Source organism: Alosa sapidissima, chromosome 3 (genome assembly GCF_018492685.1).
Source record: "Alosa sapidissima isolate fAloSap1 chromosome 3, fAloSap1.pri, whole genome shotgun sequence".
Taxonomy (NCBI): Eukaryota; Metazoa; Chordata; class Actinopteri; order Clupeiformes; family Clupeidae; genus Alosa; species Alosa sapidissima.
In genome coordinates, this window is record NC_055959.1 from 30,596,848 (window position 1) to 30,668,936 (window position 72,089).

The 72,089-nt window shown below is 40.7% G+C and overlaps 4 protein-coding genes across 7 annotated transcripts in view; 2 read left to right on the forward strand and 2 right to left on the reverse strand.

The window, feature by feature from the left end:
• Positions 1-4,482, forward strand: part of srl (sarcalumenin) — a 22,534-nt gene extending 18,052 nt beyond the window's left edge. For both annotated transcript variants that reach the window (XM_042085843.1, XM_042085844.1), the window contains 3 exons: positions 717-833; positions 3,091-3,324; positions 3,641-4,482. In XM_042085843.1, coding sequence (XP_041941777.1) covers positions 717-833; positions 3,091-3,324; positions 3,641-4,455 — 1,166 coding nt within the window. In that variant the 3' untranslated portion in view covers positions 4,456-4,482. The remainder of the gene's footprint in view (positions 1-716; positions 834-3,090; positions 3,325-3,640) is intronic.
• A 15,138-nt stretch (positions 4,483-19,620) lies between these two features.
• LOC121704505 lies at positions 19,621-36,696 on the reverse strand. Of its 2 annotated transcripts, XM_042084777.1 has the most exons (8): positions 36,440-36,696; positions 36,072-36,180; positions 28,618-28,773; positions 28,382-28,498; positions 26,225-26,278; positions 24,334-24,435; positions 20,249-20,396; positions 19,621-20,116 (listed from the first exon to the last, which is right to left on the reverse strand). In XM_042084777.1, the coding sequence occupies exons 3-8, from the start codon at positions 28,736-28,738 to the stop codon at positions 20,008-20,010; spliced, it is 651 nt and encodes a 216-aa protein (XP_041940711.1). In that variant the 5' UTR covers positions 28,739-28,773; positions 36,072-36,180; positions 36,440-36,696; the 3' UTR covers positions 19,621-20,007. The 2 variants fall into 2 exon arrangements, with proteins under 2 accessions (XP_041940711.1, XP_041940712.1); XM_042084778.1 differs by lacking the exon at positions 26,225-26,278.
• Positions 36,697-37,860: 1,164 nt separating this feature from the next.
• On the forward strand, positions 37,861-48,001 carry polr3k (polymerase (RNA) III (DNA directed) polypeptide K). The gene is made up of 3 exons (XM_042084781.1): positions 37,861-38,179; positions 47,593-47,680; positions 47,770-48,001. Exons 1-3 carry the CDS (start codon positions 38,069-38,071, stop codon positions 47,895-47,897), a joined length of 327 nt encoding a protein of 108 aa, XP_041940715.1. The 5' UTR covers positions 37,861-38,068; the 3' UTR covers positions 47,898-48,001.
• An 11,705-nt stretch (positions 48,002-59,706) lies between these two features.
• cdip1 (cell death-inducing p53 target 1) overlaps positions 59,707-72,089 on the reverse strand; it is a 15,950-nt gene continuing 3,567 nt past the window's right edge. For both annotated transcript variants that reach the window (XM_042084780.1, XM_042084779.1), the window contains exons 3-5: positions 61,046-61,198; positions 60,633-60,912; positions 59,707-60,514 (exon numbers count right to left, since the gene is read on the reverse strand). In XM_042084780.1, the coding sequence (XP_041940714.1) occupies positions 60,403-60,514; positions 60,633-60,912; positions 61,046-61,198 (545 nt within the window). In that variant the 3' untranslated portion in view covers positions 59,707-60,402. The remainder of the gene's footprint in view (positions 60,515-60,632; positions 60,913-61,045; positions 61,199-72,089) is intronic.

A 72,089-nucleotide genomic window follows, 5' to 3' on the forward strand; every position in this document is an offset into this window, starting at 1 on the left:
GGCCTCAAACACTAAAAGTAAAACCTAAATGTTGAAGAATTGATGGCCGTTTCAAGAAAATTCCACATTACTTTAAATTAATGTTCATGTGTGAGATGCTCTGGCACACATATGGGGGACATTCTTCAGAGTTTGTCTTTGCCAGACCTATCTTTAAAGATGTATCACAAGAGAAGATAATCTATAACTTGTTTCTCTGCTACTAATCCTTTGCCATTATTTGAGCTATGCCTGGTGTTTGTTTGAGTGTGTCTGTACTTGTGCCTATATGTGGTTGCTATGAGTTGCCTTGTGTTATGTGCTTTATGAAAAAATCAGTGCAAGGTGGTGCAATTTGTTAAGTAAAATGTAGTTGTACCAGTAAAAGTACCAACATCCATTTAAAATTATACTGTGTGCATGCAATAAATGTGCAGTGATGTATTCTTTCATGTCAGTATATATTTATTTTAATGATTACATCTCAATGAATGACACCTATGCTTTGATAATTGTCTTCCTACCTGGCATCATCTAAGAAAATGTACAGACATAATGTGGATGTAAAGCTTGTCGCATAATTGGTTTGAAGGAACACATAGATGACAAAGCACTGTACAGTAATAAATGTTACGCTTTTCAGAGGAGGACTCATTCAGTAGTCCAACATTGTGCATTTGTATTTACAAGAGTGACAGATACATAATAATTACTTAGTTTATGTCCTATTTCCACAGATGGAGAAATTACTTCCAAACCCATGGTGCTGTTTCTGGGTCCATGGAGTGTAGGCAAATCCTCTATGATCAACTACCTGCTGGGCCTACAGGACCTTCCTTACCAGCTCTATACAGGTACTACTCTCTTCCTTGTTTTCCACTAGTATGGAGTTAAATCAAGGCCATTAATCTTTTGAGCTAGTGGAAAGATGTTCTAAATAATATGTGTAATAAAGAAATATTGTGCATATGTGAAAATAAAATGTGCACAGACTTACCCATGTGTAAATAACTTTTATAGATGTAGAAATAAAAGTGTGAAAAAGTTTTGTTAATGTCAATATAATTTGCAAATGCATGCCAATTTAATCCCTTTCTTACTTTTCTGTGTGACGCTATAGTATATAAGATTCAAGGCTCAAGTTCCAACTATGCATTTCGGTCCGTTTTTACACCCTTTTTGAAGAGCCAATCAGCACATTGCTTTACATCGACCTATTCAGCAAAGGCCATCTCGCTCTAACATCAGAGCGTAACAGGAGGAGTGGTCACCTAATCAGCCCATTTAACTGTTCTGTTTCCACTGCATTGGAGGATATCAACATTTAAACATAGATTGATAACTTTATAATTATCATTGCCCCAAGGTCGTGTCACCAGTTTTGAAGGCTAGTGCTAACTGCTAACTTCATTTACAATGCATGTCTGCAAAATCACTTTTATATGTTGATATGTTAATGCATCTAAAACATATTAGCATATTTGCAATTAGAATTTTGACTCCACACTGTAGTGATAACATCTCCAGGGTCTTAACACTAGTCATGGTTTAAATGCATTTCCAGAGATTGCCAGGTCATCTAAAAGTAGTGACCATGGCTAGTTCATTCATTGCAATGCATTTCTATGCAAATTGTGGTTGTTATTCCAACGCATCTGAAGCATATTTACACTTTGAACTTCAGCTCCACACTGTAGTAACACCATCTGCAGGGTCTCAACATGTAAGCCAGCTAGTCTGACATGGTTTAATTGCATTTCCAGAGACTGCTAGGTCATCTCAAAGAAGTGACCATGGCTAGTTCATTCACTGAATAGGCTGGCTGTATCTGGCATCATTGTGACACTTCCCCTGTGGCCAGCCTGCAGTGAGGGATAACTATAAGAATGTTCAGATTCCTGTCAGTGACTGAGTTTACTTAAAGAAGAGATGGTAGGCTACTGCTAGTGTCTTCATTTATCATGTTGCTGCAATGAAACAATTTAAGCTAGGCTAATCAAATCTGCAGCTTCAAAACTAGTGACACAACCTTGTAACACTATTAATGTGTTATTAATGTTGATATCCTGCTGCAGTGGGAAAAGAACTGCTGGCAGGGCTGATATGACCAAAATGTCGCCCCCAATATACAGAGAAAGGAAAAGAAAGAAAGAAAAAAACACTGCGCTACAGGAAACCAACAAGCACCACCATCTGAAATGTAATCAAATGTAAATAACGCACAAATTAGTAGCCAGAGAGTACACCCCTGAGGGGTTTGTCCTGGTGGTTTTGCATTTTTTGTTAGTGGCATGCGCTATCAAAAGCTTCCATCTGCACCTAGGCCTACTGCGGTGCGGTAGGCTTGTCAACAATATCGCAAAAGCTACCGGTACAATTCTCACAAAACTTGTTGGAAAGGTATAGCACAGGCTAAGGAAACCCCATTAATTTTTGGAGCCGGTCAGACTCAAAGGGAACTTTGAAGTATATCAACCATATTGTAGCCTATTCTTGCAATGATAGCGAAAGTGAAACTTTGTGCCCTTTTAGTTTAAATGATGTATTTGTGCATGCATGTGTCATTAATTTCTTTCACATGTCTTACAACATAAATAATGTATTCATATGTTAGTAATAATGTCAGAAATTAACCTGTTTATCGGCCTCTGAGAAATGTGATTAGCCGCCAGCACAATAAAATCAAAAACAAATACAAATCTTACAGGCTACAGGTCCAAACCTATGAGTCTAAGCCTTAGTTTAAAAAAAAGTAAGTAATTAGTCAAAGAGCCATTGCATTATGTGTAATAAAGAGGTGAACAAAGATTGTAGTTTATTTTAAAATATACATTTTGGAGACAAATGGAGTCATACCACAGGTCTACAGTATGTCCAGGGATGGATTACTGAATGGGCCTACTGGGCCCAAGAACTCAGGGGGCAGCCATGGCCTACTGGTTAGCACTTCGGACTTGTAACCGGAGGGTTGCCTGTTCGAACCCCAAGCAGTAGCAGCGGCTGAAGTGCCCTTGAGCAAGGCACCTAACCCAAATGTTTTATCAGAGTTTGTGCTGATACATGATACATTCCTTTATCTTGTATTTTTTCTGTCTTTGTATTATATCTTAGGTGCTGAACCCACTACCTCAGAATTTACAGTGATAATGCATGGAGAGAAGATACGCTCTGTTGAGGGCATTGTTATGGCTGCTGACAGTTCACGCTCTTTCTCACCCCTGGAGAAGTTTGGACAGAACTTCCTGGAGAAGCTTATTGGTATTGAGATGCCCCACAAGCTACTTGAGAGGGTCACCTTTGTCGACACACCTGGCATTATTGAAAACCGCAAGCAGCAGGAGAGAGGTGATTGTATTGCAGAATATTTTCCTTAAAATCAGACCCAAAGAAAAGCTCAACACATAGCAGGAATACATAAGATTCCAAGAAATATGTTTAATCTTAATGTTTTCCTGTTGACATGAGTAAAACATTTTAGAATTACACCTAAAAGTGGGCCTTGGTCAGGACAGGAATCACAACAGTAGTATTTTCTAGAACTATGCAATACAGTATTTATTCCTATGATATAGAAGTTAGAAACATCAAATTTACTGTTATATATCATATCATATCATTTGACTGGTGTGTAATGTTATTGCCTTGTCTCACCTCTCCACAGGCTACCCCTTCAATGATGTGTGCCAGTGGTTCATTGACCGTGCTGACTTGATCTTCGTGGTATTTGACCCAACTAAGCTGGATGTGGGTCTGGAGCTGGAAATGCTCTTCCGCCAACTGAAGGGGCGTGAATCCCAAATACGCATCATCCTTAACAAAGCTGACAACTTGGCTACCCAGGACCTAATGCGTGTCTATGGTGCCCTGTTCTGGAGCTTAGCCCCCCTTATCAATGTAACTGAACCACCACGTGTCTACGTCAGCTCTTTCTGGCCTTATGACTATGCCCCTGACACAAGTAGAGAACTGTTCAAGCGTGAGGAGATATCTCTCCTGGAGGACCTTAACCAGGTGATTGAGAACCGTCTAGAAAACAAGATAGCCTTCATCCGTCAGCATGGTATCCGTGTGCGCATTCATGGCCTGCTAGTAGACCGCTATGTCCAGACCTTCAAAGAAAAGATGAGCTTTTTCAGTGATCCTGAACTTGTTTTCAAAGAGATTGTAGATGACCCTGACAAATTCTATATCTTTAAGTCCATCCTGGCCAAAACAAATGTTAGCAAGTTTGATTTGCCCAACCGGGATGCCTACCGTGATTTCTTTGGCATCAACCCAGTGACTAGTTTCAAGCCACTCACAGCGCAATGTTCCTACATGGGTGGCTGCCTGCTGGAAAAGATTGAGAGGGCCATCACAGGTGACCTTCCGAGCCTCCTAAGCAGCATCACCTCTGGCAAAAACCCCATATTCCCTCCTTCCTGCGAGGCCACAGGGTGTGGGGAAAAGCCGAAAAACCGCTACAGAAGAAACTGAGGGAAGAGACAGAATGAGAAGAATGGATGTGAAAGGGAATGAAAAATGAGGAGGAGCCATTGAGTACTGATGTGAGCAAGCACTGTCAGTCTTGTGGCTTTCTTCGGAATGTTACCAGAAAGGGGAGAAAGTCATTCAGTTCTGTGCATTTCTATCCTGGATGGAGTGGAATTCAGTGTTGGGTTTCATTAAACACAGGCGAAGGATTGACATTGGATACCTGAGATTAGTTACATACAACTCACTCTCCTCTCCTAGACACTACTGTTATGAACTGTCTACAATTTGATTGAAAAAAAGAATATATATATATATATATATATATATATATATATATATATATATATATATATATATATATATATTCACATGAGAAAAGAAAAATATTGCAAGAAAGGGTAAATATATATTGATGTGAATAAAAATGAAAGTTGAAAAGAGTTGCAGCAATGTGTAACTTTTCTATTCAGTATTTTTAGTGGGGAAAAACTGTTGGGTGAACCAATTGTTATTCTAAAAATATTTCAAATGCTGTTCTTTTGCAAGTCAGGATTACAGCCTAACTCTAACTTCTATACTCCTTAATGTTTTTCCAAATTTATGAACATGGCAGAGAAATTGTCTGTGTTTTTTTTTTTAAGTAATAAAAGTGAATGATCATGGTCAGGCTGGGCATGTCTAGAGCTGCTGTTGATGTTTGTCAAATTAAAACCCCTAGAACAATCAGTGTCTCATTGATAACAAAAGGCAGTTGTGTCATTGCCTTTCCATCAGGTGTCCTGTCTCTGGGTAGGTCCATAAAACATTACCTATTAAATGCTGCCAAAGGACATAGACCTCTGAAGTTCGCCTACAAAAAAGAACCAAAGCTGCCATCTTTGCCCATATAAGGAGATCAGGGTGTTAATTGAAGCTACGTAATTACCTATGGCATGTTGCATTGCAAGTTAGCTCTGGGGTAGCAAAAATCTAAGTTTGCCGTCTTAACATATCGTAGATCACAGGAGCCACTCGAAGGCAGAGGACAAAAGTGTGTTGAGCAAAATGTCTGCATTTCATACTTCTTAGTCCCTGCGAGAGTTTAACAGGTGCGATAATTTAAAAACCCCATGTTATTTTCCCATAGGAAAAATCACAAGATACTGGATCTCAAAGATGGCCGCTTTTTTGTATGCGAGCTTCAGAGGTCTATTACAGTTTATCAAACTGCCCAGTGAAAAAATACTAAATATATTTCAAACATTTTCATTTTTGATGTCTCTATTTGGAAATAAATTGAGAAATATAATGCAATTTGGCTGCTAACAAAATCACACCTGGGGTTAGTTGTTCAAAAGTAATCTGAATGGATTCCGACTGTAGGATTGGATCAAATCTTGAAAATGGGTTGATCAAAGGGAAAAAATGATACTGAAGTCGGATTGTATCACATAATCTAATCATAGTTTTGATCTGGATAAAACCTTCACTTTGTGTTGTTCAAAACTTTTGAGTTGGATTGGGATACATTTGATCCAAAAAGGCAGGATTACAATGATCCCAACAAAGGGGTGGATTTTTTAGGCGCAAAATTACAGTACAGTACATAAAAGTTACAGTAATAGGAGACAAGGTATGATTGTTTGTATTTATTTATTTGTCATGGATAAGATGAGAGGTCTGACTGACAATGACAATGGAAGGGGATGTTTGTATTGTTTTATTGTGGTGTTTTCAGTCTCTTTAGATAACACAGTTAAAACTACCCCAGGCCACCTATTTTAACTGTTGTTCCTTGCATAGCCACTAGACTAGATTGTGATATGTAGTTCCATTTAGAAACACAGGTAATCCAGATTTCATAATCCTGAAAAGGTTGTATCCGGATAAGGTTGATCAAATCGTAAATTGCTTTTAAAAACAGGCATACAAGAAACATGGATTACCTGATCCTGGATAGTAAAACATGAGATTTCCAAATCTGGATGATTCTGATCCAGATTAAACTTTTTGAACAACTGGGTCCTAGGATTACTTGGGGCTGTTGGCCCTCAACCATGAGTATGGAGAGGAGTAATTCTTGGACACCAAAAATTACTGTTGCACCTTGTGAATGTAATGTTATGTATGTTTGAAAAGGGAGACTAAAAAAAATACTTTTATTGCCCTGGACAAACCACTGCATCTGCAAAGGCATTCTTCACACATTCACTTCCATCTATTCGATACTGAGCATCTTGAGGTAACGTTGTAGCCTATTAAAAGAGAGTTTGGTCTGAAGCCATTTAGAAACTGATGTACTCAGAGACTACCAACAACAGAACCAGTATTCAGAGCGCCGGTTCTGTTTCTTTGAACCATGTCAAGAGCAACTTTACTTTTGGTTACCTTTATATGTGTTATTTTCACTTTATCACATCATCCACTTCCCTGCCTGCTAAACTATTAAATCTATCCTCAAATCTAGCCTATAGCCTAGCTGCAGAAATAGTTCTAGATTTTATATAAGTTTGAGAATAATTACTGCCCTGCATTATCTTGCTGTTTATTGACATCTTTTTCTTCTATTGGTTATCTATCTATAGGAGAACTTGGCAACTATTTCAACTTAATAAAACCGTTTAGAAATATTTGGATGGTTAACTAACCTGTTCTGGTGAAAATGGTGACTTTCCCCGCTCCCCCTAGCATCCCAGGTGGAAAACCAACCTTGCAACATTGGGACTGACGTCCTGGTAAGAGAAGTGAGAAACAAGAAACTCGAATCCTGTTTCTTACCTTGTAATGTCCACATTGTTGTGCCAAACGTATGCTAACCGTTTCGCTAGCTTGTAAACAAATCCACATGTGCTTTATCGTTAGTTTTTTCCCCAGTTTGAAATAGCATAATGCACAACTTCTCCAGCAGACAGGGAAAATAGGCTCCCGCTGGATTTTCATGTGAAAATTGATTTTTTTTTTGCATATTTTACTAATATAGAGTCTAAGGAACAAGATTTCTTTTGTCTTCAAATTTTCAAGATCCATCTTTAGTGTTTATTTTTTAAAAGAAGCGATTCCGATTGATTTTTTCCACATAAAACCCCCAGATAATGTAGACAGGTTGTTGGTTCTAAAACAATATCCATAGTTTTCAAACTTTGAGTGTCTGAAAAGTGTAAAAACACCCGAGGAGGCCATTGTGGACATTGAGACTGTTTTCTCGTCTGAGAGAGAGGAGCTACCTTGTGCACTGAGCTACCTTGTGCTGGCCCGTCTGTTTGAGGAGGTCGTTGGCAGGGCATCCAGGGCTCTTGATATTCCCCTTCCAGAGAAGCCCCTTGCCTCTGCATCTAGGTTCCACACAGACATGACTGAGCGGCCAGTGGCGGCGCTCATTCCCCTCCTACCAGACTTTAGCGACTTTGTCTGTCGCCAGTTTTCCTCCCCAACTACTTTTCGTAGGTGGTCTGGCCAGGCTAAGGTGCTTTCTAACATGTACGGCGAAGGGCTGATTGGTTGTGGCTCGCTTCCCCCAGTGGATCAAGCTTTGGAGCCCCTCTTCTCCTCTCCCAACTCCCTCTTGGTGGTCCCTCCTGCCTCAGTGCCAATTGCAGGACTATGGAGGCTCTGCTGGGTAAGCTGCATAGGCCCATAGCGATGCAAGCCCGTCTGGCTAACACAGCGGCCATTCTGTCCCTGTATGTGACACCTCTCTGGTCTCTTGCAAAGCAGTGCCGGAGATCCCACTCTTTTGAGAGAGCTCCAGTCAGCCTCTGTGTGCCTCGCTGCAGTGTCTAAGGAGCAGGCAGTGGCATCGGGCCGCTCCTTGGCTCAGTTCTGGGTAGCTAGACGCCATCTCTGGCTGTCTCAATCTCAGCTCCAGCAGGCAGACAGAGAGCGTCTTTTGAGAGTGCCGGTGGAGCACTCTGTTTGGCCCACAGGCAACCACCCTGTTGCAGCAGGCACGTGACAGCTGCCGCTGTGCGGAAGAGGTGTCAGGGTCTCTTGGCAGGCGCCCTAGGGCATTCACGCCTCAGCCAACACCTACCTTGGGGCATCCGTGTTCCCTGATCTCCCGTTTCCTCAGCAGACCATGACTCAGCCTGTCTGAGTCATGGTCTGCTTGCTTCTTTTTTCATCTTAAACCTGTGGCTATGCATTGCCTAATATTAAGTTACAATTAACAAATTACCGGTAGTGGGATTAATTTAACAAGTTGCGTGAGTGCTTGATGAAGGGACGTAACAATGGATTCAATCCAAATGAAGTCTCTGTACGATACCATCCATCAAGTCAAACATGATCTAATGACTTACTTTGACACTAAAGTTGATCCGATTTTTGGTACCTTGAGCGGAATGGAGAGATCCCTATCCACATTAGGTGATCATGTGTCGCTACTGGAACGTGTCGGAATAAATGAAGACAATCTGACCAATCTCTCTACCCGAGTGGAACAACTTGAAAGTGATAATAAATACCTGGTTGATAAGCTCGAGGATCTTGAAAATAGGAGCAGATCTGCAAATCTTCGCTTTCTCGGGATACCAGAGGCCACAGAAGGCTGTGACATTCTCGAATTTATGGCTGGTCTGATCCCTCAACTCCTGGGCAAAGACGATTTTCCTACGCCGCCGGCTATCAAGTGGGCACACCGCACCTTTGTCCACAAAGTCCACTCTTACGAGAGTCCCAGCCCTAGGCCTATCCTGATAAAGTTGAGCCATTTTCAAGATAAATTAAAGATCTTTCGCCTAGCTCGTGGAAAAAAGATATGACTTTTAATGGCAGCCGCATCTTCATCTACCCAGACTACAGCGCTAACTTGACAAGGAAACGTAAAGCCTTCGTCACGGTTAAACGGAGGCTCCGGGATATGGGTCTCCATAAGGAGTATTCCCTTCGTTATCCTTGCACTCTGAATGTTGTAGTTGATGGAGAAAAACGTGTTTTCACCGATCATAAAGAAGCTGAAGCTGCCTTTACACCATCCACTAACTCCTCCATGAACTCTCCTGGGTAGTGTAGCCCAGGCTACACTTTTCTTTGTTGTTTGTCTCTCTCTTCCTTCATCTCTTATTTTGTTACATTGTTTCCGCAGCCATTCTAAATATTTCTAATGCCTTCTTAAATCAAGCGTATCTAAAACGTTTCTTCTGGTACTCGGCTGCTAATTTAAGTTAATGCATGAAGTTGATGCGTGGTAGTGTTTGCCATAAATTGTCTCCACTGTAAGGCCTAAGTCTCCCCTGATGCAGATTTTGTTGCTCCTGTTAGGATATATAATATTTTTTTTTTTTTTTTTTTTTTTTCATACATGTGTTAATAAGAATTATCCATAACAATTTAAAAATGACCTCTCAAAGGCACCTGACTTAGGCTAATATATTAATAAAAGTTTTGTTTTGAGCCACTCTAATGTCTTCTCTGTGTAGCAGGCCAAGCTTATTGGTTTACTTACCAAAAAATCTGGGCATGGGGACTTGGATTAATAGGCTAGTCTTGTATTTGTGTTCTGTTGTCCTGTCTTGTCTTTGTGTGTGTGTTATGTTGTTTTTTGTATGTTTAATTTTAATGACTTTTTACTTTATCATTTTGAGTCCTACCATTTACTCCCTCTTACTTATTCAGTTCTACAATGTCTGTTCAGTGAATTTATTTTCTTAAACTTTAAATATCGTACTGGACGGTGATAAAGGTCTGAAAATAATTCACTTAAACATATGAAGTCTACTACCTAAAATTGATATTCTTCAAGTATGGGTTGAACAGTATAAACCGGCTGTTATTACTTTATCTGAAACTTGGCTTACTAATAAAATACCTAACAATGAAATCGAACTAGCTAATTATGTTTTATATAGGGCTGATAGAGGTGCAAGAGGTGGTGGTGTATCTACATATGTGTCTTCTAATCTAGTTTCAGAGTTAATTATGCTAGATATTGAACCCCTGCTCTATAGTATATAACCATTGGAAATATATATCGACCTCCCTCTGCACCTGCTGAATCTATAAATTACATGATCTCTACCATTAATTCTATTAAAGACACAAACGAGCTTATACTATTGGGTGATTTCAACAAAAATTGGCTTGATAAATCTGCTACTAAGGATAAAAATAGTTTTGGAAATCTTAATCTAACCCAGTTAATCAGTGAACCCACCCGTGTTACACCAACATGTCAGTCTCTGCTTGACTGGATACTAGTCTCTCATCCACACAGGTTCTTAAAATCAGGAATTATGTCTGATTGTTTCAGCGACCATGCAATTGTGTACTGTATATGGAAAATCAAACTGCCTAAATTACCTCCCAAATTAATTACAATTAGACAATATAAAAAACTAAATGTAGATCAACTTATTAATGATATAATTTCAATTAACTGGGATAGGTATCAGTTAATACCAAGTGTCCAAGACGTGTGGGATTTTTTACATTCAGAACTGAATATAATTATTGACAAACATGCTCCCATGAAAACTAAGTACAAGTAAAAGGCTGGCGCCTTCCTTGGATAAGCGCTGATTTGATTACTCTTTTCAGGCAGAGAGATGCTGCTTGGGCTTCATTTCGTCTAAGAACTCTGCTGATTGGGATGAATACAGGAGGCTACTATGACAAGAAATGCTAAATCTTGCTATTACAATACTTCTCTAGCTAGTAAACCACTTAATTTTTATTTTTATTTGTATTTTTTTAGCTACTGATCCAATCAATCTTTTTATTCTTTTCATTTTTTATTTACAGTAACGCTTGGATATACTCTGAATGTTCATTATTCTCTGTTACTTATTATGTTGTGATTGTAAGCTCTGTGTGTTTTTGTTGTTGTTATTGTTGTTTGTCTTGAGTTTCTTATTGTGTTGATTGTCTTGTTTTGTTCTGTTTTTCTGTTATGTATTGTGTCCATGTGTCTTGTTTCTGTTATATTTTGTCCTGGACCCCCTCGAAAACGAGATGGTACATCTCAAGGGGCTATCCAAATAAAAGAATTTAAAGTTAATTTAAAGTTCATGGCAACTGTTGTGCCTTTTCCTCAGATGGGTCGACGGTGGTTCTTCACCCCAGCCTTCCTACCCAAGGTCCTGATTGACTTCCATCTGTCGCAGTCAGTGGAGCTGCGGTCTCTCCCGGCCTCAGCAGCAGACCAGCTGGCAATTTGCCCAGTCAGGGCTCTGTCTGAGTACATGAGGCGTACTCAGACTCTACGGAGGTCAGACCAGCTCTTTGTTTACTTTGACCCTGGGTGCTTGGGGCGGGCCTCTGTCGAAATCCCGGCTATCCCATTGGGTTGTGGACGCCATCCAGGAGGCCTACACTCTTGCTCCACATTCTCCAGATTCTACCATCTGAATGTGGCAGCTAGCCCCTCCTTTGCCGAGCATGTGCTAGGCATGGCTCTGCGGTAAAGTTGGGAGCCTCCCTTTCCCTTGGTTTGCTTTGCGTCTTGCGGGCCAACCTGGGTGGCCCATTGTCACAGTACTGGCCCTTGCGCCTGGCGGGGCCCTGTTCTGTGTTCAGGGTTGGGTCTTGCGGACCCACCCGGGCTACTCATCTGCCCTCTGGCTTGGCCTCGAGCGGCATGTAAGTAGTGTACTTTTCAATTTAATTTTATTTTCACTTATAGAGCACCAAAACATTACACATGTCTCATGGCGCTTACAGAGTGTTAGGCGATCTGTAGCGTTTGTATAGTTTGTTGGTGGCACACGGACGAACTAAACATTGTGGCACATGGTGCTAGGGTGCAATATTTCCTCGCCGTACATATGGAATATGTAACGGAGTGGAGAGATGGTCTCGAGACGATAGAGAACGTTGGGTTATGTTGTAACCCTGGTTCTCTGAGTGAAGAGACCATCTCTCCAGTCATCAGGCCGCTCGGAGACCCGTTCCGATCAAACTATCAGTGATTACACGCCAACACAGGTGTTTTATAGGTTCGGGTTGGGCGTGTCCGGGTGAGCCGGTGTGTCTTAAAGCCTATCCATGGTCCTTAGCAGGTGGGGGTTCATTCCCCGTACATATGGAATATGTAACGGAGTGGAGAGATGGTCTCTTCACTCAGAGAACCAGGGTTACAACGTAACCCAACGTTAAGTAGCAGTAGGCAAAATTAACAAACAAAAGAATATAAGTTACAAACAAACAGACAAACCACGGATATAAGTTACAAACAAACAGACAAACCACAAATGGCCCTCTCATAGCCTGAACTAATACAAAAAAACAAATAACTCAAGGGAAAACATTGGTCAGACACTAAACCGTGTGCATTTGCTCTCTTTAAAAGCAACGGGTTATCCACAGCCAACAGGCTGGGCGTGTGAGAGAAGCGATGAAGTCTAAGAATAAAGAATAAAGCCATGTTCCTCCAAAAACAACCACAAGCACCCATGCACCAAACAATTCAAATGACTAGCATTGTTCTCCCAGAGAGGAAGCTACCTATATGATCACCACCATGGGTGGGCGTGTGTGCCAGCGCTGCAGGTCAGCCTTTCCACATACACCTCTGGCTTTAAAGTTCACCGTCCTGGTAGCATACCTATCTACTGCCAAGGTCTGAAGAGGATGGGGAAAACATTTACTTCTGCTACACTGGCAGAGAACTCATGTGAAACAGACTGTGGGAGGTGGAAGGGGTTTGAATGCTGTCCGGCAGTATTATGAGTGGAACGTCAGAGGGATAGAACCGGATCAGGGTTCAGACCCAACTCTTCACCACAGCCAGCTCTGCTTCTTCCAAAGTGTCTATGCTAAATGGTGCCGCTGCCGGGTGGCTGGCACTGTTTGTGGAGGGTTGGACATCTGGTACACCCTCCAAATGAGCCTGGCACAGTTGGTCAAGGCTAAAGTTAACACCATCTTGGTCACTGTGATGCTAAGCACTAGTCCTTGTGTGGACTATGGCTACCCTCAACGGATCTCCAACTGCAGGGTTACCGAGGCCTGGCTCCTTCCCGATACCCCCATGAGGCTGTGGAGCAGCCAGTGCTGGTGGGCTGGATGAATCTTGACCGGTGGGAACAGGTTTAAGCTTGGAGCGATGCATGGTCTTAAGGGGGCCCTCTTACCCATATGGCCTGATGTTATAGAGTGTGCCAATTCCATCCAGACACTCCACAATTTCATACTTGGTGGACGCCCATGTATCCTGGATTTTGTGGCAACCGTGAAAATGGTTCTTGCAAAAGAGTGTACATGCACATTACATTTAGCAGACACTTCTTGACCAAAATGACTTACATATGTCAGCTATATTACAAGGGATCACATTGTCCCCGGAGCAACTTGGGGTTAAGTGCCTTGCTCAAGGGCATAACAGTGGAAGCCGGGAATTGAACCGACAGTTTTCAGGCTACTGCACGCTAGCCCAGCTCCTTAACCACTACACTACCACCGCCCACTAGAAAGGCCAGGTGGTAATATGGGTACGGTGTCAGGACCACCATGCCTACGATATATCGCAGCCTATTCTAAGTGTCTCCTAGCACTAGCATAGACAGAAGTCAGGTACTCTTGATGTTACACCACCCAATCAGTCGGTGGACTGCCCCTGTGGTCACCTCCAGTATTTCCGAGTAGGTGGTCGACTGGTAACTGTGGCTTCTGACCAAACATCAGCTCGTATGGGGAATGCTGTGTGGACTGGTGCACGGTGGTATTATAGGCGAACAGGAGCTGAGGGAGCAACTGGGGCCATTTATGGTTCTTTTCAGGGGGTAAGGTCCTGAGCAAGTCATGAAGTGTCCTGTTGAAACGTTGACATTGACCGTTCTCCTTTGGATGACAAGCGGTGGTTCTACTTTTTGTTATGCTGTAGATGTCACATAAGTGCTTCAACAGCTCCCCCTCAAAGCTGCGCCTCTGATTGGAGTGGATTCTCCCTGGCATGCCATACACATAGAACCATCTCTCAGTTAGAATCTTAGCTACTGTGGAAGCTCTCTGATCAGGGGTGGGAAAGGCCTGGGTAAACTTTGAGAAAAAATCTGTGACTACCAGAACATTCTCTTGTCCTGTGCTAGCCCAATCCAAGAGAGTAAAGTCAATGGCAATTTTCTCCAAAGGCTTAGTGGCTGACAGATTTCCCAAGAAGGTTCTGGCTTGAGTTGTCTTGCTTTAGCAACCACACAGTGCACAGTGCTCACACTCAGAACACCACTTTTGTACCTCATGCCACATCTGGGGCCAGTAGCATCTCTGGCGTATCAGATCTGTGGTCCTGTCCACCCCCAGATGGCCATGGCTGTTGTGTAAGCTAGTAAGCACTTTGACTCGCAACACCTTGGGCAGTAAAAGCTGCAGCACTGGATCCCTGGAAGGAGGAGCCTGAATCGCTCGGTACAAGGTCCCATCCACTTCCTGTATCTGGGACCACTGCGTTATCAGCTGCTGGACTTCCCTTGGTTCACTCCACTTGTCTTAACGGGTAGGTGGTAGTCCCTGTCGCCAAAACCACAGAAATCTGGAAATAAAGGGATCAGTCCCTTGCAGGACTTTCAGGTCTCTTTTGGTTCGACAAGGGATGGTGTCCACCATACAAGATTCTGTCACCCAAGAGTCTGGGATAGGTGCTCTCAAGGCTTGCATGTCGGCTATGGCAATTGGCAGGGGGACGTCCAGGCTGTGTGACACAGATCGCAAAGTGTTAGTGGTGCTTGTGGGAAGCCTAAAAAAGGGTATCGGCATTGTGATTAGTTGTCCCAGGACGATATTTGATGTTGTAATCAAAGAGGGCAAGCTGAGAAACCCAGCACTGTTCCAGAGTGCCCAGTTTCGCTGGCTGCAGGTATTGGAGGGGATTGTTGTCAGTGTACACGGTGAACTTGTTGCCTAGGAAATACTTGCAATTTTTTTCCATAATTGCCCACTTGACTGCAAGGAGTTCGAGTTTCATGGCACTATAATTTGACATATTCCTCTCACTTGCCCACAAGCCCCGGCTAGCAAAGGCTATCGGTCGCCGTAACCCATCCTTCTTCTGTGACTAGTGTGAAAATGGATTGTGAATTTGAATAATTTTCACAAGAAAATACAGCGGGATTACACAAGACACCGTACTATTGTCAGCAGTTGACTCAAGTCAACTATGCTTGTGATTGATATACCATTCAGTTGAGGGCACCACAAATTACGTTAGAGGATGGTGACAGGCGGTGATGAGCGCTGTTTGCCTATATAGACAGGGAAAAACCTAGAGCAATCCGATAATGGTCACTACCAAACTTTTCTCAGTTGATCCTGTAGTACTTTTTTGCATAGAATCCAATTTTGCTTGCGACATTTTTGTATTGTGCATAGTTAATGAGATAATTTGTATATTGGAATAAATTAGCCAATATAAATATATCACAAAGACATGTATTGATAATTTGGTGATGTAGTGGGGGCAGTGCTCGAATTATCTTTCTGTCTTTAAGGGGGTCTCTCTATCTCATAAAAAGTTGGCACACCCTGCGCATATAGCCTAACAAGGTGATACAATCATACATAAGGTGATACAATCATACATAGCCTAGTCGCGAGTGGCGCTTTTGTGCAGTATATGTGCACAGTAGGCCTATAGGTTATAACTTGACACACGCACACAACAGATTTTTCATAGAAATTTCACAATACAAAGAAATAGACTAAACGATTTAGTCTGAGTGCCATTCTCAATTTCACAACGTAACTCATTTGAACCAGACCACCATCTCAGATAGGCTATCCTCAGTGTCAAACACAATAATGCATGTAGTCTTTAACTTATACACAGGGAAAATGCCCTAACTGACAGAAATTAATAAAGCCATTGCAGCCAAACTATGTTCTAGTATTATAGGCTAATGTACACGTAGTGATAACAACACCTGGGAGTTCAGTCTTCTTGTGTGTTTAACCGTGGAAATAAATAGACAAACAATTTTGGAATTTGCACTAAGATGTTGTTGGGAGTAGCCATTAATTATTCCACCATTAGAGATTGTTAACAGGTGTTTCAAAATATCTGGGAACTTTCCGGAGCTCTGAATGGCAGAGGATAGCTACAGATCAGTTCACACAATCATTGAAGTAGGCTGCATTATGGGCCATCATTTATGGCTTTGTCAATCAACATAGAAGAGGACAAGCGCAAGTTCAACAGCAAACAGGACATTTTCAGCAGTTCAGCATTTTCAAATCTACCCATGTAGGTTAGCCCAATGAACGCCTATATGTAAATAGACAAAACACTCGCATCAAAGCAGGGTGACGTCTTCGGACTTGCGAGTGCTCTGGTGGTGAAGTGTCATGCTGCGTTCAAAAGCGTATAGGTCTACGTCCCGTAGTAGCCTATTTTAATTTAACGTAAGAGATCGCACAGGGATGGATAATGAGCGTTGTTTAAGTTCAAATTACAATGCCAGACACCTTCAGATATGAGAGACCCCCTCAGATTTTTGACTTTGTTGTTTTCATGGAAGCCAGTCCTCACTCTATGGGAACTCGGCTCCCTCTGGCTCCCACGTAATTCGAGCACTGAGTGGAGGCTTAACGCAAGTAAACACAGTTTATCCGCCTCTGAAATTTCAGACAATAACATTCAAAAATCACACTGTATTACCCACATTCACAATATGTACACTCATTAACACTCTAGGAACCATTTAATACCACTGGTATTGTTATAAACATTGGACAATAACCTCCACCATCATCAAATACGTTCTGAATGCCTTTTTTCAAAATCCAATACCACATGGCGCAGCCCACCTCACCGAGATGTAGTTTATCCACCTATTATTTTACCACTACATCCCTGTGTGTGTGTGTGGGGGTATGGTGTGTGTGTGTGTGTGGGGGGGGGGTGTAATGGTGTGTGTGTGAGAGGGGGTGTACCTGTGTATATGTGTGTGTTTGTGTAGGGGGGTATTTGACAACTCCAATAAGATAATAGTGGGGCTACATGCCCACCAAGTTTCATGTTCCCCGGTGCTTTGGTGGCAAAAAAATAAAATAAATAAAAATTGACAACTCCTATATGACCGCTACGCTGGCTACGCTGGAAGCGGTCATACAGTGTTTCCGCTAGATTTTTTTTAACAGTGGCGGCAGGGTTAAAACTGGTCGGGTGTCACTCCCAGGATGTTTTTTTAATTCTAGTTGCTAATCACACCATTTAGCCTAACGTGACTTGAGAGGGACAGGATTCAGGAACTAAGACAGGCCCAACTTCTGTCTGACTCACGTTAACCCAGTTTCATTTTTGCTGTTGTTGCGAGTGAGCTTAGGCCTGTAGACTACGATATGGGAAATACTTTATACGATCAGCTTCAGAAATGAATGGGTTTTCCTTGGCCTGTGCTACACCTTTCCACCAAGTTGTGCAAGTTGTATCGATGTTGACAAACAAAAATGTAATCGATGTTGACAACAATATATTTATGGAATAAAACTAGACAGGTAGGCCTACCTTGGATTAGCATTGCTGTTTATTCTTAAACTTAAACTGCTCCGCTCTAGAATCTTTGGTTAGCATTAGACAACGTTCCACAAAGACGTGCTGGCAGAAGATTTTGGTAACATAGCAACAATTAACACTTGACCGAAGCGCTCTGAAAATGAGGTTGAGGTTGTGAGCTGTCGCCACAAAAAAAAGGATTGGTGGACTGGACACAGGCCCTTAAGGTATTTTTATTGTTTCCCATAGGAGACCTGCTGCCTCAAACAGACATTAGACACAGATTGAACACAATAAATACATCTTACATTAACATTTACAAACATTACTACATTATCACAGTCTCACCACATAAAGCAAAGCACAATAATGATAACTTGAAGGGCATTCTAAGTACACAGACCTCTGCCAAAGCAACATACTGTAGCTTTGTGTATCGATGCAAGTCGACATCACATTACTGTTCCTAAGGAAATGCATTTCCTTTTGTAGAACAGTAGGGGATACTGTGTATATTATAGGGCATTATGGACACCATGAAAACTAAGCGTGGAAATTTGCTAACAGGTTTGCTTGAGTTCACCCAGGCTAGTGGATTTTCCTCTTGACTCTCTATGGACCGTGTTTTTCGACCGACAGAGAACGCATTCTTGAACCGGTTCCGTTCAGAATTCTTTGAACCTTGGTGCTATCTAGTGAACCAGCCCACATTTCCACCAGTTTTGAACCGAACCAAGGGTGCGTCATCAGTAAAAGAAAGCAGAAAGTAGCCTTCGCTACAATTTCTGTAGTTGCTGCGTCCATTCATTGTTATTCTCTCTCCTGCTCAAACAAAAGTTGTGCGTGCATTAAGTTGATGATAATGTGTTTACAAACTCTACTTTACATAAAATAAATATTGTAAATAGCCCACTGTCATGCAGTTAATGGGATACTGTGCAGAGTTGGAAAGTTAGGTCAACTTGGAAAGTGTTTCTAGTTGCCTGTTGGTAAGGTACAGCCGTAGCTTTCACCTGCAGGAGCGCTTGCTTGGGCGCCTGTGTTGCGAACACATTTCCACGAATCACGGATGTGTTGATGACATAAATTAGGAAATATTAGAGGACTTAATGAGACGAACTGCATGCCTATTCCATTTAACCCAAATGCCCCAGCAGCAGCATCAGCCTCTGAGAAGTAAAAAAGAGAAAAAAATATGTGAGTTTAAAATAACATTTGGAGTTGCGTGTCACGAGTCCCGACAAAACCCTGTCGGAACGCTAAAATGTCCCGGTTTCCACCAACCACTATTAAAGAGTGGTATTATTATAGCACGATCATTAGCTAAACCCATGTAGAAAGACTATAGCCTAAAGCGTCCGGCTTATGATTTCAATAATGTGTGTGTGTGCGCTAGTGTCAGTCAATAGTAACAGTCTGCATAATCTTTGCAACCCACCTTACAGTGTATCTCTGTAGATATTGTTGCAATGCCTAGTCATATCTGCCTCGTTTTAATGGTTAGGACCATGCTGAAGAAAAAGTCATCATTCTCAAAATAACCTATGGCTGAGTTTTTTTTCCAAATGTTTTCATGCATGTCTGGATAACGGTTGAGGAATGTTTAGGAGACAGACTCATAAATCTTCAAATTATGGCTGGGGTCTTTTATTTACTTAGGCTGCGCAAAACACAGGCCTTTATTTGGAGCAAGCTTGTTTTCGAGGCAGGCCTTTATTTCTTGCGTGCGTTTTATTGTGAGACATGTGTTTTGTTTGGAGCGTCATACCGGTAGGCTATCAAAAGCAGAAGATGTTCGGTTGTCAAGATGTTGCAGACAAAACTCTTATTGTTAAACACCTTTAGAGGCAACAATGAATCTTTTCATAACCACACAGAGCAATACCATTCTGCAGGTCAGCCATTACATACAGGCTTCTATACCCGCCAACTACTATACCTGCTGGTAAGTGAATTATCAAGATCCAATTATCCATCAGAATGAAGTTTTACTTCAAGTTTCCACAGTCCCTCTTTGAGAGAAGGACAGAAGACAGAACCCTTGTCTTCTTTCAGCGTTGTGTAAGAACAGCACTCTCATCCATATCAGATCATTCAGAGAAATGTTCCAGAAGTATGACTCTTGCTTGGGCCTCATAATTTTACCTCATACCTCATAATTTTTTCACAGTGTGAAGAAAACTACGGCACTTTGGACATTTGTGATTCACATCTTTAAAATTCTTGATGCAGAAAGGAAGTAAACAGCATCCGGCCGCACAACTAGACAAAGTGAGAAAAAGACAGTGATACAGATTAATTAACTGATTATGTTTTGGAATTAAAACACATATACACCTCGGATAACCTATAAAACCTCCAAGCAACTGAAAACAAGGCATTCATTTAACTTACCCAACCAGAAAACTCATTGTGCACACCAGCCAAACGACAGGACCAACTGTATGGGTGATTTCTGTGGTCACAAATGCGTAACAGTATGGACACTGTGTTTTAGCAGGGTAAGGAGGTAGTTCCTCTACATCCATGATGACCTTGGGGGCTGCATTAAATATATACAGTTGGCTTTATTGTTCTCTTTATGAGTCAACATTTGTAATATGAGTACCTCCTTATGTAGTCATGTACATTAAATGGAGAAGAAGGAATCACTGAATCACTTTTGTTGCTAGTTGTAATTTGCATTTACATTTATTAATTTGACAAATGTGTTTATCCAAAGCGACTTACAGCAATAGAATAACATTTAAGCATTTTGACATTTAAGATCAAGAGAGCTACAGCTACAGCAATAGAACAACATTTAATCATTCTAACATTTAAGCTACAGAGCTACAGCAATAGAAGGACATTTAAGCTACAGTGCAGAGGAGACTATAGCTAGGAATTACAATTGCATCTGTCAATACTAATACTAAAGGATAGGAGTGAACTTTGAATAAAGGCTAGGGGAGGAGGTATTCTCGGAAGAGTTGTGTCTTCAAGAGTTTTTTTAAGACAGAGAGGGATGCCCCTGCTCTGATGGGACTTGGCAGATCGTTCCACCATTGGGGGATCATAGATGAAAAAAGTCAGGAATGCTGTGGGAGTGGGGGTAGCAGTGCCAGACGACATTCCTTGGAGTAGTGCAGTGGCTGAGGAGTAACATAAGCCTATGAGAGCACTTAAGTAAGTTGGGTGCAGACCCAGCAATCACCTTTCATGCAAGCATTAGTGACTTGAATTTGATGCCTGAATTTGATGCCTTGTGATGTTGATGTATGGTTTGTTTAGCTAGGAAAACCTGTCCTAGAGAGGTTTAGCTGGAGGTGATGTTCTTTCATCCAAGCGGATATGTCAGAGAGACAGTCCGAGATCCGTGCTGAGACTAGCAACATTAGGTGGGAAAGAAATAACAAGTGCTCCTGAATTTTTTCAAAAATGAATGACTGAGCTGCTCCGGAACATTGAGGGGGTGTGCTGCTTTATGGACGATGTACGGCCACACCCGTGACGAACATGACCGCAGACTCGCTGAGGTGCTGCAGACCATTCAGGCCTCAGGGCTAAAGCTGAAGAAATAAAAATGTGTCTTCAGCCAAAAAGAGCTGAGCTTTGTCGGACATCGACTTAGATAGATAGATAGATAGATAGATACTTTCGTTCTATCCCCAGGGGAAATTCAAGACTTGGTGGAGAGTGGGGCGGTCCGTTGCCATTCGCGATCTCAGTAAGCCTTAGAAATCAGACTGAGTTGAAACGCACACTGGGCATGATCAATTATCTTTGCTGTTACCTGCCACACAGTGCTACCGTGCTTCAGCCTTTGAATCAGCTACTTAGAGCTGATGCAGTCTGGAGATGGGATAAGAGTCAGGAGCTTGCTTTTACAAAAGTGAAAGAGATGTTGGCCACAGCCCCAGTACTAGCTTGTTACAATTTGGAAAAGCCAACTGTCGTCACGACTGATGCCAGTAGTTACAGGATAGGTGGTGCCTTGCTCAAAGAGCATGATGGGAAGATGCTTCCAGTGGCCTTCTGCAGACATCCCAAGTCTCCCGGAAGTTTCCGGGAGTCTCCCGCATATCATAGCGCCTCCCTGACGCCCGCAAATTAAATAAAATCTCCCATACTAAAGCTGGATGACCCTTTCCTGCCTCTCCTTGCATACCAAGCAACCCCTATCGCATCCACAGGCTGCAGTCCGTCACAGCTGCTTATGGGAAGACACCTCAGAACTACCGTGCCAACATTGGCAAGTAATCTGGTGCCAAAATGGCCTGATTTGAAAAGTGTGGAAGAAAAGGACCGAAAAGCAAAAGCATCTTACCAACACTTCTTCAACAGACACCATGGAGCTAGATCCTCATCATCACTATGTCCAGGTGACCCTGTGCGGATTAAGCTTGATGGGGAAAGGGGTGGACAACCAAAGGTGTTGTCAGTCGTCAGGCCGAACAGCCAAGGTCCTACTACATCACAACAGACCATGGAGAGTTCGGGAGGAATCCTAAACATCTTCAAGCCATTCCAAGCCTGTCCACCTGTAGTTCCGTATGAGCCACCTCCAAAGTGCACCGAATAAGATTTTATGTTGTAATATTTGCAGTCGTGCAATTCAGTTAGTTGATGATTTGAGTCAGATATTTTGTTTATGTAAGTTGTGATAACTGATCTTAAAAAGGGGGGAGATGTAATGATAGTATCTGAATTATTGAGAAGTTGATCTCTGATTGGTTGACCCCTGACATGTATGTGACATGCACAACAGTTCCGGTTTAAGTAAACCACCAGTTCAGTAACATGTGTCCTGCGTGATTTATGACAGACTGTTTTGCAGTTAGTGTAGGGTGACCAGATTTGTCAGAACTAAAACCGGGACACTTTGTGCGTGACTGAGTATAATGTGAACATGCGGCAGCTCAGACAGACAGACATTTTTTCTTTAAGCCCAAAAGTTATAGGGGGTTCGGCGGTGTCACCTCCGAGAAAATGTATTAAATATTGTTATGTAAACGCACAAGTTCTGCACACTTTCAGTCAGAGAAAAAGGGCCTGTACTATGCCTAAACACGAGTGCAAAGTCATTTGTTTGTCTCCTAAACATTGTTTACCCGTTATCCAGACATGCATGAAAACATTTAACTCACAGTCATTTTGAGAATGATGACTTTCTCTTTAACATTGTCGTAGCGTAGCCTAACCGTTAAAACAAGGCAGATATGAAGAGGCATTGCAACAATGTTTATGGATACATTGTACCGTTGGTTGCAAAGATTATGCAGACTGCTTTAGGCTACAGTCTTAGGCTTTAGGCTACAGTCTTAGGCTTTAGGCTACAGTCTCTCTACATGGGTTTAGTTAATGATCAGGCTATAATAAGACCATGTCGGCTATGTAATCTCTGAGAACCAGGACACTTTAATAGTGGTTGGTGTAAACCGGGACATTTTAGCGTCCCGACAGGCTTTTGTTGGGACTCGGGACACGCATCTCAAAATCGGGACTGTCCCGGTTAAACCGTGACGTCTGGTCACCCTAAAGCGTACTACATACTCGACGTTCCCGACCGGTAACGTGACAATGTGACGTCAAAATGACGTAGATCTCTCTGGCGCGCCAGGATTTTGGCCGGGTAGCTAGACCTGAACAAAATCTCTTTCCACTTTAGGAAATTACACAAACTCAGCCAGCTACTAGCTAGCTAGCCAGCTAACTAAAATGTTTAAATTATTAAAAATTTCCCTCGAGATGACTAAAGTATATCTATATATCCATCTATCTATTTATCTATCTATCTGCACTTGGAAACTAGATGGTAATGATGATGGTAGTTGTGAATAGCAGCAACCAAAGTCTGAAGCACCATCACAGAGGCTAGCTAGTGTTTTTTAAGGCCATAAACCTCTGAAGTTCGCCTACAAAAAAGAACCAAAACGGCCATCTTTGCCCATATAAGAAGATCCGGTTGTTAATTGAAGCTAACTACCTATCTCTGGGGTAGCAAAAATCTAAGTGTGCCGCCTTCACGTACCGGAGATCACAGTATCCACTCAAAGGCAGAGGACAAAAGTGTGTTCAGGAAAACGTCTGCATTTCAGACTTTTTCATCCCTGCGAGAGTTTAACAGGTGCGATAATTAAAAATCCCCATGTTATTTTCCCATAGGAAAAATCGCCAGATACCGGATGTCAAATATGGCAGCTTTTTTGTAGGCGAACTTCAGAGGTTTATTGACGGCAATACTTCTGACAGCTTCTTCTACTGTGTATCGTAGGTAGCGATAGCCTTTTCACAACAGCGACACCTTTGTTCAGGAGAATATTGCAACTAGTGTCGTGACCACCACGCACGAGTATAAATGGTTACGGCGCTCCTGTAATGTCACATTGTCGCGCTACAGGTCGGGAGTATATAGAAGCCTTAAGTTGTTAGGTTAGTGCATTAGCCTACCTTTAATGCATGGTTCCTGAAAAGACTAGAAATTACACAAAACTTACCAGGGGCATCAGGTGGAGATCCTATATAACATATTCCAAAGTGTGGATTTTCTTTTGTAGTCTTCATGGAGTCTGGTGAGTGACCAATGTTATGGGATGAACCTAAACATGGAACAAAGCAACAACAATAACAAGTTTATAACTTACGCTAGACAGTTTATCTCCACTCTGAATCGGAAAATATAATTGGTACACACACAGACTAATGTAAACTACAGGTGATTTATTCTTTCTATAGTGTTAGATTGCACTCATATAGTTTGTTGGTATTTAGCAGACAATTTTAGCTTGTTTTAACAACAAAGACTCGCAATAGTGAGTTCGTGAATCAAACCCGAGCCGATCGAGTTTTGGCAGTGATGTTATCGCTGCTCCCCGTGCCCCACATTTTAGTATGCCTGTCTTCATATAGGCTAGAACAGGCTGAATAGTTATAGCTTCCTATCTTCTGCTTTGATTAAAAATGTTGGTAAGAATGTAATGTGCGCACATTCTCTATTCAATGGAGACTATCTCTCCACTTCGTTACATATTCATATATGTATATACAGTACAAGCCAAAAGTTTGGACACACCTTCTCATTCAATGCGTTTCCTTTATTTTCATGACTATTTACATTGTAGATTCATCAAAACTATTAATGAACACATGTGGAATTATGTACTTAACAAAAAAGTGTGAAATAACTGAAAACATGTCTTATATTCTTGTTTCTTCAAAGTTGCTTTTTTTTTTTTTATTACCATATTACCATATTAAGCCATAACTTGACAAATATATATCTGTGGGCCAAATAACTTTGCATTCATTCATAGTTTTGATGCCTTCAGTGAGAATCTACGATGTAAATAGTCATGAAAATAAAGAAAACGCATTGAAATGAGAAGATGTGTCCAAACTTTTGGCCTGTACTGTATATATATATATATATATATATATATAATTTATTTCAAAAAGTATTCTATTTATTTCTGTACAACCTTTTAATTCTAATAATTTAAGATACTCATTTTTAGTGTTTCATGAGATTTAAGTTATAATCATCAAGATTAAAACAAAAAATGGCTTGAAATATTTCACTTTCTATCTAATGAATCTAGAATATATGATTTCTGATATGTTGCTGATTGGATCATAAACAACCACAGCAACAAAGAGGAATGACTGATAATGACTGACTCTTCTCTATTATTGTGTTACATGCTCCAAATGTAAAGCAGTTTGAGCTGCATTCTGTGTATGAAAGGTGCTATAAAAATAAAGCTTATTATTATTATTATTATTATTATTTAAAAAATTGGAGGGGGGTCAGTACTTGGTCCTTTCCTTCTGTCGCTGTTGTATTTTGTCATATATAGCCAGGGTATTCCGGTGCATCCATTGGGCGGTTAATAACACACAGAAGTTAGCACTTCACAGAATAGGATATGGCATGTGGGTAAGTATATGTGCCTTTTATTATTGACATTTACAATTTTGCAGTTTCTATAACCTTTTGGGAAACTACACCTTTTTTGTGCATTCGCATAGCATGAAATGGGTGGGTTCCTTCTGCCGAAATTCCTATAACTATTTTAGCTCTTACCATACCTTACCTTTTCCCTGTGCATGATTAACATATATGTACACCATGGTCAAAGTAGCCCAGGCACCATTTGTAAAAATCTGTGTGAAAATCATTCAGCTTCTGTTTAAATTTGCTTGACATAAAAACGGCACGAGACGGCTGTTGAGACTAACTACTGTCACGCTAAATGCCCTCTGGGCCCCCGAGTGCTGCCTGATACAATGAGCTTCTAGTTTTTCAATAAACTCAGTAATTGTGAAGATTCTTAGAACTGTTGTGTCCAAATAAAAAAAAAAACGTTGTGTGTGTGTGTAGATACAAACCTGTTTGTGTGTTTGTGTTGGTTCTTACAGCGCCCTCCACATTTATTGGCATCCCTTGTAAAGTTGATTAAAAAGAGATACACATTTAAGTCTATAATGTTGATTTGGCTGTTCATTGATTCACTCATCTGCCAAACTTGTTTTTAAGATATGTTCATAGCAAAAATGGATGCATGCGATTAATTTAGATTAATTAATCACAGAGTATGTAATTAATTAGATTATCTTTTTTAATCAATTGACAGCCCTAATATTAAACTCTTGGAAGTACAGCAAATATATCTTTCTTGTTTTTAAATGCAGTTGTTTACTCAACTCCAAAGAAAATACACATCTGTGTCACCACACTGACACCATCAGTGCAGCCATTGGTAGTTTTCAACTATAATCCTTTGTCTGTCATCATATAAAGCCAGATAAGGGGCTGTGATTGGTTCCTGGGTTTTTTGTGACTCAGAAATCGGCTTGAGTGGGAAGATAGTCAAACAGACCTGCAGACCAAAGTTAATGTGCCGACAGATTTGTCTGGGTTCACTGGGTCCAAAAACACTCTTATAATAGGTCTTAGTTGTTTTTTTATCGTGGTGCACAGCAACGTATCGATGGGTGTCTATACCATCGACTCTGATGAAGATGGTATAGGCACCCATCAAAACATTAGCCTGCTGTGCACCACAATAAAAAACAACAAAAAACCCAACTCTGTGTGCTCTGGTGATCCTTCTCCCTCTCTAAATGATCGGCCCCTTCCTGTGAAGCACTAGACTGGAATTCAGAAGCGCGGAAGAACATTACATTACATTTAGTAGACACCTCTTGACCAAAGTGACTTATATACTGTATGTCAGCTATATTACAAGGGATCACATTGTCCCCGGAGCAACTTGGGGTTAAGTGTCTTGCTCAAGGGCACAACGGTGGAAGCCGGGAATTGAACCGACAACTTTCAGGCTACTGCACGTTAGCCCAGCTCCTTAACCACTACACTACCACCGCCCTACAGGCTACTGCACGCTAGCCCAGCTCCTTAACCACTACACTACCACTGCCCCCTAGAAGGGAGTGGGAGAGAAAGATGGGGTAGGATCGGGACATGACCGCAGGTCAGACTCGAACATGGGTTACCGTGGGCACTTGGAACAATTCATGGTATGAACGCTGTAGCCTGTTGCGCCACAGCGCCCCCCAAGAACCACCCTTATACCGTAGGTCTATTAGCCTAATGGGGCCACGTTTCATGTGCAGGTGTTTCAGGCATGGATCCCGGAAAATAGCAGGCAACAACCTAAACTTAAATGTCTGCACAGCAGAGTGCAAAAAAGTGAAAGCTAATTCCAAAATCCACGTCCTCAACCAGGTCTGGATGAGCAAGTAGGGAGATTAAGATGGTGAGCCCTGAAAATTTGAAGTATAGTATAGTATAAGTATAAGTATAGTATATATACTCTTTTGATCCTGTGAGGGAAATTTGGTCTCTGCATTTATCCCAATCCGCGAATTAGTGAAACACACTCAGCACACAGTGAACACACAGTGAGGTGAAGCACACACTAATCCCGGCACAGTGAGCTGCCTGCATTAACAGCGGCGCTTGGGGAGCAGTGAGGGGTTAGGTGCCTTGCTCAAGGGCACTTCAGCCGTTCCTACTGGTCGTGGTTCGAACCGGCAACTCCGGTAACCGGTAACAAGTCCGAAGCGCTAACCAGTATATTAGACCGATAGTATTTATGTCATGTAGGCGGACAGACACGTACGTACACACACACACACACGGACTGACTGATTACAATGCCCTATCAGGGGTAATAAACATATATATAAAAAAGACAACTATATTCAAAGATGGCAATCTACAGGAGTTTGGTCCACTTTTTTACATCTTGCAATTTGGTGGTGAACTGCAGAGCTACGCAAGACACACCAGTATATACTTACATCACAGTCAACTGGGGGCATATCTGTACCTGTATTTTAGGACCTTCCTTCAGACACTCTATGTATTAAATTAAATGATTGCGATTGTGGCAAAACTGAGTTTACCAAAGTATATGTAAACTTCTGACTTCAACTGTATAGATATGAAGTGAAATCATTTGAACTCATTTTCCAACAGACATGATAAATGGGTATAAATGGGGATAAAATATGATAGTATACCAGTCCTATGCTGTGTTAGATTAAGCCTTTCTTGTTTTTCCAAAAGGTCTTTCTTTTTCACAGATAGAATATCCAAATCCTTTTGAATGGCCTCAATTTCTGCTTCCTCCCTGGTGTCTGTTCAAAGTGTGACAATGAAAGTGAGAAATAATGGTAATATTTACAATCCGTCCTTTTTCAAATATAGCCATTTTCATTGCTGATTTACTCCCAACAACCAAACTGTATCATATTACCGGTCATCCCTGGGTCTGTTTGATGTCTAAAATCTCGCAACATGGTCAGAATAGTGTATCGGTCATGTAGTTGCCGTCTCCTGATTGACAGGTAGTTCAACTCCTCTGCTACTGTCTCCATCTCCAACTCATCAGATGATATTTGCAGTGTATGGCCTATGAAAACAGTTTGTAATGATTATTCAACAGGCAGTTGTACATTCATGTCAAATCACAGCATCAATATGGTTGACTAATGATGAGGAGAACTCCAGTGATTTCTCACATAGGTCTGTTTCATATGGAACATTTTATTTATCAAACGTCGAGCGCATGGCGCAACAAGGTGTTACTAGGTTTTCTAATCAGTCATGGGTGTGTTTGGGGCGTAACATCACTTAAACCAATTCCCTTTAACGGCGCAAAGCGCGATGTCAAATAAATGCACTGGTGTTTTGACATTCAATGGCACATTTGAAGGAGGCTGCTTGCGAGACCGTATGGAATAGTAATTCCATTAAACCATGCTTTACTAAAACCTAGCAGAGCCTTCACGCATTTGCACTCCTCTATATTTTGAACTCATTGGCAAAGTGAAACTAACTTCACCATGGTGTCAGTCAACGACAAGACAGTTATATGCAGTTACTTTCACTATTGACTGACAATGGGTTACCATCGAAAACATAGGCTGGAAAAAGCAACACTTACCCTAATATTGCTCAAATGACTGAATAAAACAGCATTTATCCTGCAGAGGAGTTGCTTATATCTCGTGACACTGCGTCTTCAGCTGTGCTCCATACGTGTCTCTCGCCTCTCCCCTAATCACTTTTAACCATCATTACCAATTTGCAAATGATGGTGAATAACTACTCATCATGAGATGTACAGTATTTCGTAATATCTTTATTCTAATTATGTTTCCCATTGTAATCGTGCAATTTGTAATGTTTTGCATGGACGTGCGCTGGTGTGCGTTCATGAATGATAGAAGGATGGTGCGTGCACCCGCCAATATGACTGTTGACAATGCGCTCTTAAAATAACATATAAACAACTCGCCACGTGTGTTTATTTGTGTGTAAAGTATTTTAAATGTATGTTGCATCTTGTAAAGATATTCATGAAGAGAAATCTAGTTATATTTCATACTTCCAGACCGCCAGAGGCAGAAACACAGGGGCCAGAGGCAGTGCCACGGTTAAAGGGATATTCCACCATTTGGGAAATTACACTCATTTTCCACCTCCCCTTGAGTTAAACAATTGATTTTTACCTTTCTCCAGTTCATACAGCCGTTCTCCGAGTCTGGCGATACCAGTTTTAGCTCCAGCCTAGCATAGATCATTGAATCTGACTAGACCATTAGCTTCTCGCCTGCTAGCATCACGTTTAAAAGTGACTAAGATTTCCAGGAATTTTCCTATTTAAAACTTGTCTCCTCTCAAGTTAGAAAGTCTAATACGACCAACGGAAAATGAAACGTGATGATTTTCTAGGCTGATTTGACATGGAACTATACTCTCATTCCACCGTAATATTTAAGGAACACCATGGGCACAGCAGCACAACGATATCATGCAGCACCTGAAAATAGTCCCTGTAGGCTAACTTCCAGCAACAAGGTTAAACTGCAGCAGACGGATCGGTTAGTGACTGGATTATTACGCCTGACGACTGTATAGTTCCATGTCAAATCAGCCTAGAAAATCGCTACATTTGATTTTCCATTGGTCTTATTACACTTTCTAACTTGAGAGGAGACATATTCGAGGAGCCTGAGCGCCCGCCTAGCCCAGCATCGTCTGAGGGAGACGCAGGGATACACTACACAGACCGCACACGTGGCCAGCGGCTGTGGCGATTGTGGTTCTTCCTCGCACTCCACCAAAGCCCATGAGTGCCCCGTCAGAGGACAGGTGTGTCAATGCTGTGGGAGGAGCAACCATTTTGCCAGGGTTTGCCGCTCTGCACCAGCCACAGCAGGACCACGGGCTGGTCCACGACACTGGAAAAGTACCACTACAAGCCCCACCCCCATACATTCAGTTAGCTCTGCCCGTATACCATTCAAGACGTGCACTGTGGAGTTGGATGGAGTCTATGTACCGCTGCTGTTGGATACTGGGGCGGCCGTATCACTCCTCAACTGACCCACAGTCAAGCGTTTCCTGCCTTTACAGATGCCATCTGCAATGCTACACGGGTACGGTTATGCAAAGATCTCCCTCGTTGGCTCCCTGAACTATGCAGTGCGTCATGGAAGCAAATGCTTCCTGACCTTCACCTTCCAGGTGGCGCAGCACGGTGCTAACCTCAGGGGGCTGGACCTCATCACCAGCCTGGGTTTCACATTCCTGGACAGCGGCGGGGTGCCAGTCCTGCAGGTCAGCTCAGCATGGGAACAGAGATGGCCGCAGCTCTTTTCAGGCCTGGGCTGCCTCTCAGCCTTCGAGCATCAACCCCTCCTGCACACGGACACGCACCCAGTCATACAGCGCCTTCGACGCATTCCCCTGGCATTGCGCGGCGATGTCAAAGCGGAGCTAACAAAGTTGTTAGAAGCAGGCATCATCGAACCAGATAAATACCCGCTGTGTCCAGATAAATACCCGCTGATGTGGTACCAGATAAATACCCGCTGCCCACTGCAGAAGAACTGACCTCACAGTTTTATGGCTCCAAGACATTTTCTAAGCTTGATCTGCGCCAGGGCTACCTGCAGGTTCCCCTGCACCCAGATCGTCGTAACCTCACTGCATTTGTCACGCATGCAGGTGTCTTCCTCTACACCAGGATGCCTTTTGGCCTCCACAGGTACTGGACACTCTGGCCTCTCATAACCTCACACTGAATGGGGAGAAATGCATCTTCTCTGCATCTGAGGTGGAGTTTGTGGGGTTTCGCCTGACCCCAGAAGGACTTAGCCCTCTGCACTCCAATGCGGAGGCCATCAAACGGCTGCCCACGCCATCCAGTCCTGCCCAACTCGCCTCCTTTCTGGGCATGACTGCGTAGTCTCCTCCTGTTCTCGTCTTTCTTTTCTCTTCTCTGTGCCACTTTTATGCTTACTAATTGCTGATTATTATAACTAAGCTACAACACATCCAGAAGTAGCCTCACAATGTAATGTAATCACGAATGACAGGAAGTAAGATCATTGGGATAAACACATTTTCCCCATTCCCAGCAGGCCTTGTTCCTTTGTAAAAATGGACAATAAATAAAGAAATGTAATAAGTTGCAGGTATTTTTTTTTTTAATTTCTAACTCATATTGTAGCCTATGTTAACATCTGAACGTAAACACAATGCAAAAAATAAGGTCACCATGACTAATAGTTATAGGGCATCTGAGTGGCCTAGCTGTCAATCCTTGATTAAGAATATAGCGTAGTGTGAGAGAAAAATATTGAAATCCGAGAACTGCCGACGTAAACGCAGCTTATTTACAATATTGTGCGATGAGCCCGAGTACTAACGAGAGGGGGCCCATATCGGGAGCGTGGAAATGAGCCCCCCTTCGCGCCTGGGCCCCGGTTCACTGCACCGTCTGCACCGTCGGTAGCTATGCCCCTGATGTGAACATTTAAAACAGTTGTTTTACAGAGAGCATTTAAGTGTCAACTCTAAAGAGGGCGCACCATTCGCCCACATCTGGTTCTCTGTTCCTGAGGGGGAATGACAGGTGTGTTTGCCACCAGGTCAAGGGCACTGTCCACTGTTAAGGAAGTCTCAATGATTCAGTTCTTGAGAGCTGTGGAAGTGAACGGTTTTCTTACCTGCTAACTGCTAACTTCTAGTTACTTCTATTAGGAATCGTTTAGTTCATTAACAACTAGAATAAGTGTATTAGTCAGCACACATTCTCTTTTGTATACCGGAAACCAAGGAATAACGTCTTTTATTCCTATACGATTCTGTAGTGGATTTATTGAACTGTGTTGCTGGGCTAGCAATGGACACTGCAAATGGGACTAGCTGCTTGGAATAATGTTAGATAGTTTTTAGTGAAAGCCATTGCATATCTCAATATTTCAAACCTCTACACTAGAAACACCAAATCCAAGAACCACAGTTTTAACTACAAAGGTTGTGACGGAAGTTAGCCAACTAAGCTTTCTAGAAACGCACCCCAGATTGTTCCACAATAAACTGTTTTCATCTCTAATCTCTGCCCACTGTGTTGTACAATACAAAAATGTGATATATGGCAATATATGTAAAGTACATATATTATGTATATGTCAATGTATGTCTCACACATATAAGTCACATATATACACATACATGTCAAATATATTTCAAAATATAGCAAAATTGGCCGTTTTTATATATGTCACATATATTTTCCCAGATATACAAATATATTACAAATATATGTCAGTTGCATATATGTTAATATATGATAAGTTATGTATTTGTACGCATACTAGGGATACCAATATATTGCAAATATATGTCTATGGACATATATTTGCACTCATATTAGGTTAATATAATGCAAAATATATGTAATGTTCTGCTATGTCACAGTTATAGAAATGTGTCACAATATATGTATATTTCAGAAATATAACATTGTTGATGTTACAAAGAAAACACACAAAATATTTGTTTAACCTTTTATTAAAGTTTAGTTTTTCCACACAAACAGTGAGTAGGCTACACTCTACAGGTAGAAACTTTTTTCCCTGTATGGAAGTGGCACACATTGATTTGGCATATGCAGAATGCACTCAGTGTTCTCAGGGCAGCAGTCCTCACAAATCACCACCTGCAAACAGGGAACAGAGAAGATTAATATGCTGTAAAACACACAGAACATTAAAAGACCATCACTGAAGCACTACTACCTTCACATGCATCTTTAATAAACACACGCCCTGGCACAAGTAAGCTTAAATAAGGGCTATGAGATGAAGAACATGTAGCCTAATGATCCATACATCAGAATACTTTGACAAGATTTGGGAAAGATTCTTGAAAGATTGGAGTCTTTTAACTAATGCCCCCATTCAAGCTTTACTCAAAAGACTCTTTCAAGAATCTTTCCCAGATCTTGTCAAAATCTTCTGTTGGCTGGCTTAACACTATCGAAACTCCCCCTATTACCGTCGGTCCCGTATTTCCACCGTCTTGCGTGTTTGTGTCACTTAATATCAATTTCTATACAAACCAAGACAGCAGACTCCTAAAGAAACGCAACCACCCACACCATAGGTGTATCTAAACTAGCTATGTACCAAAAATGACATTTTACCGTGACTCAAAGAGCTGTAGACAGTGTTGTAAGGCTGCGTGTACACAACCGCTTGGAGCTCCAGTGGAATTTTAATTTCACGACGAGAATTCTCGGTCTAACCGTTCATGTGCCGTTGAAACGGTTTAAATAGGCGACCCATCAGGCCAGCACTAAATCGGATATTTCAGGCAGTTAATGCTCCCGTTAACAAACAAACCAGATTTTGTTCAAATCTACACACCTATGGCTACTGAAAAATGTCATGTTAATTTAGCAAATGTTATTTTGAAGTGTTAAAAAACATCGTTGTTTTAGAATTTCTGAACAAAAGTGGTGATAATTGGGGGTGTTACGATACCCTTCACAAACTAAAGATCCATTTAGGCCTACTAATGTTCACGTTAGCCTGCATGGTTATTAGCAGCCACTTTAAATGTAAGCTATAGCTAGGTTAGCTAACTTACTCACACCTGATATTTCATTCAAACTAAAACTTATATTCATAACAACATCTCAGACAGGCTTTTTGTTGGATATGATGTTAACTACCATTCTAGATATTTACCATAATGGTAAAGTTAGTTAATGGAAAAGTTAACATTAACAGCTAACATCGCTAACGTTAGCAATATTAGCTCGCTAACGTTATCGATAGCTAATTGATAACATTAACGTTTGCTAATTCTAACATGATGGTTAGACTGTTAACAAACGGATTTGGTTAACATTACATTATAAAAACAATATTTTTCTAATTCCTGTTTACTAAAGGCCTTCTTACCTTGGATATGATGACAGCAGAGTTTGTAGAGCTTACAGTCAGATGCATGACAGGACAGAAAAGTGACGGTTGAAGTCACCTTGGGTTGGATTTCAAAAGTCAGTCAAGGGTGGGGGGATGGGTATTGCTGTGTGCGCATGCGCATATCAAGATGCGATAAGCATCCGTTATATTTAAAGTAGCTGTGGCCTCACACATTTTTTGTATGCATATAGTGCAGCCCAAAGTGCTCCACACAAAATGACACAGGCAAAAGATGCTGAGCAGCATAGTCGACATCATACCTGTGACGCAAAGACATAAACAAATTCACACTGTTCTCCATTTGGAAAATAAGTAATGGAATCTAGTGTATGGATATGTATGCCACCATATATGAAGACTACAAATATGTCTGCCACATATTCACACATAAAGTTCTCCATATATTTAGAAAATAAGTAGCGGAATCTAGTGTATGGATATGTATGCCACCATATATAGAGACTACATATAACTCCGTTACATATTCACACATAAACTTCTCCATATATTTGGAAAACAAATAATTGGATCTAGTATATGAAGATATATAGCATCTTATATGGGAAATTAAAATATTTTGTATGCATGTATGGACATATAGCTTTGAATATATGTTTGACATAAATATTTGAATCACATATATGTCCATATAAGTAAAATTATAAGTCCCTGTTATTTGACATATATGTTCATATATTGCCATATATCACATTTTTGTATGGGGTGCTCCAGCATCCCTTACATTGAGAACTCAGCCATCACCAAAATGGAGGTATCTCAGGTATAGTTATAGCTATTTAACCACTGATTATGTCCCATTTTAGGGGCCGATTGGTTTAAGACCCCATCTTCGTATACTAACATCGACCACAGCCCTAGTACCGTGCAAATTCCCCTTCATTCTCTCGTAGGCCTGATGATTTGTTAACAAATCCTAACAATGTGAAAATACTTATCTGAAGGAAAATGACAAGCATTTTGACTCAGTTTAAAATCATCTCCAGACAGTACTCTTATACCATGACTCGGTTGACCAAACAAAAGCTCATGTGTATGTATATATAACAGTGGGCCTTGATTTGAAATACAGGCAAAGTCTTAAATTTCAAACACATGGACCAAATGGAAGTGTCATTATTGGGCAAAATATTCAGATGTAAATGCAGAATATTTTGCATAATGGAAAACTTATACAGTATGACATATGGCTTAACAATATCAAAGTTATTCAAGCTTTCAGTTAGGTCTTGTATATACTGTAGACCAGTATAGCCTATGTGTCAAAAAATAACCAACAAAATCTAATGATTATTTTTTCATTCAAATATTCTAACACAGAAGTACATTACAACATCATTAAACAACAATTGACAATCAACTCAGTGTAAAACAGTAAATTGATAAAATTAAGATTTTTTTTTACCGGTGTGACTTCAGTTGGTGCATTAGAGAGACGGGGGAATTGTTTGGAAAGTTTCCAACGGCATCCGGAACTATAGCTGTATTCAAAGCTTTTGGCTTAGAACATTTTCCTATTTAATAAGATTGTATGACAGCTATCTTAAAACATGATTATTGAGACAATAATTTCAGCAAATTATTATTGAGACAATAATTTCACCAAATTCACTGCAAAACATGAACAATGATTTGTTAATGCTAAACATTGTAAAATATTTTTAATGGATACAAATACTTCATATAAAAAGCATAAATACATAAATAAATATATACAATACATATATCTCATGCATGATATATAGACTATTTGTAGAAGAAGAAATTGCATACCCTGCTGATGAACTTGTAGTTACTGGCCTTGGCTGGATTGTTTACAAGAGCAAGCTAAACTGTATGGCTATTTAAGAGTTGCCCATCAACTTTCCTGAATACACAGCCATTCATTTGCATCCCTGCAGAGGAACAACTATTTCATTGATAAGAAAATTGGAGTGGAGATTCGTGTTCTGTCATATTTACATATTTACATATGGAAAACATTTTTGTAGGCTGAAATATGATGACACAGACCAGAATTGTCACTTTGATTACATAATAGGCCATGAAAGTTCATTTTCATTAGTTATTTTTTTGTTATGTATTTTTTTTTTTCACAAAGGTCAATGCATATCCTTGCACTATTGAGTATAAAAATCATTATGATGCAACCATGTTTAAAAAAAAAAACTAAAAAAAACCCCATCTTTATTAAAATACAAAAATATGACATTCCAACTGGAGCATACTTAATTAATTAAAGCAATTAAAGTAGTAATTAAAGCACCCTTCACATTTATTGGATACAACTTAGGATAGGATCCATTGCCTATCTATTAAGAGGGAACATGGAACATCTATTTAGAATCTTCCATGCTCACTGGTGTAAGTTTGGTGGGCTCCAGAGTTAACAAACCATGCCTGCCTAGCTCCGATCTGCACTGAGGTTCCATAATTTGTTTTTGTGCAATATATATTAGCATCATACTGCACAAGTAAGTTTTAGGACTAGGTCTATGTGTCTTGGTTAAATAGGCTAGGGTCACCGAATATCTGCATGAAGGTTATACACAAATTTCCCAAATCATAGAGCTCAATACCCATTATGCTTTATCACACCAACAAAAATGTAACCTATAGCTGCAGATTTCAGATAAAAGGGTTTGAAATTAAAACTCTGGGTAGCCTGACAGATGGGATTTTGATTTTATGTTTTGTGTAATGTTGCATATTTGTTGTGGGTGTGAGATCATGCTACATGGTGATTTTGCATAGGGTGAAGTCAGGTAATTTGGGACACTTTATGGTAGATCACAAAAACTTAAAATGTAGCTGTTTTTTGTCCCAATTTACCTGATTCATTAGATAATCACTTAAAGCTGCAGTTGGCAAGTTTGACAAACTGAAGGGACTTAGCCAAAATTGTTAACTACCACCGAGCACTCTCTCATTGAGTTTGTGCTCGTCAAGGCAGTGTAGTGGAAAAAAACAGAATGACAGAATCTGGAAGAGGACGACAGTGCTTAGGCCTATTAGCCTATTATTCAGTAAATATTACAAAATTGACAGTGTTCTTTGTGGTAGGCCTAGGTCGTCTGAGTTCTTCTATTAAACTATAGGAGCAGTTTCGGCATTTGTTCATTTAAAAAATCTTTAAAAAAAGACATCAAAGTTCAACGTTCTGCACTCCAGCCCACTAAGTGGCAGTAGAGTGTGGTAGCCTACTAAGAACGGAAGTTTCATCACTGAGCGAAACGTGTGATTTACTGTACATGGGTAAATTAGTAGGCTCAACAATCTTTGGTGTTATTGTAGCCTATATATGAAAGCAATTTATATAGCTAGAAACGGGGTTGCCACCCGCCATAAAACTCAAAAAAGAAGAAGGATTAACAACCTGAATGCTTACTTATTGAAACGAGGATGCTTCTGTTTTGTCCAACTTGTGGGAATGTGCTGATTGTGGAGGAGGGACAGAGATGCTACAGGTTCGCCTGCAACACATGTCCTTACGTGCACAATATTACTAGAAAGGTAAGCGTAGTCTACGTTTTTATGTGTAACTTGGACACTTGTGTGAAGATTCAACAAGCACACACGCACGTGTGTTTTACGCATGCTGATTAATTGCTGAATCGCATTGCGAATTAGTGCTGTCATGTTCAATACTTTTTCCGATGCTTTTTAATATTTCACAAACGTCTGTAAGTTAGATGTTCGTGTTTGAGGTAACCTAAAGACCAGCGATGTCAACTCGAAGGCACAGCTTTTTGTGTCCCAGCGTCATGTGGTCAGTGACTGCTCCACAGTTGCGTGCGTCGCAGTGCTGGAGACGCATCCCATTCACTTTGCATGGGCTCACGTCATCCGTGGCCGAACTGAATTGTGGGTCCTTTGCGTCGCGTTTAACGTAGAAACTTTGTTCAAACTCTGTAACTTGGTCTTGAAAAGCACACTTGGGCAATGTATTTTTCACTTTTGTAAACTTTATACTTTTTGAGATATTAACACAAACAAGCTTATTTTTCCCCATAGACTTTGCATTGGCACTATGACATCACAAAGGGCTAATTAAATTGATTTGCACAGTATCAACTGCCAGCTGCTCAACTAGGCCACATCAAAGAGCAAGTTAACTGATTGCACCTATATCAACTGCTTTCTGCTCAACTAGGCCAACTCTCTCTGTGCCTCTCCATTCTACAAGGATACAGGCCTGATATCGCTCCGGTGCCACGCCGGATTTCCGGCATACCGATGTGTCTGGGGAAAAAAAATCAGGTTTGCGTGATCTCACATGCAAATTTCTTTTGTTTCTCACACTGGCAATGTGAAACGTAGCCAAATTCATAGAGTGCAACTTTATGAAGCCAGTGGAAGACACCAAACTTGTCGATAAAGGTATAAATAATAAATAGCGCTGGTCTTGGATAGAGGAGGTGGGTAGAGACGAAAAGCCCTTTGGAAGCTGGTGTCAAAAACTCCGGCAACCAGGAGCATGTTTCTGCACTTTGTGCGCAAGGAAAATATTATATGGAACTAGGGGTAAAAGTGCTGCCACGGCACGAGTTAGACCCTAATCATCAAGCAGCTGTCCAAGCAATTTAACACACCTCACGTAGGTGGCTGATCAAATTCTCGTCAGGTCACTCCGCTCAATTTCGCTCTCCGCTTCACTTAAAAATCATCCCGCTCCAGTGAAATCGCTCCATGCTCGCTCCAGTTTAAAAGAGGGAGAAATAAATACAAGCCGAATTGTCACCTTAAATAGAAAACTTAAATCCCAAGAACTAGGCAATTTCACTCATAGAACATTTTATTTTAAAATGCAACACCGATTGGCAAGCTTGGCAACGTCAATACACATAAGCCTAAAACTAAGAGATCAGTGGGATTAATTGCCTAAAGAATACAGGCTTAGTATCCAAGTTTTACTTTCATCTTTCTACTTCATATGAAGCATATTCAAATTGCTCACGTTTTTCTTTGCTCTCCGTAGCCTAGCGCACTCTCCGCGAAATGTGTCTTAGATTCCAAAGTTAACTGACAGTGTCACCACATGGTCTACATTGTATCTAGTTGTTTTGTAGGAATAATACACTTGTATGACTTAGACTTATCAGTTTCCTTTCTAAAATATTTAGTGAACTCCATCCCCATCAACGAACTTAGACCAATATCTTTGAAATGAACGGTCTTGGTTTTATTCGGAAGACATGAATTCTGGGTGGATTTGGGCATGCCTCAGACTCGTGGTGTGAGCGGTATCGGAGCGAAACTGGAGCGGAACAGAGCGGCCGCTCCAGCCTCTAAATTAAAAAGCGTTCCGCGCTAAAACAAAATTCCATCTGCTCCGCTCACTAGCTCTGATCTGTCGTTTACAAACGCTCATCCACTCGTCACTTTGTGTCAGAAATTAGCGGAGGATAAACTCGCCCTTACGCATCTTTTTGTCTCGAGGCATTACACACAGCATCTCGCCAGAATTTAAAAGAAATCTGTCCGACAAACTTAAGAATAACCTGTTTAAAATAAGTGGTGCATATTTTGCAGAAAAATGAATGTCTCCTTGTTCATGCCGTTTAATCAATGGTTAGGCTACTAATCAATTCCTAGTTACAGTGCATGAAAATGTTATCCGAAGTCTTCGAAAGATAGGTCCCATGGACCGGAGGTAGAAGGGTGTGACGACAACAAATAGAAAACCATAATGGCAAATCACAAAACACAACAGCAGATAAAAAAAAATCACAATGGCAAATAAAAATCACAACGGTTACATAAAGATCACAACAGCAAAACACAAAACACAATTGCAAACAACGCCAAACCAGAAATCACAACGACAACTCATTAAACACAATCACATTAACTTCTAGCAGAAATATTAACTTCTACCGGAAATCTCTTCTCAAGAAGAACGTCACTGATTGGTCAGAAGTAGGGCAGGAGCAATGATTTTCAGTTTCACAGGTGGGATATGGAAGCAGTTCGTCTGTGTGGTTTGAATTGGAGTATGTGGCTTTGCATGCTCTTATACAATTACTATACATGCTATGTCCCAACAAGTTGAAGTTGTTTCAAAGAAGTACTGCATCATTTTTTTTAATGACCACCACATGAAGGATTTAGTTTATGTATTCGCCTAACTTAACATATGAAGCTAGCTAGTATATAGGACACTCGGAGTCATTCAGAGTTGGGGGTGCTGAGAAATCTACGTTCAATGACATCATATTAAATGCAGCACGACAGCACAAATGCATAACAAACTTAGCCCACACAGGCGTGTCACCAACAACATTTGGGGCATATCCCAAAGCTACAGTTAAGAACAAAATTATTCATAACCCTGGCAAATAGATGATTTAGTGTTGATTTTTTTTCTTGACCAATATGTTTGTTCTGACTGACAATTACACTGTCACATGCCAAAAGGTTGTAAGACAATGTGGGAGAAACATGAAATCAAAAAAAGAAGCGGGTCATTCCACGCCAACTCAGCCACCCATGTACATGACACCTCTCAGATTTTGCTGAAAAGCGGTGAATATATGCCTTACGTTACCAAACAAAGGAATCTGAAGTTTCAGGTCAATATCTCAAACGGTTTGCCTGTGGCGTCCATTTGAATTTCGGGTGCCACGACCCTTATTGACATATTGGAATTTCACATTTCATCTTTTGCCATTTTTGGAAGCCCATAGGGTCATTCCACGCCAACTCAGCCACCCATGTACATGACACGTCTCAGATTTTGCTGAAAAGCGGTGAATATTTGAGAGTTCCGCCAATTCCATCACATGGGCTTTTCCCATGCAAAGTTGCAAAAAAGTGACTTACAGAAAACATTAAGAACATTACATTCTTCTTTGTCAGTGCAGAAGATATTAAAAAACACGAGGAAACGTACGAACTGGAGAGACGTTACGCCTCGGCCAAAATAATCAGTGGAACATGATCGCATCATTGCTTTATATCAATTTTGAAGTTTGATGGAGGGTCTCTTTCATGGGGGATAAGGGGTTAATCCATGACAGTCTCAGTATTTAATTGTTTGCTATCACTGAGGATAATACTAAGTTATTTCCACTATTTTCATGCTTTATCATCACTAAATTTTCCCTGATCTACATTCCAGACTTCTGGAAACAATGTCCAAAATGGGGACAAATCCCATTAGGATCATCAAGGACCCACATGGTCATTTGGGTGTCCAAATATGGGGTTCCAAAAGTCAACTCTGCCGGAGAGGGTTTTTGGACCCCCATGAAACCCCCATCAGTGGTACCATTACCCTTCAAATTAATTTAGGCAAGAGCAAGGTTCCCACATATAACAAATAATCCTGTTTAGAATAAATATGATCATTAATTGTGGTGCTACGGCCACCCAAAAAGTGAAAAATCACACATGCCGTTAACATTTTTTAGGACTTTGGTGACCCACCTCTCACCCAAACAGTAAGAAATGTTGATGCTGCCTCCGGAATTGTGTAGTACAGGCTACAATGAACTACCACACCAGTTTCCAGTCTTCTACCACTATTAGAACAGACGTTATGGGCTTCCAAAAATGGCAAAGGATGAAATGTGAAATTCCAATGTGTCAATTAGGGCAGTGGCACCCGAAATTCAAATGGATGCCACAGGCAAACCGTTTGAGATATTGACCTGAAACTTCAGATTCCTTTGTTTGGTAACATAAGGCATATATTCACCGCTTTTCGCAAAATCTGAGAGGTGTCATGATACCCCGATATTGGCTGTTTTCACATGGAATGACCCAAGCGTTTTCATCTTTTTTAAACATTTTTATGAAAAATGGCAAGTCCAAAATTATTCATACCCTTTAAAAATAATTAATAGAAACATCTTTATTTGCATTCACAGCTCTCAAAATGGTTCATATAACACTACCAAGCCTCTTGGCTCCACAGTGATTCAGGACTGTACCTTTTTAAGAGCAATCCGGGTTTTGAGTCAGGATTCAGGAATGATTATTTGCCATTACTCTGGCCTTGTGCTCGCTTTTTTGACGGATTGAGGTTAGAATGCGGATCGGGCCGCAAATTTCTGTCCGAATCCGGCCCGCGAACGACAGAGTTGCGTCCGAACCCGACAGGCCTTTTCATTTTTATGTCCGAACCCAACCCGAGCCCGACGAAGATGATTCCTCAGTTATTCCCATGCTAGTGATTAAACGTTCACATTTGTGGATAGCCTGTCTTTTTAGCCCATTAAACGGAACACACAACAAATTGTCTACAGAATCAGATGAGTGTGCACGCATGCAGGTCACACACAGCGCACATTAACACAAGAGGCCCAAGCAAGCATAGCCTAAATAGAATTCTTGTCTTACCATTGACGAAAAGTCTTAAAAATGAACTGCAACAGTTGTTGAAACTACAGTGCCTCTGTCACTGATCCATATGCAGCATCGACGTTAATTGGGGCAACTCGAGGAAATCCTCATCCAGTTGAACGAGACAACCTTATAGCCTTCCGGTAGCCTATGTCTTTACCACAGTATGCAACGCAAATAATCTTAAAATCTCCTGATAGGCTAACAACTTTTTTTAACGTCACCCAAGACTGTGCTTATGTGCATATGTGCGATGTGCATAACCTTTGTTTATGTAGCCGTGAGACGTGACCACACGTGTGCATTTCAGGCGGCATGCCTGAAATGCGTTGTCACGATAAACAAATCTTGCACGCAGGAAAAAAGCTATTAGGTCTTTTTTACATTTTACTTTATTCTCAAAAAACAAACGTTTGCATCATGTAAAGCAGACCTGTTGGTTACCCAACATAATAAGGAATTTAAATGTAAAGCTTCCAATGCATATCGCCCCCATGTGTCCGAACCCGAACCGAACCCGACTACAATTTCTAAATATTTGTCCGAACCCGACCTGACCCGTCACTCTAATTGAGGTATGGACTCTGGCTTTGACACTCTAAAATGTTGATATTGTTCTAACCATTTCTTGCCTTGTTTATTGTGTGGTTTAATGGTCAAATGCCGCCTATTGGGGCAGGTCTCTCGGCAGCCTGCCTGATCTTTTCCTCCAAAAATCAGGTCATTCCACGTCAATTCAACCAGGGCCCACGCACTTAGGTCTCAAAAAATGTGCTCTATACAAAACATATTGATGTCAATGGTGCATTTTACCCATCTTCAGGGTGGAAAGTGAAAAAGAAAGATTTGCATAAGACAAGTCAAATTGGTGTTTTTAAAAAGAAAGGATCATGGAGAATAAAGAAAAAAATATAAAAAAAAATCTTTGCATATTCCCACAAGGTGTTTGGGTGCTCTGAAAATGAGAACCAAAATGATTTTTCAGACTTTTAAGGTCTGCTGTTCAGACCCTGAAGGAATTTATTTTCTGTTCATTGTTTTTTGTGAAAGTGTTTCTACTTATCTCAGTAAGGAAAATAAATCAAGAGCCTATGCTGAGTACAAATATGTCTTCTGAAGGCCTAAACAGAGCCCAGCCAAAAACTCCAATAAAATTTGTATCAACTTTGAGGGACAGCTATGACCATGCAGGATTATCCAGACCAAACATGACGATTTTGCTACATACTATTCCTATTTATGTACCAGCATGCAAAATTTGAGCCTCCTACATGGTTTAGTTCTTGCACTGTGGGCTTGTGAACTTTGACAAAAAAAAGAGGCCAGCCAAAATCGACACCCCCCTCCCCCTGTAAAACTGGCTGTATCTTGGAAAGTATTGATCTTACATAAGAGTAATTATGACCGGCGCGCAGCGAAGCGGTCATATAGGTTTAGTCAGATTTATTTTTTTTATTTTTTTTGAGACAGTTTTCTGTGAATATCTCGAGAACCGTAAGGTTTAGGAGGACCATTTTTTTGTATGTTGATCTCAAGGGGCCATGTCAACCCATCCCATTACCACTTATTTCATGTATAGCGCCACCTAGTTAAAAATTAAAAAGCAAAAAATTAGGTGTTTTCATCACAATATCTCTGGCTGACATGGTCAAAACTGCACGAAATTGAAAGTGTAGGATCATTATGACACCCTCCGAATGCATGCCAAGTTTTGTGAACTTTCGTTCATGGGGGGCCTTACAATAAAATAATTTATGTGTACATTTAGTGACCGTACACCAACAAGAATTCCCGGGACACTGAAAGACCGGGGTACACGAAACTTGGTGGGCATGTAACCCCACATGTGGAACCATCGTTTTTCGTTTTGATCTGTAGCCCCCCCGCTGTACTGGACCCCCTGAAAGGAGGGTAGGGCAGACTTAGTTTTCTGTGAATATCTTGAGAACCGTAAGGCCTAGGATGACCAATTTTTTCCGTATGTTTGCCTCCAGGGGTCATGTTAACCCATTACATGTGCACACATGTGCATAAACAGATACACACGCACACGCATACATTCACAGTAATCATACGTATGACACATACTCACACAGTAGACATACTGTATGTACGCATGCATGCACATGCACAAACACACATACGCAGGCAACCACACAAGCACGCACACACACACACACACACATAAACATAAACGTGTACACGCACACATGCACACAATTCAAGAATTTCGCAGAATTATGAACAGGCAAGATGGGGGTGGGGTTGTATAAAATGAATTTTACATGTGAAATCTATGAACTAATCATGTTTTGGTACTTGTTGTCTAGCAGATACCAGTGAGAATTGAGGGTGGATAATGCAATTTAGTGAGACAGTTAGAATCATATAGGCCTTTCAGCGTGATTTATTTTTGTGGTAAAAATGTGCTGGACTGGGCGGCGGTCATATTTTGTACCGCTCTGCGGTACATCTAGTTTTACAGTGTGTCTCCTGGGTAACATAGGTAGGTACACCTGGTAATTTTTTCAGAATTTTGAGACCTAAGTGCGTGGGCCCTGGTTCAATTGACGTGGAATGACCCCCCCCCCCCCGCCCCCCTTGTTTTAGTGTTACCGTTTACTTTGAGAAGTTCACCAGGTCCCTTTGTCTGAAAAACACCCAAAACTAATATATTATTTATAGCTATTCTCCACTTTGGGGATGGTGTTTTGGTGGTTGAAATTTTCACCCCATCCCAAAATGGATCACTTGGCCATCATGTATGCTGATCATGTGTCACTGTTCTCCAAACATGCACAACTCAGCTTAACCTTTATATGGGCACACCTGGACAAAGAATTTAGCTTTCGCTGGATTTTTTATTTGACCCAGGGACATGGCCTGCGATTGGCATAGAAAAGAAAGCATTAAACCCAAATGACGCCATGTCTATTTCAATTGTGGGGGTGAGAAGATTTATTACACATTGTTATCATACATTGCTCAAAAAAATGAAAAGAAACACTTTGAAAACACATCAGATGGATGGACCAAATCACAATGTTCAAGACTGTTCGACTGGATTTAAGTCAGGGGAGTGTGGGGGACAGTCAATGCTATCAATTCCTTCATCTTCCAGGAACTGCCTGCACACTCTAGCCACATGGGGCCGGCCATTGTTGTGCACCAGGGGGAACCCAGGGGCCTCTGCACCAGTACAGGGTCAGCCAGTAACCATTTATACTCGTGCGGTGGTCGCGACACTACTGTAGTTGCAATATTCTCCTAAACAGAGGTGTTTCTGTTTGTTGCTGTTGTGAAAAGGCTTCGCCTACTTTACACCTTAGAAGAAGCAATGAAGACGCTCTAGTTGCCATGGTGAATCTGTGATCGGTGGCGGGGTCAATTTGAGGGAGCCGTGAGCGCGCACTTATCAAGGATATGTTTCACCTGGCTTGATGAATCCGTGTCTGCTCATCCTGGCTTGGTCTTTGTGTGCAACCAATTAAGCCTGGACGCTCTTGTTTTAGATTCATTAAGCTCAGCTCAGTAACTTGTCCCGGATGTCTTAATTCTACTTTTGTGCAACGGGCCCCTGGTGAGTTTCTCAGAGTAAACGGTAACACTAAAACAAGAGGCTACATTAAGATTCTAGAGGAAAAGATCAGGCAGTGTGCCGACAGACCTGCCACAATAGGCGGCATTTGACCATTAAACCACACAATGATCCAAAACATACAGCCAAAAAAGGCAAGAAATGGTTAACAGATATCAACATTTTAGAGTGGCCTAGCCATAGTCAGACCTCAATCCGTCAAAAAGTGAGCACGAGGCCAGAGTGATGGCAAATAATCGTTCCTCAAAACCTGGTTTGCTGCTGAAAAGGTGCGGCCTAGAATCATTGTGGAGACATGGAGAAGCTTGGTAGGTATTATATGAACCATTTTGAGAGTTGTGCAAATAAAGATGTTTCCAGTGAATGTTAAAAAAGGGTATTAATAATTTGACACCATTTTTCATAAAAATGTTAAAGACAAAAACACTTATTTTTTTGATTCCACGCTTTTACCACATTGTCTTACAACCACAAGGTTGTGTCATTTTTTAGTCAGAACAAACATATTGGTCAAGAGAAAATCACCTTTAAATCAGTATTTGCCAGGGGTATGAATAATTTTGTTCTTAACTGTATGTGAGGGTCCGGGGGTGTCCCCCCTAGGAAAATGTATGAAATAATTTTGAACCCCGACCAGTAGGCACGGCTGAAGTGCCCTTGAGCAAGGCACCTAACCCCTCACTGTTTTCGGAGCGCCGCTGTTGATGCAGGCAGCTCACTGCGCCAGGATTAGTGTGTGCTTCACCTCACTGTGTGTACACTGTGTGCTGTGTGTGTTTCACTAATTCACGGATTGAGATAAATGCAGAGACCAAATTTCCCTTACGGGATCAAAAGAGTATATATACTTATACTATACATTTTTTGTACATTCACATTGTTACTTTCATAGCCAAGAAAGGCTGAAGTGGAAAGGGACAGGGTTGTAGTACACATTTTGTTGATTGATGCCGTCTCGGGCCTTGTGATTTTGTAATTATAGGTAAACAACAGAAAATATCCAAAGCTAAAAGAGGTTGATGACGTGCTTGGAGGAGCTGCAGCATGGGAAAATGTTGATTCCACGGCAGGTATGTTGTGGTGTGTTTTTGTGTTTTCAGTATGCTTCAAGTATCCGGTCACTGTATCACAGTCATGATCTCTTTTGGCTCTTTTTTAGAAAAATGTCCAAAGTGTGAACATCCAAGGGCTTACTTCATGCAGATCCAAACTAGATCAGCTGATGAACCAATGACCACCTTCTACAAATGTTGTAATGCTCAGTGCGGACATAGGTGGAGAGATTAACATACAAAGTCTTGTTAAAGTACAGGGAAAACTATTATTAAAAATGTTTTAATGTAAATACAACTAATAATGAATGTCATTTATTCAATAAAATATTCACAAAAGTTATGGTCTAGATGTGATTTGCTTCAGTAGCTGAAAAATTGAGTCAGATAATGTAAGAACGTGTTTTTGCATTAGATATGAGGCATTTTGTGTGAGCAATAGTTGGATTTGTGTGTATGTTACAGTATGTTTACCTACCTGAGTTTTACTTGTATTAAACTTAAGTGATATTGGTCACATTTACCTTTAAGCTTACTGATTTAATAAATTGTTAATTCACCCACCAATTACATATCTCTCATCTCATATGCCATGCCACTCTTGGCTTAATCTTGGTTTCTCGTAATATTACCATTGCTTCACCAGTCGCTCTCATTGTTCATACACGTGTAAACCTGTGAGCGGCCCAACGCAATTCTCATCCGTGGGAGCACGTCTGTGCCATCTCTCTCCTTTCAGACGGTATGCAAGGGCTGATGGCTGGTACGCACACACTAGAGGTGGAACGGTACATGTATTCGTGTATTGGGCTGATGGGTGTTTATTGCCGACCTCACGGCACATCAATGGTTAGACCGAGAATTCTCGTCTTAAATCAAAATTCCACTGGAGCTCCAAGCGGCTTGGTACACGCAGCCTTACAACACTGTTTACAGCTCTTCGAGCCACGGTAAAATGTCATTTTTGGTACATAGCTAATTTAGATACACTTATGGTGTGGGTGCTTGCGTTTTTTTAGGAATCCGCCATCTTTGTTTGTATTGAAATGAAAATATTAAGTGACACATACACGTAAGAGGTCGGAAATACGGGACGGTAGGTAATAGGTGGCGTTCCTATACCATGACAGAATATGCCCATTGAAAATGGTTTAGTTAGGCTAGTTTATTATTTATTATGAGCCACCGTAAACGTGAAAGTAGGTATAACCCAGTATACTGTATATAGGCTACAGCTGAATTGTGGAATCACAAAGGAAGAGGATAAGATCGTCGTCGCTGACATGAGGTGAGTAGGCTAGTAATGAATACACGCAGAAGGTATGATTTAATGTATTTGTTCACAGAATGAATATCAAAGTTGTGCACTTGAACTCTGTCCTATCGTGAGCTGATATCTCCTAAGTTAAATCATACGTAGTGCCCGGTTTGAATGCTTCGAATTTTCTGTGCTTGAGTTTTAAACATGATTCAAAAAACGTTCCGTGAACGTTCAAACTGCAGTTCCTTCCTGACACAAACAACCACAAGGTGTCACTTGGGAGTTCTGCCACTACTATTTTTGATGCGCCTTGACTTAGCCTACTGCTTCCGTGACGCAGCGGGGGCACGGGAACTTAAATTGATCACGGTAGTTTAAGCTTACACTTGACAAAACATTCTAATATGAAAATGTAGATGCAATTGTAAAATGGTGCAGCTCCTTTAAGAAAGCACCGTGCGCAGGGATGGAGAGAGAAAGCGAGAGGGGATATGTGTGTTAGAACTTAGCTACTTTTTCCACACGCATCTATGTGCTGTTGAGACTGGAGCGATATTCAAAATAATTCAAATTTGCAGATAAAACCAATTATCCTCATTCATTGCAACCTCAGCATGCCTGCTTGCCGTTGTTCAAACGAAAAAGATCAAAGCACCTTTTGCGTTTGAATGTAGGCCTAGCACAAAAAATGTTTAAACAGCTGGACAAATGATTTAGCTAATTGATTATAGTCTGTACACCAGCAATTGTTGAACATTTACCTGTACAAGTACATTGACAGTAGCACAGCCTAACAGCATGTTGTAGGCCTACAGTAAAAATTTCACTTAAATTGCAACCGCAATATGCATGCTTGCCAACGTTCAAACGACAACGAAAAAGATATCAAAGCAACAAGAGGAGTTTTTGAAGTTAAGAAATATTTTCGTATAAAAAAATTGTCATTCTTCAATCTCCTTCACTGACGCCTATGGAAAAGGCTTAACGTCCCAAAACAAACGATCAATGATCATCAAATTCCTCTCATATTGCTCCTCATAACCATCTATAAAAAAGTGTTTTTTCTTTTCTTTTTGAGCACGTCCGAATCCCAGGACATAACGCACTGGACCTTATAATAGGCTCAATTTGAAATTGCGATCAGTGACTGGCATCGGCCATCGGAGTGAAACAAAGCTTTTCGAAATTGAACCGGCTATTAAAAACTATTTGCGCACCTCCATGTCACAGGAGAGACTGGGCTCTCCCTTCTATGAAAAAGACGTTAGGATACCTGCAAACTGGCCTATGATTTAATTGCTGAGTTTGCGGCAAAGCAAGAAAATGTTTTTGTTCCTGAGTCAGGATATGGCGAGTCAGTGTCATTTATTTGTCCAATGTTAGCCTATAGATACAGACCAGTACATCTTATCAATAGTTTGAATGTCGTGTGTGTTTCTGCTCATTGACAAATACCGTTCAGCTCAATGATTCATGCCCAATTAATTCCCCCTGTTAAAGTGTTCGCCTTTGTTACACTATTTGGTTTCGTGATGTAGGCCTAGCCTATGATAAACACCATATGGCCAAATATGTGACAGACAGCTAATGTTATAGGCTATACACTTGAATTTCCCCTCTTAAAGACAAGCTGGTGTAGCTTATTAGACTAGGCTACTATTAAAATACACCGACTGTAGCCTTGGCTATGTGTAAAGTAAGCTATCACATGATTTCATGCACGTATGTGAAAAGGGCCTTGCATCTCTCAAGTTCGCACAGGGCCTCGCACCCCCTTGCGACAGCCCTGCAGCTCCTCCTAAGACAGCGAGGAAAAAGTTAAAATACGCAATAAACCCGGGAAAAGTTGACAGGTTTGTTTCGGTCCCAGTGATTATTTGTGAAATTGTGCAAACGACAGCCTTTTCAAGGAGTCGTAGCATGCAAGCTCCCATATCAGTAGCCTAAGGCATCAAATTGTTGGGACTGGGGAGGATCATGCGTTTTTTTTTTTTCAATCACGAGGTCATAGAAAAATGTCTTGCTGACGAGGGAGGGTCACGTCTTTTTTGACTAACGCTCCCAAAACTCCAACGGTAGCCCCTTAAATAAATAACGAACAGTCCCTAATTGATTAATAGCCTGCAGGCCTTCACCAGCAATTTTTGGAACATTGACCTGTACAGGACATTGACAGTAGCCCAGCCTATAAGCAAATGTTGCAAAAGACGCAATTAATCAGAAATAAATAATGTAATCTGCATCGCTTTATTTAACAAACTGCAAGCAACAAGAGGATTGAGTTCGCTGTGAGGCCAAACCCAAGAGCAGAGCCTATCTGTTAAGGCAGTCGATAGGCTACGAGCTGTGTGTGCCTGGAAAGACGATAGATGACGGCTCTGGTCATCCCCTCCCCCCACTTCCTGTAGCCTATGAAGGCCTGCGGGGAGTAGCCTAAAACGACTCGTTGCCGTTTTGGGACATCAAGAGGCCGTTTACACGACACCGCTGGGTGGATTTTCTCTTACCACTTTCACACCTTTAACGACTCCGGCAAGAAAAAACCTCGCGTGTACACACAGAGGTGTAACCGGCTAAATGTGCTGTAGTGCATATGCCAGACCAGTCGATGGCGCCGCTGTGCAGAAGCTTCACGATAAATTCGCGTGAATCGCGTAGAAGAAAACATTGTTGAAACAGTTTGTTAAGCCAGAGAATGTCTAATAAGTGCTCTGGTTAAGCAGTCGCATGAAATAAGGAGACTACAGACAATTCGGTTTTCAATTCAACTGTTAAACTAATAAAGTTCATTTTCAAGGTATGTGACTGCTATGTGAAATTTCAAATGCTTAGCCTACGCATTGCATTAGGTCTGAGCACCACTGGAGAAAACACTAACATGCAGTAAGCTAATGTTTAACTAAGTTAAGCTAACGTGTGCTTCTAACTTAGCCACTAAAGGCTGATAGGCTACATTGTGCACATAAATCATGACAGGGGAAAGAAAAACATTTTAATATGATAAATAAATGGTTTGGTTTGTTTTGACAAGCAACATGTCAGGTCGAGTGCCGTGGCTGAGTTGAGAGGTGGGGCTATGTCGTCATAAAGTTGCCGGCTTCGCACCTACAGGTGTCTACACAGCGAAAGTTAGCCGGCGGTTTCAAAAGTTCCCACTTCGGAAGCCGGTGTCAAAAGCTGTCGGTTTCAGTCTCCTAAACTGCCGGCGTCGTGTACATGCAAGGCGTAACCGTTAACAAAACCTCACCAGGTTCACAAAAACCGGCGTCGTGTGCACGACCCCTAAGCCTTTTCACGTCCCCCATTCTTTTTCTTCTTTCACAAGCGGGAGCGCAAAGTAGCCTAACACTTTTTGGCTTTGGCTAAATATTTCTAAAATCATTTGAGTTTCACTAGTCACATGTTTTAACAAGCAACAATTGTTATTGAACTAATAGACGTGTGTAGTTAATAAATAAGTAGTTTCCAATTAAGCACAATCACAACAGTTTACAGTCAGATATAAATATATATGTGTCTTGTGTAAAAAGGGCAAAAAATACTGTACCAGCTGGGAAAGTGTCAGGTGGGCCACTGGAGGGAGGGAAAGCGCCCAGAAAAGACACCAATTTACCTGTGCAAAAATAGTCACACATACGCTGATAGCCACACTCACAGCAAAGGGTGGTGCAAACACGCAATTAAGAGTACACACACACACACGCTATAAACACACTAAGCATGCAGGTGACCATGACCAATAAGGAGGAGCAAAGACTACCCAACCACCAGTGGGCCCGACCGATCTCCAGCTGTGGCGATATACAGCCAGTATAGGGTGATGTAGCTTAATTGTAGTCTACGGGGAGATGAACACAGTTGGTCACAAACAAAAATTCTAAGACGCCAAGAGACAAATCCCCCCCCCAGCATACAGACATGCAGGCGTAACGAGACCGATCACCCACAATCAACAAGCCTGGACAGCCGCGTCTGTGTGCGGGATAGAGTACATGCACTTAAACAATTTGTAGAAATCATACATAAAATACAAGGCAGAACAGCAATGGCATTAAGTAGTTCTTCCTGGGGGCAAACAGAGCAGTACTAGCATTACATTTGAGTAGAGCAACAGATGCACAATGCTACCCATGACAGTAGGCTAAATGTTGATATTACCTTGCATCCACGCTAAACTGAGTGCCCATTCGACCAGTCGTAGTTGCAGAACCCACCTGTTAACCGTTTCCAGAATATAATTTTAAAACTAGCACACACAATGAATCAGTCAAAATTCGGAGTAAAACGCACCTGATCAGCAAAACGAAGGGCTCAGTTTCAGTCCCTTTCAGAATAGGCTGTTTCTGGTGTCTGTTGCCTTAAATGCAAATGAGCTGTTGTTGGCCACGCCCCTCTCAGGAACTGATCCCATGTTTATGTCAACGGGCAGCATGGTCGTAATGTAAGCCAGGGAATACGAGTCTGTGTAGGTGACACGGTGACGGAGGATTCTCCACCAGAAAGCCTCCAACTGCCAATGATAAAATGCAATTTGTTATGCAGGAATAATAAAGAATGTGTGTCAAACGTCATTGACTGTTCTGTTTGAATTTCCAAGTTATTGGAGTTTCGCCGAAACGTCTGCCACATCTTGGTCGAACCCTGGTCGAGTAGCGCTGTCAGAAACTAATGACTTTCTGCAGGCGCTTATGGAACCAACAGAGTATCTCGTAAATTACCCCACTAATAATTCTCTGAATGGTACGAAACTTCTAAAGTAGTACACCTATGTTCTTTACTCATAAAACAAGGCATTGGAAAGTTTGTAGGTACACCAGGAGTTTATTTAAATAACACTTGCCTGATAGCTTCTACTCTGCTGCTATCTACCACTGCGTCAACGTTACTTCCGTAATTTGGGAAAAGCCCGTAAAAGTCCTGGCAGGAAGCGATTACATCAAAGTTTTTTGGTATATCCAGTTTTTAATATTTTTTTCTGAAGTGTTTACAACTTAGTGTTAACTAATAATTGTTGCAAACTAGTAGCCTAGAAATCTAGACGCACCCTAGCCGCAGCAAATGACATTTGCTGCCAGGGCTAGTCTAGCAACTCTCCGTTGGCTTGTGAGCTCGAAAAATTAAATTTCTATCAGGCCAATCAAATCGTGTATAGAGTTGTTAGGCGGGCTTAACATAATGATTGATGGCAGAGTTGCAACGGTTTTGCTTGAATTCCCTGCTACTTGAAAACAAATAAGATAATGTTGTTGTTGGCGAACAGTGTGACACGAGTTAAGCTTTTATTAAGTTGGCAAAAGTTTGAACTAGCCAACTAGCTCCGCTGGTGGGAAACCATGGGACTCATAGCGCTGTCCTATTGCGTGCAAAGTAAATTTGAAAGACAACCGATTATCCCGCCCTTCGGACTGAGCACTGCGAACGGTGAGTGCCCAGACCCTACATTTTAATGTGGGTCTGGCTCATCAGGCTAGAAAACTGGTACTACAAACAAAATATTAGTGCATTCCTGGATCTACGTCCTTATGCATGCTTCCTGCCAGGACTTTTACGGGCTTTTTCCAAATCACGGAAGTAACGTCAACGCAGCGGTAGATAGCAGCAGAGAGTAGAATCCATCAGGTAAGTGTAAACTCCTGGTAAACTTTCCAATGCCTCGTCAACATGCAGAGAGTGGACTGATGGATGGTCACAACCAGCGATGTTGGAGGCTTTGGTGACAACTCTCTCTAATTTCCCCTTGGTGCGACTGTCAGCTCCCATACCAGACGGTAATTGAAGAGGTAATGCTTTCAATGATGGCTTTGTAGAAGAGCACGAAAAGGGTTTTGTTGACCTGAAACTTTTTCAGTTGTCTTAGGAAATAAAGTCTCTGATTTGCCTTTTTGATAAGGTGGGTGGTGTTAATGTCCCATTTCAAATGATGGCTGATATGTGAGTATATTGAAGTACCATTCATGATATGTTGTCAAATATTGATGTTGTAGGAAGTTTACATAGCTTACACTATATTTTTCTTTCATCCCCCATGCCTGTTTCATTCTTCCCAGCCAGGAGGGACGAATAAAACAAAACGCACGTTTGACTTCTGCTTAAATAACTGAAGCTGAAAATGTAAAATGCAACTGTTTTTGACTGAGGACAGATGTAGGTTGCTAGTGACAAAATATTAGCTTTCAATGTGTTACAATGTTTAAATTACGTTTAATTAAAAAGTGTTTCATTCGTCCCGGTTCTCTCCTATATTGTACTGACTGTCTTGTGTTAATCTCCATATACACTCAATGGTTAATCCATGTTTAGATGGCATAATTACTAAAATTGAGATATTTGAACGGCAAAAACAAATAAAAACGATATAATGAATGGACTTTTAGGGGAGCTGTATGCTAATCTTCACCTCATTGACTAGCCTACTCTTACCCTTAACGTTAATGTAGCTGCTAATGTTAGCAAGTAATGTTCGCTATCCATATGTCTGTTGTTAGCTTGATTAATATTCACCATACTAAATTGTCACTGTCTGTAATCAACATTATGAGCTCTCTTACACGTATTTCACAACAACAAAAAAAACGTTTTAGTTGAATAATTACACTTACTGGACAAGACCAAACCGAAGACTGTCGTTTTGGCTGTTTAGCTACAGCCACAAAATTAGCTAGCCTCGGCTGATCTGTGGTGGAAACGGAGAAGGGGATTTTACTCGATAAGGGGCGTGTTTCACTCGCTGAGTGGGCGTGCCTGACCGTGATTTCTCTTCACTACGCATGTTTCAGCTCCTACTGCGCAAGCGTACTTCAAATTGGCTCCAAATTTTCCAAGATGGCCTCGCTTCGGTGGCTTCAATTCCATAGAACCAGAGAATAGGCGTGTTCGACTTGAGGCAGATCTGACTTGGTCTGGCTTTCTACGTAAACGTGATCTTCAGAGGCTAGCCGGGAGGAGCTACAACAGAGGACAGCTCATCCCGGACAGACAGGCTACAGTCTGCCTGACGTGACTCGCGGGAGATATCGCGGAATTTTGTTTGCAATAAATACAGCAGAACTTTCATTCTTACTCATTAAAATGAGCATGATGACTGACGAAATAAATCCTTATGATGTAGTTTAAATAAACCACTGTTGTCATACAGTTAACAGGCCTGCATTGTAGCACATAAATTCAATATCAAGTGTTTCCCCTATATGTGTGTCTATCTATTTAGCCAACAGCAGAAAATAACAGAATATCCAAACGTTTTCAGTAGGCTAGCCTACCATTGTTGCAGAAATCACGTATTAGAAGGTATCCCTTCAATTTCTGTTTATTTTCACATATTCCAACATAAGGAAGCAGCATGAGACTCCCGTCATAATCGTCATGAGGACATTCCTCCCAAATGGCCCTATCACGTCTTTGAACTGACGTCATGAGGGCGTGTTTCAGCTTGTGCAGCTCGTGGAAGGCAACTGCAAGATCTGTCTGCAGGCTAAGACTCCCGCGATATTTTAAGGCCATGTGACATGGTGTCACGGTGGTAAGTCCCTCCCCGGCTGACAAGTCGGACAGAATTTCTAACCAGCAAGCATTGCGTCCATCCCAGTATGCATTGTGTTCAACCCAGCATGCATCACATCAAGTCAGATCTGCCTCAAGTCGAACACGCCTATTGTCTAATAGGAAGACAATTGGCACTGTCTGGTTACTTCCGGTTTCTGGACTGGTTGCAGTTCCTCCTCAGATTCCACTTGAGAGTCCACTTCCAGAGTGCATGGAGGTCTATGGAGCTTTACCCAAGCTGGTTATGTGCGTCACCGCATCACCTTTACAAAATGGATCTAGATCTAGAGTGGTTTATTTCACACAAGAGATACAGGTTATAACATTTATTTTAGAAGAATAGCAGATCACTGTTACCAACTGCACATAATAATCTAGGGAGGCGTGCTGGAAAAAATATAGCCGATTGTGTAAATTTGTGTAAAAAAGTGAAAAGACTCTGCATATTGTCTGAAAAATAAATATGCCACAGGCTGAATTGTTCGCCATTAATCCCAATAGAGTGATGATAATTGAATGAATTGCTTTTGCATTTTGCAAACGCATTCAATGTGGCAAAAAAACGCAGTGACACACAGACACATAAATAAATATGTAGTATATCCCACTGGTAACATAAAAGGTAATTTATTTTGGACATTTTCACGTAAAAGGAATCATATCAAAAAACTACTGATGTGGGAGTGCTGACAGTACTTCATTTATTGAAAAAAATATCAGAGATAACGCCTTGTAACCTTTCAACGTCTTTCAGAAATGTTTTCATACTTCCTGAATGAAGAAGGACTCCCCATCCCCAAGGGTCTCCAAACAATTGCCCGTTTCAAATACATTAGTGTCACACCAAATCCATTTTTGGGACAAAATCTTTTTGTTTAGGGCTGATTCAAAATATTATGCCTCGACTTTTAGAATAGGAGAGCATCTGTGTTATCATGTACTTAAATAATGAATTACAATTGCATTCATTTTTATTGGTTTTATTCAAAATCAAACTTTGTGAAATGTGCTTGGGACAGTCACGCCAGTATGAGCTTTGTCTGGTTTGATTGAAATTGTTGAAAAACAGGAATATGAATTGCATGTATGCTCTGTGTGTTCTTATAAAACAGCATTTTCTGAATAATACAGTATAACCACATTTCTTTACAGATTTTGCCATTATTTAGATATGTTTGACACTCAGGCCAAAAAAATGCATCCACATGCAGGCTTCAAGATGCAACAATGCTCTGCATCAAATTGGGAGCACATGCTCAAATTCATGCATGGCATGGAATGTTTTATTTGTCAAAGAATAATCAAACAACTAAACTTTTGTGTACCTGAGAGTGTGTGGGGAGGGGGTATGTTGTGTGTTTGGGTGGGAGGGTGATGATGAAATGGTGTGTGTGTGTGCTGGGGGGCAGTGTATGTTGGGGGATTAATGGGGTGTGTGGGGTAGGGGGGTGTACCTGTGTGTGTTGGGAGGGGGGGGGGGGGGGGGGGGGTGAAATGGTGTGTATGTGTGTGTGTGGGGGGGGAGGGTAATGGGGTGTGTGTTGGAGGGGGTGTGGTGTCTTTGGATGGGGGGGATGATGAAATGGTGTGTATGTATGGGTGGAGGGTGGGGCGTCTGGATATGGTGTGTGTTTGTGTGTGTGGGGGGAAGGGGGTGCACGGGTGTGATGAAATGGTGTGTGTGTATGGGGTGGGGGGGGTTTGTTGTTTGGCAGGCGGCACATATATCAGACCAGACACTATAAATGGTTACAATAATAGTATCAGACAGTACAATATTTATTTCTTGCTACAAATCTACACATTTAAGCAAATTATGTCACACAAATCACATTTCAACAGATTCAGCAGCCATTACCGCCATTTTTGTTTACTTTTCACAGCTGTTTCACACGTTGCCGCAAAAGAATTATGGGTAGTAGGGAGCATGCATGGAGGATGCAACCAGACTAGAGACGGTTGATAAAGGTAACTAGAAAATCTTTGATGCATCGATGCTGCCTTCAAAAATGACCGTTATTCGGGTAGTTCTAAGATATCTTGGAAGGTAGCAAAAAGAGTTTTTTCGGTTTTGAAGCACACTTGCTTCCTCGCTCCCCAGTTAGATCATCTTAAAAGGCAGCAGTTTTTACCGTTTCGAACAGAGCCTAAGTACCCAAAACAAAGATAGAACTGGGAAGAAGGGGATAATATTCACTTGAATTGATTTTAAACTGATGCTATATTGATAATTATATTCATCATAAATACAATAATATACTGCTCAAAAAATTAAGGGAACACTTAGTTTTCCACAATTGTTAAAACACATTTTTTGAAACCTTCCACCCTTTTCTCCATTCTCAAACTACATTCACAGAATGTCTGACAGTTCTTGCGAAATAAAACACTCGCCTCAAAAGTTTTACTTGTGCTCAGAGCCAAACCGTGTCAGAGTACCGATCCAGTGTATGATTGAAGTGTTCCCTTAATTTTTTTGAGCAGTATAGATGGATTGTAACTTTTCATGAACACTAGAGACTAGAGAAACAACCATGCAGATTTATAACGCAAGATGTGAGCCAGATAATAGGTCCTTATAAATGCACTACAAATGTATAGCTAATTTATTCATGGGTTCTCCATAAAGCCTTTCTTAGCTTACACCTCTTCTCCCTTTCTTACGGTCTCGGTCAGACACATACACACACAAAAGTTGGGAATGAGGGTCTGCATTCAGGGTCTGTTATTTTTTTTTCCATTGGATTTTACAAACGCTGATACTTGTAGATGTGCAATTAGCTTATATTGTCCAGAATATCACTCTACCTAAGTGTGTATTTGTTGTGACTATTGCAATTTGCAGCACACAATTAATTGGAAAAGTAAGAAACAAAGGAAATTATCAGTGTACAGGTCACTAACTGAATGAAGGTCACTAACAGCTAACTGAATGAATTTTTGAAAATCAAGATTTGCACTGTTTGATTTAAGCTTACCACCACAATGCTAGCACAAGATGTGGTAGACAATAGTTAAGACCTACACATTCAGTGCAATTTTATACAATTCAAACTGTTATACACTCAGCCTTAGCTAGGCACACTTGATTTTCTAATAAGCTCTGAACAAAGCCAAAGTTTCATATATCAAAATCAAAAGTTGGATCCATCTGGGCACAATATGAAGTACTGGGAAGACTGCTCACTGGCCTGAAATGTCCTTTGCAGTACTGCAACACTGAACACAGTTCGCTAGAGCATTGCATCAAATGTGTTTATTATTCATATCAATGAATGTTCTTTGATGTCATTTATGGAAATGTCTTTAAGATATACTATTTGATGCTTTCATACTGTAACAGATGTTTGGGAATTATTACATTAAGATCTGATCTGAACCAATCAATAAAAACTTTCAATGTAATCTGTCAGAGAATGTGTTAATAAAGTGTTCACTGTGCAGCATGGTAAAACAATAAGATGATGACAAGACACAAAACATTAACAGACCATATATTTACACTCAGTCTCTACTAACCATGTTAAAATCAAAAATAAAATATTTTAAATAAAACAATACTGACCCTGCATTTTCTAATCATCTCGGACAAATTTCACAGATTACGCTTTAAGTGGGCAATCCAGCCAGGACATCAATATCCACTTAAAGCTGAGTACATTATTGTGCAAAGATTTTCTAGGCATGATCACTTCAGTCTACCATTAGTCATTTTCAGTTAAAAGAGGTCTCATAAGCTCATAAGTAAAATTAAGTACAGTACTACATACAGTAGTCATTTCCGCAAGTATGTACAATATATAATGCAAAATATACACAGGAGATGAAGACATTGCTACTTAAGGGGGCTACCTGAAACACGACATATGATGCAAAAATAGATGAGGGCTACAACACCCACTGGGATGAACTCTGTAGGTGAACTGATTTCACATTGTTAGCATATGCGTTTGTATGTGTAGATGTAGCCATTGCAGTAGGGGCAGGTGTGCGTTACATCCTTCAGGTCATCAATCAGGCAAGGAATCAAGCAGCATCCAAGATCACACCTAGAGTGCATAAAAAAAATAAAAAAAACACTATGTTCACTGAGCAAAAACAGCTACACACTCACATGAATGTTCTAAGGGATTACAAAAAATCCAGGGAAACCACTGAGCCACTTACCCCACAAAGAAGCAGAATAGGCAAAAAAGTGAGTTCATGAGGCCGATGTCATGGCTAATGCGTGTGATAATGGCCTGCTGGCAGTGTGGGCACACTGTCTGCACTGGACTTGACTGGAACATCTCACCCTGAAGCACAGTCACTGTAGTGGCTGCTCCAGGAGGTGCAATAACTGTGGCTGTGTGCCCTCCAGCAGGGCCAAAACGACCGGGCCCTGAACCAAACTGCCCTGGCACCATCTGTGGAAAATGGTGATGACCTGGTGATGGATAAAAACCACCTGTAGAGAGTGGAAATGATTTAGGATGGGGTTAGATACTAGTAATTCAATAATTTATGACGTGAATTTGTTTTTCACTCCGTAAAAGACTGGAAATCACAGTGTGTGTACTGTATTATTTTGGCAGGCATACCATGTAGGTGTGGCATAGGCATTGGCTCTGGGCCATCACCTGGGACATGAGGTGGCACAAAGCCTGGGTGAAAAGACGACTCGTATGGAGGTGGACCATAGTCGGGAGGCTGGGGCTGACCCTGAATGGGTACAGAGGTCACAGGGGCAGAACCTGCAGGACAAATTAAGAGTCACAGACTGCTTTACATCCTTTATATTATGTTTAAAAACAGCATTTTAAAAAAACGAATGTAGCTCTCTTGCTGTATCCATATTTTTCCTTTTGTGTCCTGTTGCATAAAACTCTAATCTAAAGCTAAACTCTTAAAGGGATACTTCACCGATTTGCATTAAGCTTTGCATCATTAGAAACTCTGTAGTATTTTCGAATGATCGTGTTTACGAGGGAGGTTAGCACGACAAGAGATTTCTCTATTTCTTGCCTGGAAAAAAGCAAGCAAGCAAGACAGGAGATTTCTGTATTTCTTCCCGGTAAAAAAATTCTCCGGTAACATAAAAATCGCCATTTTGAGTCATCGGAGGATTTTTTGGCCAGAAGCTGGAGACATCTCTAGTTCTGCAGGTTTTCAAACCACCCATAGGGAGTGGGACGTCACGCCCATAGCTGTCAACCCTCCCCTTTTTTCCGGGTTTCTCACGTATTTTAACTTTTTCCCCCGCTGTCTTTCCGACAGCTATGCATGCTCAGAATTTAGAAATAGTGTGGGCCATCTTTCTTTGAAGCTATGCTAACAGACTAGACTCCTGCTCTGCGGAGAAAGCTGAAAAGTAACGACGTTTGCGGAAGGTAGTTTTGAAACTGACATGGCAAAAGGGGATTTTGAAGACCTGGTGCACGAATCTGATGCTCATGACTACCTGTACGAGCCGCAATACAGTGAGGAACAGTTGAGGATGATTGAGGAACAGGAGGACTGCAGCAAGACCGACTGTCTGTCGGTTAGTAGGAAGAGCCGGGCCGACTCTAGCAGGGGGGGCTGGTGGTGTCAGTGCTCTCGCGGAATCGGCTGAGGAAACGGCAGTATGTAGAGCACCATAACTTTGCGCCACACATGGACCTGGAGACATTTTTGAAGGCGAGAGACTGGGGAAAGCCAATCGTCTTGTTTTGCCTGCCTGTGTCCAGAACAGGCAGGCAGGATTCATGGCAACGTTACGGACAGTAACGTTGGCTATCAAGTAACTGGGGCTATCAAGTAACTGTTGATGCTCAGGATTAGCTATAATACAACCCCAAATAAGAACAAGTTGGGACGTTGAGCATCTCATGGTTAAGTGTAGACCTTTCTATCTACCCAGAGAGTTTACCGCAACTGTAACAGATTACATAAATTCGTCGACGTAAATCATTTGCGTCGACTATTCGCAATGTAGATTTATTAACGCATCAGTGATGATCTACATCCCGATTTAAACCAAAGATTCTAGAGCGCACTTTGAGAGATGTATCCAAGGCTAAACATATTTGTTACACATGCTACAAAAAATTATTCTGTGCTATGGATGATTTACCAACGTAACACCAGTGCAATACAGTTTTCCCTATGGCTATACATGCGTGAGACTGACAGGGGAGCTACACCAGGTACGTAACTGAAGCGTTTCGTTCTTGTTGTGTCTGCTGCACTATAATCCACTCTATTAGCTACACCAGACGTGATGGCGGCGCGTACGTTTGAAAAAAATAAAGCAGTCTTCTAAAATACTTTTTACACATCGCGAACGGAACGCTTCAGTGCGTCAGGTGTAGCTTCCCTGTGAGACGCTTGTTTGTTTGAAGTGCGCGTGTAGGGTATGTGAGAGGGGAATCGATGCGCTTTGATTCCAACTTGGTAGTAGTAGTCTACAGGATTAAAAAGCATGCCCACGTGTGTGCACATAGTATCCAAACAATCCTACAACAGCTTGCGAATTATCCTCCCAAGCCTAGCAAGTGTTTTGCCTAAAGCGAAAGTATATTCCGACCGGCCGAGGTGCATTCATATCTCGTCTAAACGTCTATGACAATCGCCTTGTTCCTTGTACTGAAAACCCAGACACCACCATTTAGTTGTTTGAGATTTTAAAGGTTTTATAACAATGCTACAGATTTTGTGGCTGGTGCTACAAATCTATTCACCTTTGCAGCACCAATACTATGCAAAAAAGTTAACTATGCATACAACCCTGGTATCGCACATATCTCATGTAGGCTATTCTGTCTGATACGCCATGCTGATTTTATAACCCTAAAATAACTAGCCCTCATCACCTCACACATGAAACATAAAAAGGTTAATGCAAAAAAAATGAATGAAATGTTAATGAGAAACTTTCTGATATTTGGGAATGGAAAAATAATTGCAACAATAATAATGAACAAATTAATTGTTAGATTAATCGTTTAAATAATAGTTTGGGACAGCAATTTAATAAAAGGTAAATCATGGGTTACACTTTACTTGACAGTATCGACATAAGAGTGACATGACACTGTCATGAACATGTCATACAAATCATGCATAATTAAAAAATAACTCAATTTCGGCTAGGTCTACTTGGCTACGCAATAATGTTTCCATTACAGCACAGCGCACGTTCAATGAATGAATGAAAGCGGCTGCATTGTTTCGCAATAAACAGCGGGTGGAAATCCCGACAGTCTTTCAACTACATGAAATGTAATAGTGACCCATCAAATACCATCCCAAACAGTGAACCATCAAATACAGTCCCAACATTTAGCAATATATTAAAACAGACCAAAAGTAAATTAAATCCCAAACCAAACTGAAAATCTTCTGATTTTGATAGCCTACCGGTATAGACCCTTTCAAGAGAGTTCCATTATCAGCATCATAGTTGGCCCCACAAGGCTTCCGTTTTAACATTCCATATGTTATCTTAATGCAGAGGAAGTAGATTGGGAACCAAATAGAATGTTCAAGCATTGTTTTTGATATTATTGTTAAAAGGGTCTATACCGCTCCAAACGAAATGCATGTCTCACAATAAAACACATGTAAGAAATAAGGGCCTACCTCAAATACAAGCCTGCCCAAAATAAAAGCTTGTGCTTTGCGCAGCCTAATTAAATAAAAGACCCCGGCCATAATTTGAGGATTTACGGTAATCTTAACTTTTTACTTTACTTTACTAGCTAACTCCCTCCTCTTTCAGTCTATGCTCCCTGCTCTGGCTCCATTTGTTCTTATTCTTTAGGGATGCACAATATATCGGCGGCAGATATATTATTGGCTGATAAGTGAAAAAATGAAAATATTATTATCGGTTCGATAACAGAATTCTGGCCGATAATTTGCGCCGATATTTTTTAAAGTCCTAATTTAGGCCTACGTAAGGTCCGTCTGGCTACACTGAGCTACTTGAGCTTGGTTGGCTATACTTTTTCCTCAATATAATGTCAGCGGTGTAAATGTATTTCACCACTCTAACAAAATCTGTGGATATGCGTTCATTTGGGAATCTGTGATCTCAAAATCGTCTCGTGAATGATCCGCCATTTAACCCTTACAAGCCCGACCGTTCTAATTTCGTTAAAATTTTAACGATGACCAATCATCTAATATCTCAGCTGTCCAATGACTGATTTTATTTCTGAAATCTTCCCCGTAATGCTGACAACATAAGCTTCAAATTGATATGATTGGTTAAGGGGTTTATGGCGCGAAATGTTTTGGATACTTGAAGATGAGTCGTGAAAAATACTTTTCACTTCAGTCGTACATTTTAACATGGACCGCCAGATGCCACCTGCACTTCGTTGGAGTTTACCTCGACTGGAAACCACACAGCTGGATAAACTGAGGTAATATATATTTTACATCGTTTCTAGTTATGGTTAATCTTAATTTGTAGTCATAAAATCATGTTATTTGACAGTAATATGCTTTCTCATCAGCGTCAACATTATGGCATAGCGGGGGCTAAGTGCATCGTCATGTAACTTTAGCTAGCTGCATTACTCTGAACTGCTTGCAGTATTCTCGTTTGCTTTTGGCATCAGTTATTTTCATTTGACAATTTCATTTAAAAACCTGTTAGTATATAACCTGTAAGTAAGTTTGTTTTCTAGTACTAATTTGCTTGTTAGGTAAGCATTATATTGGCAAGTCAGTATAGCATACCAAAGCTGAATAAATCAATGGGCGCCGCGTTTCTAAGTTGCGTTCTCTTACATGAAATAAGTTGAGCGATATTTTTACTCCTCTCAATATGTAGTTGTAGAAAACAAGATGTGAAATCACGGATTCTGTCAGAAATGTAGTGCTAATTGACGTATTGCCTCTCATCGGGTTGTTACCTCGCTAGGCAGTTTGTAGTGAACTGTTTTACCTTGCTTCTAAATGACAAACATCAGACGTGCTTGTCTCAACATTTTCTAAGATGGCATGACTTGATATTCTACTCTTCTCAATATGTAGTTTTATAGAAACATGATGTGAAATCACATATTATGTCAGAAATGTCATTATTGCATTTAAGCAGTTAGTTACTAGGTGAAATGTAATCTGTCTTTATCTTAATGCCAGCCAGGCAATCAGATTTAGGGTAGCTAAACCCATGTGTAATAAAATGACTTTTCATACTTCTAAATATTTTTGAGTTACTCAAAATGCTTCAATAGTTTAGGCTACCTCTTCTTGTGTATGTATGTGCACACACGCACACATCTGTAGTTTTGTGATTTTATTTTTTAAATTAATAAATGTATTACATTTGTATGATTTTACTGTTGTTTCAGATGGAGGATGACAAGACCTACACAGACCTCCTTGCAGGCCTGAAGAGGTGGCTGACTGCTGATGAGCTTGCGATCACAATGTTGAAGACCATGTGAGGATGGAGGAAGAAGGTATAGATTTAGGTGGCGTGCATAGGGTGGTGTAGACTGCCACTAAAACACTGTGAAATAGACTTGTTATGTTGATTTTTATGTTGTTGTCCCAGGCATATGTGGTTTTACCCACCGGAACGGGTGGGAGGTTGTGCTTAGTAGGCCGTCGTATGCAAACACACAGTGCAGGGGCATGGGACGAAGAGAACCCAGAAGAGTTTCACAGTTTTCTGGGATTGATCATTGACATGGGACTTCACTTCCCTCCCTAATATCCATTGCTACTGGGGAACCAAGTCTCTGAAGGGATCAGGGAGCGTTGACCAAATGAGAAATACATATTGTGTACACTTTTTCTCCATTGACATTGCTGTTTCAGTAGTTTCTTATTATTTCAAGTTTGGCAATGCAGAATCTGGTGTTGAACCTAGGTTTGGTAGCTACAGCCAGAAAGACTTTGGCGAAAATCTATCACAACAGCTGGCAGGCATTTCCGTCAAAATTTCAGCCTCGCCTTCAGCTGCTCCAACTACTACTCTGTCGTCTTTTCATCAAGTACATATTCCTGTACAGCAGGAGCCAAAGAAAAATTGTTGGCTTTGTTATAAAAACAATACATAATAACACTAAAGTAGCTTGTATGGCCTGGAGTTTAGCGGTAGGTGACTGCTTTTTTGGTAAACAAAATTGCTGTCAGATTTGGCATTCTACAGAAGGGGATGCGTTTCGTTATGAGTCATAGGTCCTCTGTGTTTAACCTTCAGGTTCCCCACCACACCTTTCCCTATCCTCCTCTGTGTGTGTGTGTGTGTGTGTGTGCGTGAGTTTGTGTTTATATGTGTTTATTCTCAACAGGCTTGTTCTATGTAATCCACTTTCAAATGTTTAGACACATTGATTTTTGAGTGATGTTGAAGTTGATTGTATTCCTAGCTTTTCATAAATAATACATTTTATAGATGTATATCATTTTCATATTACATTAATTTATATAAGGAAGTTGTATCTGTTGAATCAAATGTATTCTATGTCTCTTCAGAATTGATCTTCAATAAATATACAGTATACTTACTTCCTGTATTACTGGTAAGGTACATGTTTTTCTTTTATATATCATTATTGTTGACTGTAGCATTTGCTTATATACAAATAAATGGTTTATTCTTATGGACCAAATAAATCTAAACCATTGTGTCTGACTTCATTATTAGTTTTTATGCATACTTTTATGTTTTTGGTGAGAAAGAGAATGTGAATTCTGTCAACATTCTAAATCCCGTTTCCTGCATTTTTTTACACTTATCACTTAATTTATCATAACTTTTGAAAGGTTAATGATATTCCAATTCAGTCTTTTTTGTTAAATAGCCCACAACTTGCTGAACATGTCATACACTCTATATTTTTCTCTATCTCGTATAGAAATATGATGAAAATTCATTTTTATGCGAATGAAATTCAATTTTAACGAATTTTGGTATACATTTGGAGAGGATTTTCAAAGACTGTTCATTACTATATCAACATTACCATATGTATTTTACATCATTTGATAGAACTGACCCTTCTGATTACAATGGTATGTATATCCCATTGATGGTATGTATTATACTCAAGAAATAAGGTTTTTTGTGTAAGGAGGTCATCCAGCACCAAAAATGGAATGTTCGGCACGGGCACGAAAGGGTTAACCTTACCAGAGCGGAGCTCAGCCCTATCTAGAGCCGTCTTGTGCTGGTGTGTTTGCACTTTACCGCGCTGATCGGGGAAACAAATAAGCAAACTCGTTAGTGGGACGAGTAGGCTACATATGTAGGCCTAGTTCTAAGTTGTGTTTTAGTATTATATTTGCATTACGTTAGCTTGGGTTTTTGTATTACTACCTAGAAATATGCTAACCATTCCTGTGTCAGTTCCAGACAAGTCATCATAACAAGTTATTAAAACCTTCCGGGTGACCCTTTCATTATTGCTGCAGCAGGTTGTGCGCAACAGAGTAGACGGACATAAGATACAGTCTGAGGAGTTGCAGCTTTATTCAGTTACCCGCAGTTGAAACTAGTTTCCCTCACAAACTCTGATTTGGTCACTATACTGCCTATTCCCAGCTGAGCCGTTTATGAGCGTTTAGTCCTAAATTAAAATGATTCATACTCTCTAGCCACTCACTCGCAATTCACTGACGTCAGGTTCACTTAAAGGAGCCACACATACTGTAGGGCTAGGCTACTGTTATGTTGTTGACTGCCGCACTATTGAGGACTATGAGTTCTGTCCATCATTTGGTGGTAGGTAAAATTACTGCAATACAATTATGCTTATTAAATGCTTTCCCCAAATCACTTTTCACAATTTTTTTTCCAAGAGTAATATTATCGGTTATCGTATCGGTATCGGCCACAACAAACCAATAAATATCGGTTATCGTTATCGGCCCTAAAATTCCATATCGGTGCATCTCTATTATTCTTCCTTGTGTTTTCTGCTGCTCCGTTCGTTTCCATGGTTTCTCGCGCTGGCACTTCACTGATTGATTTTCTTTACAGAAACAGGTCTGGTTTTGATGCAGTGGCATCTAATGTCCAAAGGACCACAGCCATCCAATATTGTTTATCTGCTCTATCCCTTGTATTTCATTGGATTCTCTGAATATTTTAATTATATTATGTACTGTAGATGATGAACTCACTAAATACTTCACAATTTCATGTTAAGAAGCATTAAAAGGACATTGTTTAATCATTTGTCCACACAGGTTTACACAGAGTGATGAATGCCCCTACATCCTTACTTTCCCTGCCTCTCTGAGAAGCTCTTTTTCATACTCAATCGTGTTGCCAGTTACCCTAATTAGTTATGAAATAGTCCCCCTTTTGTTTTCTTTATCATTACACAACTTTTTCAGCATTTCGTTACTCCCGTCGCAACTTGTTTTGGAACATGTTGCTGGTATCAAATTCAAAATGAACATATATTTTCCATTTAATAGTCAAATTTGTCATTTTCAACATTTGGTTTATTGTCTGTACTTTTTGCAACTAAATATGAGTTTAAAGATGAACTGAACTGGAATTGGAAACTGGAAAAGTAAAGGTGATATAACAGATGTATTTTATTTCTTCTCATTGGTACAATGATTAAAATGACTGAATTTATTAAAAGGGATACAATTGTTATTATAACCTTTATTTATTTATTTAATCACACAGATAACAAACATTTTAAAAAAGATGAACAGATTTTTTTCATATACATATTTCTTCTCATTGGTACAATGAATAAAATGGCTGAATTTATTAAAAGGGATAAAATTGTACGGTGAAAGTGTTGTTGTTGTCACACGGGCGCCGCCATGTTGGATTTTAACAATCGTCACTGGCATGGTAAGCTACTCTGCACTAGCACTAGCAGCCATAGCAGATAATGAGTCTGAGGCTAGCTGACATGGCTGAGAAAACTAACATTAGGCCTAGCTGAGTTACATATTGGCCGGCCATAAGCCGTTTATAGGCTAGCCTACATCACAAAATCTCATACAAAATGAAACCAAACTAGTGTAACAAAGGCGAACACTTTAACAGGGGAAATTAATTGGGCATGAATCATTGTACTGAAGGCTATTTTGTCAATGAGCAGAAACACTCAACATTCAAACTATTGAGAAGATGCGCACTATGGAAACTGGTCTGTAACTTTATATGAATAACTAAACCACAGCGGGTCTGTAAACAGAATCCAATGTCCCTTTCTACTCACCCTGAAGCAAGTTGTTCACCGTCTCAGGGCAGATTGTTGATGCATAGGGAGTTAAACTTGCAGAAATAGCTGCTAATTCCAAGAGACTCGTGCAATATCAACATCCACAAGGTAAATATCTGGCAACTCTCCACTAGCCTAAAGTAAACGGCACAACTCGCGAATCCTCCGGGTAACTGAGTTTTTAAGAGTTTCAAGGGAGGGAGAGAGAGAGAGCCCGTGTGAGTTGCTGTTATGAGTGCCAGTAGTCCAGACTGTGTTAGCCTACATTGCCGTGACAATGCGTGTTATATAGCTTATTCGTATACACCATAGGCTTAATGTGGTGGTGGCCAAGTATGCAGTTGTGTGGAGGACGTACAGTAGGCAATGTGTGTGTGTGCGTGTGTGTGTGTGTGTGAAGGAGGGAGGGAGGGAGACAGAGAGACATCGTGCGTGTTGCTGTCACAAGTGTCCCTCGTCCAGTTTTCTATATGGCCTGTAGGCTAGGCCTATGTTGTGCCGCTATACACTGCACAAAAAGTATGCCCCCGAAATAAACACATACATAAATAAACATATTTATTTATGTATGTGTTTATTTCGGGGGCATACTTTTTGTGCAGTGTATAGCGGCACAACATAGGCCTAGCCTACAGGCCTATGACATAACATATTTATTTATGTATGTGTTTATTTCGGGGGCATATATTTTACATATTCCCGTCACTTTGGCTTCCTCAAACATTTTCCCTAAGTTTCGCCACTGCTTTGCAACAGATGGATTCAGGAGCAGTGTCCATGCTCCGGCAGCACCCACACAGTCATTTTCACCCAAATGATCCTACTGCAGATGTAGCTGGAGCCTGAAACTGATTGTCCCCCATCTAGTGGTAGTCAGACACTACAGGCCTGTCCCTCACAGGCTCAAATGTGTAACCCATGCCATTAAAATTAGTAATTTTCGTGTATATATATATATATAAGACGCTGCAGCTGTTGCCTATAGAACTTCTCAAGTCCTACCATGCCAGTGACGTCATCGAAACTGGCAGTGTTCTAATACTAACAAACACAATTTTTGTGTTGCTTAAAAAAGGCTACATATAGATTTTTTTAATTAAATTTTTTAGCGTAATTTATTTTTAATTGTCATGATCAACACATTATCAACGTTGATTCTTTCAGTTCAGTTCATCTTTAAGAGATTTGCAGATTATTACATTCTGATTTTATTGACATTTTACCAGGGCTCCGAACCGGTTCAAGGAACGAAAACGAAAACCGAAAACGAACGGAATTTTACGGAATTTTACGAGGAGCGGAAACTGAAACGAAAACAAAATGGTCTTCAACTGTTCCGGAACAGAAAAGTTATTCTGAAATCGACAACACCGGTTAATAACGTTTTTTTTTTTTCGTTCTCTATATATTTTATAAAATATCACAAAAGCATATCCTAAGTGTTCTACTCGTTTGATTGTAGGCGAACAGCCTAATAATTTGATTTCTGCAGTTTGAAAAAAAATAAATAAATAAATAAATGGACCTTTGGTCCAAATGTGTATATTTTGTCTTGCTGTTGTAATGTAACCTATCCGTCTCCCACTTCGGATCTTAGGCCAGCTCGTAGCGTAGGCTACTGAAACTGATTTGGAAATTGTTTGTAGCCTATGCGTAATAGCCTATTTTGCCTGTCCACGTCTTGTTGTTTTAAAGTCGGGATTTGAAATGTCTGCGCAATTATAGCCTATTCTATGTAGAAGAGTTAAACGGGAAATTTGAGATAGGCCTTGTCAGCAACAGACAGGTTCGTTTATAAACAGGGTTGGAATTATAGCGCAAGCCTTTGAAGATCTCCATATGGATAAAACTTAGGCTACAACCAGGTAAGGAGTTTAGCACGTATCCAGAAATATTTTTGATAAGAAATTATTTATAGGCATAGGTTAGGCCTACAGTAAGTCTGTAGGCTATGGGATGGATAGCCCATCTGAATGTTTTTGGATGCCGATGAACAATTCGATTATCGATTATCTCCCCATTAATTCACTAATAGCAACTTATACATGTTTATTTACACATCTGAATGAAAAAAAACATGAATTCTTTAACATTGCAATATATGTTTATTGCTCTTAAGATTCCAAAATAAAAGACTATACAAGTGCAAAGTAATGCATTCTTAGTCAGAGGTAGCATTCAATAAAGTTCAGTAGTGTATGTCTAATTGAGTGCCTGTCATTTTAAGCCGTTCGTGTAGGAATCCTTACAATTAACATTAACACAGTTAAAAGGCTGCTGATGTGTGGATGCGATTCATAACATAGTTAGTTCAAATAATGGTTCGTACTTCTCCTTTGGACAAGCTTGGAAAACACTTTTCCATTTACATCGTCGGGATTTTACAAACATTCAGAGTCAATAAAATGAGCCCTGCATGAGTAACGAATAAGCAGCTGCAAGTAAG

What these genes read in the sequence shown, in the direction of transcription:
- polr3k (XM_042084781.1), top strand. Translation starts at nt 38,069, where the DNA reads ATGCTTCTGTTTTGTCCAACTTGTGGGAATGTGCTGATTGTGGAGGAG. An exon ending in TGCACAATATTACTAGAAAG is followed by an intron (nt 38,180 to 47,592) that starts GTAAGCGTAGTC and finishes TTGTAATTATAG; the next exon opens with GTAAACAACAGAAAATATCC. An exon ending in AAATGTTGATTCCACGGCAG is followed by an intron (nt 47,681 to 47,769) that starts GTATGTTGTGGT and finishes GCTCTTTTTTAG; the next exon opens with AAAAATGTCCAAAGTGTGAA.
- LOC121704505 (XM_042084777.1), bottom strand. Translation starts at nt 28,738, where the DNA reads ATGGAGACAGTAGCAGAGGAGTTGAACTACCTGTCAATCAGGAGACGG. An exon ending in CAACACAAACACACAAACAG is followed by an intron (nt 24,436 to 26,224) that starts GTTTGTATCTAC and finishes TTCCATGTTTAG; the next exon opens with GTTCATCCCATAACATTGGT. An exon ending in ATCTCCACCTGATGCCCCTG is followed by an intron (nt 20,397 to 24,333) that starts GTAAGTTTTGTG and finishes TATTTAATGCAG; the next exon opens with CCCCCAAGGTCATCATGGAT.